Raw genomic sequence first — 60,948 nt, 5'->3', positions numbered from 1 at the left:
CCCTCCGTCCATTCTCGTAGTCGCTCGCCTGCACATCGTCACTGGATTATGTGGGTTTTTGCGTGAAATTCCTTCCTGTGCCAACGTACGTGTTGAGTAGAGTCAATCTCGTCACGTTTAAAAATAGACATGTATACATACATTTTTTTATTTTTATTTGTATGCATCAGTTGGTTGTTTTACCGGTTTTCTAATTGAACTGTCTTATAAATAGTGGAGGAAGCTTTTAGCTCCTTATCCTACGAGTAGAAATTCCACCCTGTAAAACGTGTTTACATTTAGGTAAAAGTCCTGCACTGAAAATGTTACTCAAGTAAAAGTATGTATAGTGAAATGCACGTTGCAAAACTAAAAGTACTTTTAATCCAAAGAGGTGAACATATACATCCCCGCGTTAGTTTTATACTGTTATGTATTATGTTACTGGATTATAGTTATTGAAGCTTTAATGCGTAATGATGTAGCTTCAGGAGTTGATTTCAACGTCTTTATATACATACATACATATATATGTATATAAAGAACACTGAAAATCCTGATCTGTAAAGCGGCTTCTAACTATAGCTGCGAAATAACTGTAGTGGAGTAAAAAGTAAAAATATTTGTCTCCGAGATGTCGTGGAGCAAAAGGAGGAAGTCTATGAGCATGTACACAGCTGCTTCCTGCCGGCGCTAAAAGAGGCTCCGTTACCCCCTTTTTTTGTCTCCACATTCAATTCAAATTCTCGTTCCCCATCGGACGGGGAGGACGTTTGATTAGGAAGGAGAAGCACTGATTCTGGTCTGTGCAGATTCAAAGTTAAACCCCCGTCAGAATGATTTCGTGGGGAAACGTCCAGAGTTGCTCAGCAGGCTGCATCACTGGATGCAGCCTGGAGACATTTCCACTGTTTAGCAAGAACATGACTTGTCACCTGATTGCATCAACATAACATGAAACTACTTTGCAATTGACACCCAGCGCTTCCGCTGTGTTGCGAAGACAGGAAGCAGATTCACAGCCGCTGAGGTGAAGAACACGCAGCTCTTTGCTTATCACCCAGTAGGAACCGGTGGAAGATACTGTTTTCATGACCATTTTATGTCTGAACATCTCAGGAAACCATCACATTCAACGTCTGAACCATGAACAAACGAAAACTGAGTAAGTTCCATTTTTCTGATGCTGCTGTGCAATATTTGGGACGTTTAGGGGACTTATTTCCTAAATTATCATTAGAGAAACATGACATCTTTGTAAAAAAGGTCAATCGAATGTTTGTAGTCCCTATAACATAATAGGAGCAATAGAAGGTAAACAAGGTCCTGATGTGGCAACACAGCAGATATCAGACTTTCTTCATCTATTAATCATTTTGTGTTTGTTTGTTTGATAAATAGGTCGATTTAAAAAACATCTAATGTAAAAATACTCCATTACACGTAAAATTCCTCCAGTATTAGAGGAAAAATGCACTTAATCCAAAGTGAAACTCCTCATTCAGCAGGAAAATGCTCCCCGTGACTGATGTAGATTGTTTTCATGACACTCAGCTGATGCTTCAGCAGCATTTTACAGTTGGGCAGTTCGGTCCAGCACGTCTACTCAAGCTCTCTACTCTAGTACAATTTTGAGGTACTTGCACTTTCCATTTTATCTTACTTGATAAATCTGCTTCACTAAACTTCAGAGACAAATCAAAAAAGAAAAAAACACACAGATAAACTACAGGGCTACAGGGTTGGCAGCATTTCTGGTTGTGGCTCCTTGTTCCATTTCAGATGTCCTTGAGTTGATGGCAGCTCAAATGAAGGAAAATGTCTGAAATCTGAAAAACGATTCGGTTTTTTTTCTTCGTCTTTCTCCCATTAATCATCTCACGGGCCCTCAGGTTTACCCCGCGACCCTTCGGAGGGGGCCCGACCCCCAGGTTGGGAACCGCCGGCTAAAACCAGCTCCAGCTGTAAAATGTTGCCTACACATTGATGAGGAACAAGTACTTCAGTAAATTTAGCTGATAATACTTTGGCACTCTTGCCTGAGAGGCGTTTTAAATGCAGGACGTCTACTTGTCATGGAGCATTTGAGTTTATCTTGTGCTGGTATTGTTCTGGTACTTTTACTCATATACAGGATCTGAATACTTCCTCGTCCACTGCTGCTAACGTGCTCATGGGAATCTGAAATGTGACAGCGGGTCACGAGCTGATGAGCTTAAAAAAAAAATCTGTTGTGTTTTTTTTTAAGCTCATCAGGATTTCGAAATTTTTTACTATTTCAATCTAAAAAGTTTTGCCGCCAAAGCTGTTCGGTAAATGTGGTGGAGTCAAAAGTAGAATAGTTGTCTCAACGATAAAGTAGCAGAAAATGGAAATAGGACAGGCCCCAGGGCCTCAAAGGTGAACTTGCTACCTGAGTCAATGTACTCAGTCACTGTTCACCACTGGAAAATGAATTATAGCAGAGAAAAGAGGCTGATTCAAGTTCATCTGTATAATCCTGTAAAAGAATGTGGTCCACTGACACTGTGCGATAGTGTGTGTTTGCGCGTGTGCGCGCGGGCTCTTTGTCCACTGTTCCACTTACAAACAGTTTTTCGGTCCATTGTAAATGAAGCATAGACGCGTCTTTGTGCCCTCTGAATGGACAGTGGCCTGGCAGAGAGCAGAGTTTTGCACAGAGCTGAGCTAAGAAAAGACAGCGAGTGTCTGCTGAAGGGACAGCGGCTCACTGTGCTGCGCTTCTGAATTTCACCCATGATGCATCTGAAGGCCGTTCATTCAGCCCAGTTAGGCGTGAAGACGGGACTGAAACTTTAGGACAGTAACCAAATCACTGTGCTGCCGTCCTCTGAGCTCGACAGGACGTCAAAAGCCCAGCGTAAACCGAAACATGCTCCAAAAGCCCGGCAGCAGGGCAGAGATATTCCCTGCTAAAGCTTTTGAGCCAGCCTCGCCCCTGTGACCAATCAGAGAAGGCCGGAGTAACAGGTGGGAGCTCAGGGCGGTCAATCAGTACGTGAACTCCCCTCTGGTCCACTACTCCTCCCGCCTCAGGCTAGTGTCAGCCGCCGGAAGACGGCGCTAGGCGGACTCACAGGCCAGCGAGCTAACTCGCGCATTAGCTGAGACAGCGCAGATCCCGGGGATGTGGACGAAGGGCTGGGCGAGTCACGTCTAATACAGCACAATATCACAAGTCGCAAATTTGCCCCAAGGACTTAACAATCTGTGCAGCATACGACACGCTCTGCCCGTAGACCCTCGAATGGAGCGGAGGGGTTTGCTTTCAAGTCTCGTGCATTTCCAGAACTCGCATGTTGTAGCTTCAAAAAGCTAGGCTAGCCTAGCGCGAAGACTGGAAGCAGGGGGGGAAATGCTAGTTTAGCTCCACCAAAAGAGAAAAAAAAAACAAACAAACTCTAAAACTAATAGTTTTATTCAAGACTAGTCTGCCGGATTTTGTTCAGAGTTCGTCCAGACCCCAGATCCACTTGAACTGTTGCACTGGAACCTCTCAGGATCCCCGGAGACCGTCCTCACCATAGTAGCGACGGCATCGCTCGCGTGTTCGGCGACCTATCCACATGTTGTCAACAACAACAAGCAACCTGTCGGCGGCTCGGCAAGTAATGACTGTTGATCCATCAGAAGGGAAGGCGAAAACGAGTGTGTGACTGTTACAGTGTCACCAAGCCTGGTAGGGAGGATGTGGGAGTGGATGGTTGTCCGTCACTTTGACATTGTAGATGATGCAAGTGTGTGTGAACTATGACCACAATCATTCTCCATAAGATGTAATATTCATGACTAAGTAAGTTAAAGTTCAGGAAAAAAAAAAAAACCAAAACACTTTTGGTCATTAGTTACCGAGAGCTTAACACTCCAGAACTCAGCAGATCCGCTTTATCGGGACTTTTTGTTTGAACAGATGACCAAACCCAGCGACCAAACAACCCACCAGCTGTCACCAGGATCTGATTCAGAAGTTGCTCAACTGTAACCGATGCAGGGAAGTGTGTGACATCACCTTTTTTCGAAACGAGCGCCGTCCCAAAGCAGTGAGTCGAGCGCAGGGAAAACCCCCTGAAATCGGTTCTAGCTTTGGCTGTTTCCTGTCCGTCGCTCAGAACAAGAAGCCGATGGGGAAAATAGGCTTTCAGGGCCTTTAAGCAAGCAGTTTGCCGTGCCTGAACCAGTTTTTGCAATAGATTCTATATTGGATGTTGTCGTGGGCCTGTCGACGAGTTGTTGACAGTAAGAGGGTGGACAGTAGGTTAAACAACAGCCTTTTAATCTCCCCTGCCTCCTCTGAAGAAGCTGCCGAGCTGCGTCTGACTCTCAGTGTCGTACGCGCATCGGGGCGTAGCTGGTTGCCACACAAAACGTATGGCGGCCGGGTGTTGATGGTGAGGCATTTATGACCTTGAGGACTGATTCACGGTGATCACTGCAAAAAATAGCATAAAAACAACCCGTAAAGATATGCTACTGATGCTACTGAATATTATTCTCCCACGACTTGTTAGCAGCTGTTTCCAGAACTGGTCTGTGGCTCTGGGTTGGGAACCACACCTTAAAGGAATAGTTTGGCTCTTATTTGCTTTCTGACAGAGAGAGAGAGAGAGTTGGATGAAAAGATTGAGACCATTCTGTCCGTTACATACGACGCCTCACGGCAGCCCGTTAGCTTAGCCTAAAGACTGCCAGAAAAGGCTAGCGTAACTTTGCCTGAAGGTTATAAAAAAAAATCCAGGGATCACGACCTCTGAAGCTCACTGACTGACACGTTGTATCTTGGCTGTTTAATCGGTTTATCTGTTAATTAGTGACCTGACTGTCTGCTGGCTGTAGCCTTGCATTTATTTAATGGACGGGGAAGCGAGCGGCGTCGGTTTTCTCATTTAACCCTCCGCCAGAGAGCGAATGTGCATTTCACAAAATGTCCGGCCAATCCTTTAACCAACAGGGGGGCAGGTCAGAAAATGGCAGAGGATTCATTTTTGTAAAAGTTACTTTTTGATGGCAATGACAATCAAAGTCATCCTGACAATCGGGGCATTAGATCACAAAGCACTTGTAATGGTCATTTTCGGAAGCTTTTCGGATTACAGGAACTTCGACTCTCACCAAATCCGACATCGCAGTAAAGACTTTGAGCAATTTAAGGTCATTGTCAACGTCTGATTTCATACAGTTTTAACAGATATATCTAACGGGCTGAAGAAGTAATCACGCATTTGGAGTGAAGAACACATTATGCAATGAAAAGGGAAAAAATGAAAATTCAAAGACTTGGATTTGTGCTAGAAATATTAATAATAATAATATAATAATATTTATATATTTCAATATTTTCATGGACTTGAAAATTTCCTTCCTCCCTACACAGCGAAAATATTGAGAAAAACATTCAGCGAAAGTCGTCAGGACTCAATTACAGCAGAGAAATCTGGTGGCTTCAAAAAAAAAAAGCAGCTTCTTTGCATCTGCACCTCCAGCATCTCCTTTCATTCTCTTTCTCAGAATCATTAGTCTATATTTAGCTGAGGAAATAAATATATCAATAAGTGTTTTGGGAGTCTAATAGGCCCCCCAGGGCAGAAACATAATCAAACACTGCTGAGATCTCGAGGGGCTCCGGTTCAGAGTAGAAACCGACGAGTGTTTCAGCAGACCAGGGTACACCAACATTCCTGGGATGACTCCAACGCAAAGACAACATTTTGGTTTTTTCACAGGACAAAGTGAAAATTAAACGTTCGCAGCTGCTGCTCCCAACTGGTCCCACATTATTCTTCGGTTCTCCTCAAAATGTACGAGTACGCGTCACGGAGGGAATCATTTATTCCTTGACCCTGAGCAGGATTAAAGAGGTGGATGGATGAACGAGAAGGATTTAAACCGTTTTGTCGGAAAAGCTGTCTCTGTATCTAATCACGAGGTTCACAGACACTGTTTGTCTTTTCCTGTTTTACTGACTGCATCGTGTCCTGTTTTGTACCAACAGTAACGTTTCCTGCAGTTTATCATTCATCGTTCATCTTATCTCAGATCAGACTTTCTGTGAATTAAAATCAAAACCTGCAGGGCTGCCTGTAATGTGTCAGAGGAGACTTGTAAGGCAGATACAGTATTATATATATATAAACGTTTTTGTTCATTTAATTGATAAATGAAGTTTGAGATACTGTTTAAACCGTAATATATATTTATCATCAATTTTGACCCCCCTTACTGAAAAAGAAAAGAAGGCTAACTCGCAGGCCAAGAGGTAAAACTCCTGGAGACCTACAGGGTCAAAGGTCAGAATACCGGCGTTAAATTTAATGGGAAACAGACTGAAGGTCTACAGCGACTCCAGTGGCCACACGAGGCCGTAATGCTCATAACAAATCTGCTGGAGTGAGTTTCCAGTTTGTCCTTGGGGGGGCGGGTAGTTGTCGAGGTCCCACCCGACCGGAGTCAACCACAGCTGTCAATCAGGACGTCACGTCCCCCTTTTTATAGCATCGAATAACTCAAATTATTTTCGGGGGTTTGGGGCCTGTACTGCAGCCAGCCACTAGGGGGGCGATCGAGGCGTTTCGGCTTCGCTTTTGGCGAGCTGTCGTGTCGTCCATCTTTATATACAGTCAGTGGTCGGCACGCAGGAAGTGCCGCTGAGGATGCCAGGAAGTAGGCCAAGTTTAGAAGCATTCGGTCATGAACTCGGTGAACTTAAGTGCCGGAGAAGTGGAAAGTCGATCACCTGATCACGAGATCACAAAAGAGATTATGGCGTGTTCAGACTAAATGCAAAGCAAAGTGGACTGCTAGTGTCTGCGGTCTGCGCTCAGTCTCCCTGCACCAGTGAACATCCAGTGAACCTGATCAGATGATAGCAGTAAGACAGCCAGCGACGCAGGAACCGACTGCTCGCGAGCTTGGCCCCTGACTGAACTCCAGCGCTCTCCGTCACCTCCCCCCGAGAAAACCCCCCCGTCTCCGTTGTTCGGGTCCCTGTGCGTGAGCGAGCCGGAGAGCTTTCTCGCCTCCCGTGCTGGCGATGCACGAACGCTCTGCGTGGCTCTAAAAATCAGGCAGCCGCGGGCAGATTAGGGGACGCGGACGTCCAACAGCCCCCCCCACGATGCATGGAGAAAGACAGCCCGACTGAAAGAGGTACAAAATGACCGCAACGCCACGTCGTTTGAGGTTGTTTTGTGTCACTTTCTGGTCATTTTCCACGACTTGTGTTAACACTCAGTTCTTGTAGAGGTTCTGAGACCTAAACGCCAACTGTCTGCCACCTTCTTGCTCCGGTACAATTATTTATTTTACGCATATTTGGCATCTGTGTAAAATCAGATCTCTGTTTTCCCCCCTCTTGTTTTTAAAATCATAAAGTCATCGTGTCTTCATTTACACACTGAGACTCGAACTCAAAGTGATGCATTACTACCTCCCGCCCCCCAGGTCTCAAGTGGTTTGGGAGCCTCACCAATATCTCCACCCGCCGCACACCGGAGAAGGCCAGTATCCGGGCGGCCCCGGAGCACGACGGGAGCTTCGCTGGTGCCAAGGCGGCAACGGCGGACGACGCGGAGTCCGGCCCGCACGGCCCCAGCTATGCCCGCTCCAGCGACATGTACACACATGTGGGCACTGTGCCCCGCAGTGAGAGGCAGAAGAAGAGCAGCAGGGGAATGAGGGAGCAGAGGAAGAAGAAGAAAGGGGAGAAGGAGGGGGAGGAGGAGGAGGGAGCGAGCGGAGGGCAGAGCCAGTGGAAGGTGGGGGAGCATGTCCGAGAGTCCCCCCTGCTCAGTGCACTTTCCAGCCTCAGTCTGACCAGCCTGGACCGGTCTCTGCCTGTGTCCGCAGCCGCCAGGCCGCTGCCCAGCACCCCCAAACCCAGCCGGGCTTCGCCTTTGACCTCTACACCCGAAAGCTGCCTCGGCGACCCTTCGGGAGACCCCGTCAAGAGCCGAGGAGCACCGTCGCGGAGCAAGGATGCCTTGGAAACTTGGGGACCCGTAGAGCAGCCGCCGAACATGGCAACTAACGGCCCCAAGGCGGTTTCCATGCAGGACTTGTACGTGCCGATGGACCCGATAGCTGAGGCAGCTGGCAACCGCGCGGGCGACCAAAAGGAGAGGCGGCGGGGAGTCGCAGGTACACAGGAAACCACAGACACCGCGAACGGCTCCCACGAGGTGGCGAGTGCTGACAGGTGAGGAAGCTGATTTACTAGACTTTGAGACGATGCAGCGAAGGTTCCAAAAATAGTCTGTTGTTTCTGTGACTGTGTGTCGGTGACTGGTACGAGACAGAATAAGGGAGACTGCTGCACTAGGACAAACACACACACACACACACACACACACACACACACTTTCTGATTTCAGAAAAGATTTGAAACAAGTTGGGGTTTTTTTGGTCGCAAATTAGTAACACACACACACACACACACACTAAAGAAGAAGGTCCTCCGAGCAGGTAACATACGATTGTTCATTTAACAATATAGACTGTGATTGTTAACACTAATGATTACGGCCGGTACCAATAGAGATGAAACAGTAAAAATACGTTTTTAAAAAAACTGTATCCTGACCGAGGCAGACTCCGACTAGTCGGTTATAGATTTGATTGAACGATACAATTAATATTGTTTGATGTGACGTTAAAAAAATACGATTAAACCCGTTTAATGTTCGAGATTATTCCTGTGCTACTGTGTGTTGCCTCGAGTGTGTGGAATTAACTAGGAGGAAAAAAACGAACGAGATTTTGTGACTAAAAAGGAAGAAAAAAAAAAGGAAAAGTCATATTTTCGACAGCACAAGAAAAAAGTCTTGAAGTCATGAGAACCAGACCAGAACCAGACCCACCAAGGTGCAGCGAAGAGTGACTAAGATGCAGGAAACATGGGAACCGGGGGGGGGGGGCACGGTGGCCGTAGCGGCGCGCATGCACGCTGTCCCGCCCGCTGCGGGTCCGGCGGTGGGACTGTGCGGGGCGAGGATGCGCGAGGCTGGCGACGTTGACCGTCGGTCAGACCGGCCAGTTGTTTAACGGAGAGCGAGGGAGACGGCGAGAGACCCGCTCTCGGAGCCAGGCTCCGGACGTGTTGGACGGACGTGAGACTGAGGAGGCGTCACCTGTCACCTGCTCAACGGGACCCGTCTTCATGTCTGAGATCCGGGGACTGTCCTAGACTCTGAACTCCAGTCCACTATCGCTGCGTGTGCTCCGTGTTTGGTGCATTTAGAGCGGAAACACACACACACGTTTTAGGTTAGTTTGATGTTGCCTTTAAACACGAGAAGCTCCGGACCAGTAAAACATTTACAACAACTAGTCGACTTTGAAGTCGGTGGGTTACCAGGCAGCAGTCTGTGTGTGTGTGTGTGTGTGTGTGTGTGTGTGTGTGTCTGTCTGTGTGTGTGTGTGTGTGTGTGTGTGTGTGTGTGTCTGTCTGTCTGTCTGTCTGTCTCTCTCTGTCTGTCTCTGTCTGTGTGTGTGTGTGTGTGTGTGTGTGTGTGTGTGTGTGTGTGTGTGTGTGTGTGTGTGTGTGTCTGTCTGTGTGTGTGTGTGTGTGTCTGTCTGTCTCCCTGTGTGTATGTGTGTGTGTGTGTGTCTGTCTGTGTGTATGTGTGTGTGTGTGTGTGTGTGTCTGTCTGTCTGTCTGTCTGTCTCTCTCTGTCTGTCTCTGTCTGTGTGTGTGTGTGTGTGTCTGTCTGTCTCCCTGTGTGTATGTGTGTGTGTGTGTGTCTGTCTGTGTGTATGTGTGTGTGTGTGTGTGTGTGTGTGTGTGTGTGAGTGTCTGTCTGTCTGTCTCCCTGTGTGTGTGTCTGTCTGTCTCTCTGTCTCTCTCTGTCTGTCTCTGTCTGTGTGTGTGTGTATGTGTGTGTCTGTCTGTCTGTTTGTCTCCCTGTGTGTATGTGTGTGTGTGTGTGTGTGTGTGAGTGTCTGTCTGTCTGTCTGTCTCTCTGTCTCTCTCTGTCTATCTGTGTGTGATTGTGTGTGTATCACGGGGGAGTGCAGCCTGGATCTGGACCGGACTGCACGTTGCATAAGCGGAGGAATTTGATCCTGCTTCTGTCGGGACAGCGCTAGGGTTTTGTTTTGGCCGAGAAGCGGCAGCCTGATCCTACCTGCTTCGGCCTGACCGTGACCTCTGACTGTTACGGTCCGGCGTGAGGAGGCCGGGTCGTATTTACAGCCTCGATTTTCTGACCTGCCCGCGTCAGAGGGTCGAAGGTGTTGTGGAACAGGCCGGTTTGACCGCTGGCAGAGTCCAGGGCTTCCCGGCGCCGGTGCCACGCCTCACCTGCGATGATGAGCAGGTCAGCTGACGACGGAGGACGACAGACCTGCGAAGCTTCAGGGAAAACGAATTTTAATGAGCGGGGAAGTCGTACACTGTAAAACATCGTGAAGATATTGATAAAATGAACATGCACATAACTCAACGTGTCTTTTTTACCATCGCTGGTACTGAACTGGTAAGAACTGACTCATTAAGCTCAGAAAATGTCAGTGTGAGAGCACATCTGTATGTGACATCTGTCAGCCTGACTGATCAGTCGTTGATTCAACCTAATATCTCGAGTTTATTGAAACTTGTTCTCCCAAGATCAGTGAACGCAACTCAGCTGGTCTCACATTTTCAAAGGCGGCAGGGGAACTCGTGTTTTTAAGTTGAACAAACTTAAAATGATTCACAGCCCAAGTAGTTTAGAAAACCTTTGTCACTGCAACAGAAAAACACAAGGTGGCCAGTTATGTGGAGTCTCTTATTTATGTAACGCTGCTGCAGGATTTCTGTCCAGTAGCCAGTTTGGCTGATTCTTAGGAACTTTCTCGGGACAATAAGTCAGACACTCGAGCAGCTCACCTTCACCTGCACAGCAACCAAATCGTCGGGCTGGGTTTTAAGGTCCAGTGTTCCTCACACAAGGGTTCGAAGTTCTCTGCTGACGTGTTGGTTTCTCCCCGGCGACAGTCACCCGGACCAGGTTAGATCCTTCGAGAAGAGCTACGCGCGCTTCCCGTCAAAAGCAGACGAACCCGCCAGGCGTTTCAAACACTCCAGAGTCCAACAGGGGTGCCTAGATTGTTAATTAAGTGGTGACAAATGTATGAGGTAATGTCAAAGCTAGTGACGACGCAAGTAAGCCAACGCTTTCTACCTACTTTAGGATTAAACATAAATCTGACCATAATGCACCGCACTAGGGCCTCTCTAACATAATCTCGAATTCAGACCGTCTCATTTTTATTCTGCTCTGGCTTCAAACGCTGTCTTCAGAACTAGGCCTTTCCACATTCCCATGACAACTTTAGCCAGCCAGTTGCAATTAGGTCGTTATAATCTGGTTTAGCACCCGGGAGAAGTATTTTGTTTTACTGAGGCTGAGGTTTTCCCGTCATGCGACCTCTCCTGCGGTCATGCAGGTAATCAGCACCGAAATCAGAAGCAGCGTGACGCTGTTGCCGCAAAAGCTCCCGGGGAGGCAGGGCTGGATTTACCTCGCTGTTGACCCCCCCCACACACACACAGAAACTATACACGGCTGTGTCATTATTTCCCAGGGCACCGAGAAACCAACCGCTAACCCAGACCTGAAGTGACGGGTTGATTAATCGATTCACGGAAAATGAATTGTTAAGAACGCTTCTCCAAAATGTGCTCGTTTCTGAGGTGTCTAGGACGGTAAACTCAGCATTTTGGGGTCTTTGAATGTGTTAACTCGGGCTTCGGGGAATAACGACGGACATGTGTCACCATTTTCTGGTGTCTTATGCACTGAGCAATTGTCAGACCTGCTGATAACGGACACAACTGTTGGTTGCAGCCCCACCGTGCTCTTGCGATGTAATAGTACGAGCTTACCCGAGGAACTTTGCAACAAATAAACTCAATGTGAAGAAAAACAAAAACAATCCAGGTCTTAAAACTAAAGTTTGACACACGGTTTCCTCGACGGCACCAGGGCCACTAGGTGGGGACCAGTCAGAGCTGATTTCTAACAGATTAGAGATGTCGACCCCAATGATACAGAGTAAACCTGGGGCTTTCGGGGCCCCTGGGCCTTTGCTGGGAGGAGGTCAGAGTGGATGGGGAGAAGAACTAAACAGAGACGGCGTCCTATCAGTCCAGTTCTGTTTTCCAGAGCAGAAGTGTTGACCTCCATATCAAAAAAGTGAAACAGACTCATCAACACTGTTTCTTCTCCACTTTGTGTTTATCTCCCCGTAGTAAACAGCTTCTGCTCTGTGTGTGTGTGTGTGTGTGTGTGTGGATGTCAAGCAGTGGTGTAACAGCTCCTCGCCGAAGGAGCAGGAAGTGCTGTAAAACTTGATGGTGGTTTGGGGAATGCAGCCCCCACGCTGGGTTCGCAGCTCTGAGTTTCCCTGGACCTTGACAAGGCTCCGGAAACCCTCATGTTGTCTCACAGATTTTTCTTTAACGGCGGTTCACATCGGGGTCTCGGTGAAATCTGCCGACCAACGGAACAAGATGCCTGTTTAAATGTTTGCGAAATTAATGAGCAGACAAGTTCCACAGAAACGTCAAGGCATCTTCAGACTGTGTTCACTCAGAGAACGAAAATGTCACAATCCTCTGAGGGATTCTCTCTCTCGCACAAAACGCACATTTCAGTTTTGCGAACAGAAAGGATCAGCGTGGAGCCTCAGTTTTTCAACTCCCACGTCGCTCACGGGATCGTACCTTTTTATTTAAAGCCTCTACACACTCGCACAGGCGTCTCCACTTATTTGGCCCGAGCTTTACTCGGTCCGTCTCGGCCTTGATCGACTGACACGCTCCTCACTCTCTGGCGGGTGTTCAGGGCCCGTCGTGGCCGAGGTTTTTTGAAAACAGTTTGATGTTATCTTGTTTACTCTCAGGCCACGAAGAGGTGCTCTCTGTGACCTGTTTTCCCCGTCAGCAAAGCCGGGTTGTAAACTAACCCGTCACATGTCACGGATGCCAGGACGCACCTGGCGACAAAAACAAGCGCCTAAGGGAGGCGTCTTGCACCGGGTGCCTGAAAACCACTAAGTGGTTCGTTAACTTGCACTTTGTGGAATGTCCCGCTGGTATAAAGTAAATGAAATTGATATGTAAGTACAGAGAAGTGTAGGAGAGCAAATAATAAGAGGAGAAAAACATAATCAGTCGATCAAGAAATCCAAATAGTGTCCAGGGACCCTCAGCAAACCAGCTGACTCCAAGAGAAAAGTGAGTTGTGTCTCACTTGCTGCTTGTAGTTTTAGGACTGGGTGTACACGCTGTATCGCTGTTAAAGGATCGTTTCGGTTTATTTCCCCTTAATGCGGCTATTGTGGCTCCGTGGGACGCGCTAGCCTCGCACTCGTCACCTCCACTGTTGAGATTCGCGTATTCTTTGGGCAGCCGGCCCCGAGCGTCCTACAGCTTTAAACGGGGCCGTGGAGTAACTCCTAAACAGTGCTACCATTTTTGACATTGAAGACACTTCGAAATACCAACACTATGCGAGTTTGTGACACACTGTAACTGTAGGGGCAGCAGGCCTACATTGAAGTGAAAATATATACTTATTGTGAAGCACTATTTAACATTATCGGATGGAGTAACTAATATTTGGTGTGGAACCAGAGCCGGATGAAATGTTTCAAGGTGTTTTCTCATGATCATAAGGAAGTTATTTCATGATCTCAGTAAATCAAACTCGCTTTCGTTAATATCTCTCATTATTTCCTGATCTATTTTTTGTCTTTTTTCTGCTGATTAAATAATGATTTCATGATCTCAGGAAAACAAGAGCGGTTTTGAGTCGGTCGCCTCAGATTACAATCACATACATGCACCTCCGCCCCGACCTTACAGAGAGTAACCCGGCGTTTGTCCAAAACAAGTCATTGGAAAAACACGAAGAGTCGTCTAAAGCAATTAGAAACAACAGGAGCAGCGATTTGGCATTTTTGACTGTCGGGGAGCTTCTCACGCAGTACGTCTCACTCGCATGTTCACACATGCTCGTGCGCGTTTGTTGTCTGGTCTCGGGGTTTGTGTTTGGGAACGAAAGGTCACCTCCGCCGAGGTTACTCATGGAAATATGCAACATGTTGAGGGAGAGCAGAGCGACTGAAAAAAAGAAAGAAAGAAAGGGTTTCACACTCCCGACGTGCAGTTTCACTGACACAACACATCGGTGCCGTCAGAAAGAAACCATGAAGCTGCACTTTGGGTGTTTTTCCCTCTTTCTAACGTCAGCTGAAAAGCCTCGGCGGTCCTCCGCGTGCTGAGCCCAGTCTGACTCCCAGAGCCCTCAGACTCGGTGAGGAGCCAGCTGGTGTGATTGCTGGATGGACATGGGTGAGAAAAGAAGAGTTTTGTGTTTTTCCCGCTGCAAACAGACGATTTCGCAGAGATTTCCCCCCCCACCATGAGAAGTTTGTTGTGTTGCAAGCTGTTGCTGGGTGGTGTCAGAATAACTCACCGCTGCTGTCAGAGGGTTGTGCAAGAGAACGGACGGACAGACAGGCAGGCAGACAGAAAACAGCATGTTCTGCGCTCACTGTGCTACTACTGTCGCTACTGCTGCTAGTGTCTAGGTTTGGGGGTTTTTTTTGTGTGTGTGTGTCTGTAGCAACAAGTACTGAAAACCACCAAAGTACAGTCATTTCAAGCTTGGCCTCCCGCTGCCTCAAAAAAACACCAGTTGACTGATATTAGCCTGAATAATTAGTTCAAAGTTGAGCACTGAAACTGTAACGCCAGTAATAACTCTAGTTAACCAAACTCGAGAAAATGAGTCTCAATAAACTTAAGAAAATAAGTTGGGTCAGGCCGGCAGATGTTACCTACAGATGTGCTTTCCGTTTACATTTTCCCAGTCTTGAAGAGGTAGCTCTTCCTCTGACAGCCGTCGGGGCAGAGGCAACGTGCGAGGCCGCTCGCGGTGACTCTGGTAAACTACAAGTGTTGCGGGGGAGGGGCCTTCATCGTCGTTGTCTTTATTACTATGAGAGGACTTCATGTGATACAATTTCAGCAGTACATCGTTCAGCTCGTCGTTCCAAGTCGAAAGAACCCATAAGTTCTGAAGCGGTTCTTAAGATAAAACTAAAAAACTTTGGGTTGAATAAATTGGAAATTAAAACTTTTCTACTTACGTAAAGTTCACGAGAAAAGATCCCTGCGTGATGTTTTACAGTGGAGAGTTGGCATCAAATCTCTGGTCAGATTTGTAGTCCGGTTTATTTATTCTGTGATCACACACTTCCTTATTTCTATCATCATTCCGCCAATTTTAGACAGAGTTTAATTCAGGCGACGTTCTCGTCGAGCTTCATGTGTGCAGACGACATTTAACATTTGACAACTTTGGCTCCTTTTGCTACCCGAAGGATTCGCCCGGTACCGGAACCACCGCCGTATCAGCGTCCTTCCACGTGAACGCGCGGTTATCTGGTCGTCACAGATCAGAGATTTCCGCTCTCGGTCAGAAGTGGGAAAGCAGAGGGCGAATTTGATCACTGTTGTTTGGTTGTTGCCCACGTTGCCAGGGAGATGATGCCGTCAGTCAGATCTGATTAAAACCACAGCCACAGAGCTCTGGTGAAGCAGACCGCCTGACTAATATACCACTTAAGATGTTTCGATGTGATTGTTGCTTATTTTGTCACCAGTATGAAACAGATGTGTAGTGTAGAGTATTTCATTCCATAGACCCTAAACTTTCCTAATGATTTATTACGAAGCTCCCTGGGGAAATCTACTCACTTCTAATTACTGGGGAAGTGGAGACGGCGCTCACGGTCAGTTTATTCGTTTGAACGAACGGCCGTCGCTTAGTCCTCCCAAAATGTGAGAGATTTCGTCGTAGAAACAACTTAAACGACGCCTGAAAACAACCCCAGAGCTGTCTAAGCCCATTTAGACAAACCCATCAAAAATACCACAAAACATCTGGAGCCGGAAGAAAGAGCACAGCTTCTCCAACAATGACTGGAATTCACAGCGAGAGGACGGATTTGGCAGTTTTGGATGTAATTGCAGAAGGTTCCAGGCAGAGGGAGCAGCGTGCATGAAAGCTCTATAGTGCAGACTTTGGGAACTGTTACAAAAATGAGTCCTGGGAACCAATAACAGAGCAATTCACACACTTTTTAGCCGTGTTAGCAGCTCTGGGGATTGCAGCGACTCCGGTCCAGACTGAAATATGCAACGGTTATCAGATGGACTGCCATGGTTTGGTACAAACGTAAACAGAGTCCAGAGGATGAATCCCAGGGACTCTGGTGATCCCCTGACTTTTCCTCTAGCGCCACCAGCAGCGTGAAAATACTCGCAAAACTAATGAGATTCCCATCAGCCCCAGCTCTGCGTTGGTCAGCATCGTGTTGGCGTGCTGATGTTAGCGTCTAGCCCAAAGTGCTGCTTTGCCTGAGTGTCGCCTCACAGAGCCGCTAGCGTGGCTGCGGGCGCCTGGTCCGGGTCGGCGAGCAGAGACGAGGTTCCCGTAACCCACTGATGTCTTCGCTGACGCAGCGGGGTGTGCGACAGCTGCCTTAGTGCACGGGAGGTCGGGGGGGACCGGCAGGCCCCGAAGCCTTCCTGCCCCAGTGCCCCATGATAAACAGTGGAAGCGACGAGCGGACGCACGCGTGCGCGCTCGATCCCCGCGGTCAGGCAAAGGCAAAAAAGTGGCTGAAACTACGGTGGGAAGCTGCAGACCTGACAAATGAAGCTATAGCTGTGGAAATGTTGTAAACTTCTCACACATACTGTGTGTATGTGTGTATATACACGCACACATAGCATTCAGCTACTCTATAACCAGTTAGCAGTTCGGATGTTTCTGCTGATGGGTGTACGTTGCTTTTGTCTTTCAGCCAGCGTGACTTGATGGACGGCAGTGGAGAATATGTGAAGGTAAGCTTGTTCTTAACACGGCCTCTAATCTGCTCTCATCTGACTCTAATTCTTTCTTAATGCGTTGCCTCCTTTCGCTGTGATGCTGCTTTTCTTACTTCCCCCCGTCGAGACGAGACGCTTTCTGTTCCCGGCGGTGGAACCCGTTTCAGTGAAGGTTCGGTCAAAGCTTGTTTCCGTCCCCTACGCACGGCGCTCGGGTTCTAGTTCAATCAGGACGGGTGACAGGACAGACACGGGGGAATGCGGCCCTCCGCGGTCAAATACTTTGAAGCTGCACTGGTTACCAATGGCAACCGCCGCGGCCTCGATTCGGCCGGCAGCTCGGCCCGGAAAAGGCGGAGAGAGACACAGAGAGCACGAGAATTTCCAGTTCATCGACTTATAATTGGATACTTGACAAACACACTTGTCTGAATGGGACAAGCTGGCAGTGAGTGATAATGCTAATGAAATTAAAGCTATTCATTAGGGGCTTCCAGGTCTTTACCCCACAACACACACACACACACACACACACACACACACACACACACACCCTCCCATTTTGTTTTGAAGTGGCCTGGGCCCAGTGCCCATCCCTTGATTCACAGTTGAGTGGGACAAACCATTTTGTCAAAGCAGGAGGGCAACTACGTATATAACGGTAATAACAGTAACTGCGGTGTGTGTGTGTGTGTGTGTGTGTGTGTGTGTGAGAAGCATTCCCAGCCTCTCCTTGGTTTACTGAAATACAGTAGCTTTTTTTTTTTTTTTTTTTTTGGTTTTGTTTGTGTAACGACGCGACAGACAAAGCTCCACTGAGTGATGACCCCGTCGCACAATGACGTTGCCACGGCGACGAGGCCAAGACTCCAGCATGAGTCTGGGTCTCGGGCCCCCGGTGCCGCCAGTGTGGATGCCAGTGTGGGAATGCCAGAGCCGTCCATCCTCCCTCCGTCCTCAGCCCCTCTGTCCTCTATTAACACGCACACACATTCACACAGAAACGGAGCTGGGAAGGCTGCCGCTTGACTAGATTTACCCTCAGCGCTCCTTCTCTCGGCGGAGGAACATTTCAAGCAGCTTTTCTGAGGAAACACAAGAGTCTGGCTTGTCTTTTCCTGACGGCAGGAAAGTGGAAGGAAGCTGCAGAAATGCAGCAGACAGCGAAGACGCCTCTGCTGGGATTTAAACCCAAAGCCAGCAAAGGCTAGAAGTCCCTTCCCCTCCTGTTTGGTTTGGTTTGGTTTTTTTTGTTTTGTTTTGTTTTTTTGTCTGATTGTGCGCCTGTGATGCCCTTTAAGTTCTGCAAAGAGAAGTTCTGGTTGGAGCCGCCGTCGGAGAAACAGAGGAAGCAGCTGGAGGAGGAGCTGAAGCTGAGCGGCACAAACCTGAAGAGCCACGCCTGGTACCACGGACGCATCCCCTGGGAGGTCTGCCTCACACACGCACACACACACACACACACACACACACTTTGGAGGACGTTGCGTCGAGCTACAGTCATTGCCCGGAGGCCCACCTTAACCTTAGCCGTTGCCAATACGCGCCTACCCCCGGCCGCTCACCTGATCCTAACCAGAAACTGAAACCTAAGCCTCAGCCTCAAAAACTGAAACCTAGGCCTGAGCCCCGAATTTTAGCGTTTTACCATGTGAGGAAGCTAGCCACCACTACATCCAAAAATCACCTTGGTTCTGCTCAGGGTCAGGAAAGTACACAAAGCCAGGATCTTTGTAGGGGTTTTCAGGTTCTTACTGTTAAATTACGTGGTCGCTGTTTGGGTCATTTACCGCTTGAATGATTTGTACATTTGACAACCGGACCTAAAGTAAGAAAATTGGACCCAAACTTGTGTGGGATGAACGGCTTCTAATTCAACTTGAGTCTTTCATGAAGATAACATGTCTGAATGGTGTGTTTGAGCGGAGTAGAGTGTTTCCCCCCTAAAATCTCAGCAATTGGGGTCAGAAAAACCTTGTTCATTAAAAATCAAGAGTCATCAAATTTGTAAAAAATAAATAAAATAAAATTAAGTAGCGGCGGTAATACAGTAAACAGTTTTTATTTAGACAAATGATTGATTGGATACAGTCATCAGATTAAGAAGCAGGTGTAGCAGGATTCATGTAAATACCCTTTCGTTATCCTGCGATTCCTGATCGACGGGGCTTCTCTGTCTGAGAGTCTCCGCTACCAGAAGCCTTGACTGAATATTAAAATACCACAGCGTTGACATGAACGTATTACACATGCACAGCGCTAATCCTTCTGCGGGCAGCCGTGGCTCAGAGCTTAGAGAGACCAAGTTCAAATTGACACCGTGCCTACCTTCCCCATTTTGAAAAATGCATCGCCCCCTGCGTGACAGGAAAGAGCCTGCAGATATCGAATGTTTAGCGCAGCAGATGCAAAACCTTTTTGTGAACTGGAAATCTGACAGTCTGAGTTACTTTTATGTGGCTTTAGTAACAGTAAAGGGGCGATGGACTCAAAGCCCGTTCCGAGATGTGACTCATTCGCGCGCAAATTAATGTCACGTTGTTGTCGCAGTGGGTTGTGAGGACTCAAACAGAGTTTTTCTTAGCGTATAGGAAGCAAAGCCTCAACCAGAACCTAAACGTAACCTTAGAAATCCCCTCCAGGCAGGTGTAAGACGTGAAAATACTCTGCTTTGAATAACAATATGTTGCTGTTTCATTGCGACGTTCTCAGAAGCTCCGCCATCCCTTCGTCGGGGTGTATGAACTTTCTGTGAGAACAAGAGTATTTAGATGAAAGTGTCAGTTGGTAATTTCAATCACCAAGAGAGCTTGACATGTCTCCACAGATGTCAGAGAGCCTGGTGGTGAACCAGGGGGACTTCCTCATCAGAGACTCTCAGTCCAGTCAGGGCAGCTTTGTCCTCACCAGCCAATGGGAGCAGAGAAGTCTTCACTTCCTCATCAGGAAGACGGTGCTTCAGTCCAGTGAGACGTACACCCGGGTCCAGTACAGCCTGGAGGGCGAGGCCTTCGACTCCTTACCGGCCCTTGTTCACTTCTACGTGGGCAGCAGGGCGGCTCTAACCCGGTGGAGCGGAGCCCAGATTCACCGGCCCGTGAACAGGACGCTGCCCCTCTCCTGCCTGGAGACAGCCTTCTGCACCGCCGTCAGTCCGCCGTCCTGCCACCGAGGGCTGAAGAACAGCAGCGCGAGCGGAGAGGAGAGGGTCTGTCCGAGCAGGTGAGGTTTAACAAATTCACCCTCCTTCCTGTGACTGTTCTCCCTACTTAAATTTAGTTCGGGCAAATGCAGTGTCTCAGCTAGTGCGGAAAGTCCGGACACCGTGCTCTTCTCCCTTTTTGTACGATGTAGGACAAAACTTCATTTGGCAGCAACGTGATGCACAGACTTAACTTCCTCCTTATTATCGTTTTATTAGTCTGAGAAAGTAAACATGAGATACAAATCCAGAATGAAATACCGTTTCCTGTAGTCTGATAACCATCTGCCGTCTCCCTCTGTCTGTCCCTGTGTCTCCATGCAGCCCTTCCTCGCTCCGCCACAGGGAGGCAGATGTTACCAGAGAACAGGACAAGACCCTGCTGTTTGCCGGAGAATCCTCTCTCTCGGCTCCATACAGCCACGACAGTGAGTTTAACACCAAACCAAACTGGTGCTCTTTTCTGTGTGTGAGCCCGTTAATGACCGAGGACTGGGCAGTTGAGCGTTTGGGTGAGTCGCTTTAAAGTGATCCCCCAGGACACAGCAAGAGTCGAATCCTAAGCTCGCCCCTTTGCACCAGGTTTCACTTTGGCGGCCAGATAGATGCAAGATCTGCGTAGCTGGTGCACAGGTCATGGGATTATGGTAAAATACTTTGGGGTTTTTCGATATTATTCATTCCGTCTTTGTTAAATAGGGCCGTGGACATAAGGAAGTGGCTGATGTTATCAGTTGATTTGAGCTCGTCACAGATACTGTATGTCTCCACTGGTGTATGTGTCGGCTGATAAGCGACAAGATGCTGCGGTGCAGAAATATCAAAAGAGAAAACAGGGATTTAATGTTTACAGTAAACATGTGCTCACACCGCTGACACAGCTTCACCGAATCTTTGTTATAGTTCAAGGTAGTTTATTATGGTTATACGGGCGCTTTTTTATATATTCTTGTTACTTTAGTTGTTAAAATTCAGCTAAATGATATTTGCTGACAATGTCACTTTTTGATCAATCTATACGCCTCTATGAGAAGATCGCAGGAGAACGTTTTGTTTGCTGAGATTGTAACATAATACATTATCGTGAACATATTTTCCAAAACACTACGGACTCATTCAGTCCCATTCACATCCATACAGCTTCGACGCCCCCACCAGCCATAGTCTGTATGTGACGTGGAAATATTTGCTGGAAAAATATATAAACAATCATTCCGAATTACATTTTTAAAACACATACTGCGCTGTGTATCACATACTACATACGATATTTGATTCTCTGGAGACCTTTGCTACCCCCCCCTCGTTTCCTGTCTCTGTACACTCAAAATTATCTATTTTGACCAGCCTTGACCACCGACTCTTAAATAGGACCGTTGTTTTCCCAAAAACTGTCACCAACGTATGGTTTCAGTCACAGAGCATTAACTTCCTTTACCAAACTGTGAGGCACCCTCTGACGACCTTTGACCTAGGGCCTCCATGTAAACACAGCTCTACATATGTACACATACACCTCAAAACAAAAACAAAGAAAAACTAAATATATCATAGCCCATAATATCTCAACATAATAGAAAGTAAAAAGCTGTAAAACAGTCAGTGAATGTGAGAAATAAACAGAAACCGTAAACCTGAAACAAAACTTGTCCCACAAGTGCTATGATTACAATAACGCCAAAACTCGCGAGTGTAAGAAGAAACCAATAAGATGCTGTCCTGTTATAGTTGTTCTTCAAAGAAGAGAATTATAGAGTATTTTAATCTGTCACCATTTTATGGGATTTTTTTTAAAAACTGAGATAATACCCATTATCAAGGATTTACACAAAATGTTCTTGTCCTTGTGCCTTGATTTCCGGTAGACACGTAGAGTCGCGCGGCCTGTTGTTTCAGACAACTTTTCCGATGCAGCAAATACAACTTCTGAGTGTTATAAGAAATCATGAGGTGTTTGATGCAGAACTGGACAAAGCTGACACCATGCATAGCTGCGTGGGGAAACTGAGCATATTAATGAAATATTAGTTTCAAATACCTCTCAAAAATAAGATAAAACAAAAGTAAGAAAAAAAAGCTGTATAAAACAATTTTGTGCTAGTATGTTTATATACATATACAGAAGTACATATAAAATAATAAAATGTTGTCAGGAAATGATAAAGAACTTTTCATATGTGCTAAACAAAAAATTAGTTTTTATTCACAGCTTGCTTAAAATCATTATTAAGACAATCAACAATATTCAATAATCGCCCAACCTTAGTAACAGACAATAGCAGGTTACACTTTCCAGTTCTTGTAAAACGTATTTTATTTCATTTAAGTACGTACATTACTTTATGAGAATAAGAAATACATTCCCAATCCTGCAGTGTTACGAAATCCTTTATCCTTATTTGAAAATTATTTGCACATTTTTGAGATCTCCTGCTAACTAACAAACAGACAAATGAACAAACAGAACAGAAACACGACCTCCTTGGCTGAGATCATTAGACAATATGAGGATTGCGGTTGCATTCAGCTACACACTCGGTCATGTTAGGATACCAGTCAAAGACTGTTTGTACTGTGGTCATGACTCAAAAAACAGACTTGGTTGTTTTTTTTGTTTTTTTTCGAGAAATCCGGATCCAAAAACCCAGCTAGCTTCATCATTCCTTTTTGACTTTGCTTCTAGAAAACACTCTCCGCCACAAAAACTTTATTGCAGATATAAAAACAGTAAATACTAGCAAACTAACCGCCAGCAGAAATGCCATCACATCAATTGAGTAGTATTGGATCCTGGACATCTTATAAGACTCTGTCCTTAAGTGTGGAGCTCCCTTGTGCCTCATGACAAACTCAATCCAAAATATGGCACGGTCCAGTGGTTTCATGGGCTGATCTCTGTGCAGGTTGGACAGCATCTTCATCTTCTCCCTGTAGCTTGGTTGATAGAGTACCTCTTTGAGCGCCTCCAGGAAGTTGTCTTTGTTCACAGTTGCAATGTCCAGGACTTTGGCCACACCTCTTACTTTCATCCTGAAGAAGTTGTCAGGCTGGTCAAACATGAGGGGCAGGCCGACCAGGGGGACACCGTGGTAGATGGCTTCCTGTATTCCATTTGTGCCTCCATGGGCCACAAACACTCGGGTCTTGGGGTGACCCAGGAGGTCATTTTGAGGCAGCCAGTCCAAGAGTAATGTGTTGTTGCCAAGGGTTGATGGACGTTTGCCTTGGTGCCTCCAGATCACTTTCTGAGGAAGTTGGGCAAAAGCAGCTGCAATGTCCTCAGCAATGTCCTCAGGAAGTTTTGCCACCAGGGTTCCCAGCGTCATAACAATGATGCCATGTTCACCAGAGCTCTGAACAAAATCTTCTAGTTCTTTGGAAAGGGGCTTGGAGTTCTTGCACTGAAATCCTGACATGTAGATGATGTTTGGCATTGTGGGTCGTGGGAAATCAAAGGTAAAATCGTTCCTCATCAGCCAGATATCTGCCGCTTGGAACAGCTCCATGTAATGTACGTCAGATCCAAAATAACGATGGACAAATGGTTTGTAGTTTGGGTCTATGACGTACCAAATTTGAAAACGTGTAAAAAAATAGTAAAGGACGTTCTTAACTCGCTGTGTAAATGTCATCTTGTCACTTAGCTGTGTCCCTGATAATGGGACATAGGAGACTGGGGTTGGTGCAATTGTATTATGGCCCTCATCCTGAATAATCCACCTTACATTATAGACAAGTGGAAGACCCAAATGGTGACCCAGAAGCACACCTCCACCAATTGCAGGGTCTGTCAGAACCAAATCATATTTGGCATCGCGGAGGCTCTGCATTAGTTTGGTATTCTCAAACATCTCCCCCACCATTTGAAGCACTTGCTTATGTATCTGATAGAATTGGGTCATCAGTTCATACTCCATAGAAATGCGAATCCAAAGTGAAGCACCTTCCCGCCGAAGGTTCAGTAATGAGGTTATGAATGACCCAAAGCATTCCGCATCAAAACCAGCAGAGGAATTTATAGTGATGGACTTGTAGTGAGGGGACTCGGGCTTGATGTACCAGGTGTCTAATGGCCGCAACACTGTGATTTCATGGCCTCTGGAGTGAAGCTCTTCAATGATGACTTTCATGTTGATCCAGTGGCTTCCATCTACAGGAAACACCAAGACTTTCCCTCCATTTACCAAGGGTGAAGAGCAGATCAGCACTGCAAGTGTCACCAAGGTTGATTGGTACATTTCTGAAAGAGATTCTGACAAGAGATGTAAGGATGTAAGATCTGTCCTTCTTAACATAGCTTTACAGTTGTCAAGTTCAAGAGTATGCATCAAATTAACAAACAACTGAACATAAAGAACAGTGTTGTGTAATTTCAGCTACTTCATAGTTTTAGACATGTTAGTGCCGACTGTCAGCGGTCCTCTTAGATATGATTGATATTTTACTGAGAGACTAAGGTTTCAGTCTGGAAAACAACCACAAAAGAATAATTGAGCCCGCCCACTAGGAGATGGACTCATCTGCAAACTCTAGTTGGTGGTTTAGATAAAGACGTGACTGGCCATCTGGCAAAAGTCACAAACCTTGTGAAGATACTCTGATGTCCTCTAATCTACAGGTGTAGTTGTTCACAAGGTTCGGGACCTTTGCAAGACCCCCTCATTCCCTCAAATTCTGTGATCAAATGGGCCTGTAATCTGGAAGCTGGACCTATTTGAAAACTCTGGTTTGTGGTTTAGATGTGAATTGCCATGAGGCAGAGGTCTTGAACCTTATGAAGACCTAAAACTGTAGATAGCATTATTTAAAAAAAATTATATTGTATTAGAAACATTTATATAAGAAACACAAGCTGTAGTTATTTGCAAGGGTTTGCTCATAGGTTAGCTAAAGATGTTGAATATTTTCACAAGGTTCAGGACCTTTGAGGGATGGCAAGTCGGCGTATCATTTTACCAACTAACCAGATTTTGTGAGCAGGCCAACCTCTGCATGATAGGCTCAATTGATCCCTAGAAGTTTGGTTTTGCAAGACTATCAGACATATTCAAGAGGACTGTTCATAGTCCAAGCAAACTTGAGTTTCCAAAAAAAACAACCTTATTTTTAATTGTGAAACTCAATATCTAAGTTGATGCTAGTCAAATGAAAGGGGCACTAATCTAATCACGTGTAAAAGGCTGGATATACTGCAAAATGGATGTGGATAGCAGACATGCATGTGGTTCTGTTTATACTATATTTATATTTATATTTACTCACTTGTCAGACACTTTTATCCAAAGCGACTTATGAGTGAGGGACAACACTCGTGCTTCAGTACAGTAGGAGACCTTGGAGTAAGTACTTAATACTAAACCTCAGTGCAAGGAGATGGCAATGCCAGACGACATTCCTTGGAAAAAAGCAGTGGCTGAGAAGGAGCATAAGCCTGTACGATTGAGCCCAAGCAGATCGGCGCGGTCATTCTGTAGGCGAGCATTAGTGACTTGGTTTTGATTCAGGGTGGCCATGGGTAGTCAGTGGATCTCAATGAGCAGTGAAATGACATTTGCCCTTTTAGGCAGATCGAAAACTAGATGTGAATTCTGCATAATCTGTAAGGGTTTCACTGTGCATGAAGGGAGACCCGCTAGAAGGGCATTGCAGTAGTTTAGACGAGAGATAACCATGGCCTGCACCAAGAGTTAGGTGGCATAGTGAGTCAGGTAAGGCGTGATTTTTCTTATGTTGTATAGTGCAAAGCGGCATGACTGGGAGACATACGTAGCATGGTCACCGAAGGATATCTGGTCATAATCATGACACCCAGGTTTCTTGCAACCTTGGTTGGGGTGAGAGATGAAGAGGCAATTTTGATGATGATATTGTGATGGTGAGATTGATTGGCAGGGATGACTAATAGTTCAGACTTAACTGAAGGTGGCATTCCTTCATCCATGTGCATATGTCTGAGAGACAAGCTGAGATCCGCACTGAGACTCTGGGGTCAGCTGGTGGGAAGGTATAGTTGCGTGTCATCTGCATAGCTGTCATATAAGAATCCATGTGATTGGATAATCGGACCCAAGGAGGTGGCGTATATTGCAAAGAGAAGGAGCCCCAGCACTGAGCGTTGGGGCACCCTAGTGGGGAGGTGATGGGATATGGACATTTGTTCTTGCCATGACACATTGAAAGAAAGCCCAGTGAGGTAGGATTCAAACCAAGAATGTGCTTGGCCTGGGATTCCCATATCGGAGAGTTCGGTGGAGTTGCTGCTTTTAAAGCCTGACCAATTTGGATCAAGGAGGGCGCTCTATGAGAAGAATTCTGAGACCTGTTTGAAAAGCACCCATTCGATAGCCTTAGATAAGAATGGAAGTAATGACAAAGGCCGATTGTCTTGGGCAGGGTCGAGTGAAGGCTTTTTTAACAGAGGTGTTACCCGAGCCTGTTTGAATGCAGTTGGAAAAGTTCCTGAAGCCAGTGAAGCCTTTATCATGTGTAACTGCTGGCACAGTGGTGGGAGATATGGCCTGGAGGTTGGCAGTAATGTCTACTCACAGTTGACAGCAAAGACAGTCTATTAAAAGTTTCATTAACATGCAGCCAAAACAAACCTGATACCCACTACTACAAGTCTTTCTACAGAGGATTTTCATTATTTTTTTTAGGGGAAATCTGGCACACTGCTCCACTACTTATGTAACTCCCAGATTCCCTGCAGCTCAATCACAGTTTTTCCTGATTGCATAACTACCACTGCCACTAAATCCTACAGGGTTTAGAAAAAGCTGTTTTTAGTAGATGTTCCCTCTCTCAGGTTTCACAGCTTTGTGTTCATTTTAATGAGTCTTCCAGTAATGATGAGTGTCAAACTATAAAGGGGCTGGCTTTTGGATTTACAAGGTCAAAGTTTGAAGGAGCTTTTACATATTCTGCTCACAAGAGTTGGAAACAAAAGTGTTTAAAGTGTGAAGCTTTGCCCTTCACAATGTGATTCAAAGATGTTATAAGTAATAATGATAAAAATGTTATTTTATGGCATTTTTAAATAATGTATATACATAAAAGTAAAACTAGGTAAAAGTCTATGAACAACAGTACCTGGAGAGTAGGACTTTGAAATAGTAATGGTTTTTGAAGTTGACTTTTCTTAGCTAAAATTAACACAATTTATATTTTTTTTATAAATTCTAATAGTTTTTTTGGAGACATGGGCGTTGAGAGCAATGCATTAAATAGCCAAGACTACCTGTAAAAAAAAAAAAAAAAAAAAAAAGTGCATGTTCTTTCTGAAAGCAGGAAGAAAAAGTCTGACCCTGTCTTACCCTTGTGGTGTTGCTACATTTCTGCCAACATAAAAAAATATTAGATAATTTTGTGAGCTTGACAGGCATCTGTTTCCTCAGTCTTTCCTCTGTGCTCTTGCTTTAATTGCATAGAACATCTTTTGTGGGTTTACGTATCAAAACTTCTAAACTTTTGATTTTCTTCTCACAGCTGAACTTTAGGAATACCGTAATTGTGAATGAAACAACTGCACTGAAACATCAGCTTTACATTAACCTACCAGCAGCCTAAACGCTGTTTTAGTTTCTACACACTCCTTTCCTTGTCTCGATTGTTTGATCTAAACACTTACGAGAGCGTCCCGGTCAGCAGATTTCAGACATCAACACGAGCTTGCATCCAGCCACCCTCACAGCAGCTGACAGACTCACTCACTGCCATTCAGCTTTGATGGTCAAAGTAGCTTGGAGGGCATTGGGGGGGACTGGCCAAAGTCCAGAGTGTGTTTCATAAGCAGCAGCACCAGTAACAGGTTAGGGGAAGGGAATCAGAGAGGGAGGCTCTCACGACGAATTTTGAGCTTGAACTTTAGATATTCAAGCATAATATAATAACTAGAAAGGCGCTCAGTCGAGTGCAGACCTCTGCCAAGGCCACAGTCAAATAAAATTAATAGTAAATGATCCGGATTTGTCCCAAAATTGAATTGGTTCTTCCCTGGCCAATGCCCTGTCCTTCCACCAAGTTCGGTGCAAACCGGTTCAGTACTTTTTGTGTAATCCTGCTAAAAAACAAACCAACAAAAGGACACGGGTGAAAACATAACCTTTACTACGCTTTGAATGTGTAAATACCTATGTTGCCCCAAATACTCACCAGAGCACCAAATATGAATTAATCTGCCACGATTTCCTCCCGTCTGTTTGCTAAAAACTAGTCCAACTGTTTTGGGAAATTACTGAGCCCTTTTCTAAAAAATGAAACTGTATTCTTGTGAACTTTTCAAAAAAATATTTATCTCTTTAAGTAGGAATCGCTGGTCATTTTTTAACTGCCTTTCCGGAAAAGTGACGAATACCGTAATAATTTAAAGGGCCCACAGAGGAGCTGGTCTTTGAAAAAGTGAACTTAAACATTTTGATACTATAGCTGATAAGTATCCTTCTTTATCCTCTCTTCTTCTATCTCCAGCCCCCCAGTCCAGAAGCCCGTTCCTCTCCAGGCGCTCGGACACCGCCCCACTCATGTCCTCCCTGAACTGCACCCTCCGCGGAGAGAGTAACCACAGACCCCAGCCTCATCTGAACCATGACTCCCCCCCGTCTGATACAGATGGAAGCTGCTACACGGAGCTGTACCCCAGCCCTCAGAGCTATGTGGAGAGGCTGCAGGTGGAGGAAGGGTCCGTGGGCGTCGATCCGCTGAGGGTGGGGGACGGGGATGTGTACTTCCCACCGGTGGTGGAGACGGTTTCTTCTTTCAAACCGAGCAGGTACGAGTCACTGCTGATGCCCACGGAGAATAAGCCTTTGGAGGTGGGCATTCTGCGGAGGGTGAAGGAGCTCCTGGCCGAGATCGACCCCAGGACGGCGGCAAAACATATCACCAAGGCTGACTGCATGGTACCGTTTAAAGCTGCTCTAATCAATATAAATGTTTTTTTTTTTTTATTAACAATCACTAAAGTATTCATAATGTGAAAAAAGAGTCACTCGTGAAAGATTAGCAAAAGATTTTCACCTTATAATTTCCCCTCAGCTCTGCAGAGCGTTTTAGCTTCCTCCGCTTCTTTAACGTTATGGCCATCACAACTTCACCTGTTTGTTCCAGTCTCACCACGTTTAGCATTTCCCGGTGGTAGCAGACAGCTGTTTTTCACCCATTGGCCGTTACAACTTAACTATAAGGTGATAATGTATCAATGTTGGGCTTTAATGCACGTTTTTAACTCTTAGCCTATGCGCAGGAGAACACTGTAAAGTAGGTGATGACATGGTGAGGTGTTCTGATATGAGAAAAACATGGATATGGCTTATGTAAGGACACCTCAGAGTGCTTTTTTTTTATATACAACTGCTATTAACTAAAGAAACACATCACACACACATTACACAAGTCTACACGGGATACACGTGGGTCACTGGGCATTGAATCGCCCGCCAAATATCGAGACAAACACACACACACGCACGCAGGATTAATCCAACATTCATGTATCTGTGTTTCCCCAGGTGGCCAGAATTTTGGAGGTGACTCCGGAGATGCAAAGGATGATGGGAGTTAGCTCTGGGATGGAGCTGCTCACGTTGCCACATGGCCAGCAGCTGAGACTGGACCTGCTGGAGAGGTGAGTCAGGACTCAGAGGTCCTTCACGGTCCCTACAGTCCACACAGGCACGCACAGTGGTGTGACAGACTGGTGATTCTTTTACATCATAGACGATCTGAGTACAGAGCGCGGCTTGAAGAGAGCCCCCAATATATATATATATATATATATATATATATATATATATATATATATATATATACACACACATATATTTTTGTGTCATTCTTCAGGGCTGATGTGATGATATGATTGTGACATGAGCTAACCTTTAAAGTTGGCGTCTCTCCCGTCTCTCCACGCTGCCGCAGGTTCCAGACCATGGCGACCATGTTGGCCGTGGATGTGCTGGGCTGCACGGGGACGAACGAGGAGCGGGCTGGTCTGATCCATAAAATCATCCAAATCGCCGCCGAGCTCAAGAGCACCATGGGCAACATGTTCGGTTTCGCTGCGGTGATGAGAGCCTTGGAGCTGCCGCAGGTAAACGTGCACCACACAGACCGGAGATATGCCGACGTTTCTTTTCAAGTTCTTTTTGCTTTTTGTGGACAGAGATAGTGGAGACGGATGGGAAACGTGAGGAGAGAGAGGCCGCTTCCTATATGATAACAAACGAGGTCGGAGTTGAGAGATTAACATTATGTTTCATAAAAAGTGATAACATTGGTGATCATTACCGCCTTAGTCACACATCTGCAGTGTAACCCCCTACCTACTGTACATAAAAGATAGTGAGCACTGCTTTACGCTGACAGTAGTAGTATAAGTATATAAGCCGTCTCTTTATTACAGGAATCACTCTGTCTGTGGCTGTATGCGCCATTTACGTGGAATTTAAAGTTTGTATTCAAAAGGTGGTCTTTTACATTTAAATGCTGTATATTAGGATTCTTTACTCCTTTACATTACATGTCAGCAGATCATGTCGCATAAAATTGATCTTTCTAAATTTAATTTTCCATGTCATTAAAAAATCAAAACCAAGAGAAAGATGTCAAATACCAAAACTAAAAATGATCTTTGTACATGTTCAGTATCTTGGTCATTTTATTGTGTGTGGCTGAAATAAACATAACACTGGGTCGAATTCTGATACAGATTTTTTCCCTTCCAGACTTACAACCAAATAAACGTCTTATACCCAATATCCGAATGTAGCTAAAACATTTTAGCTTGACCGCTGAGGTGGGCTAAATTGAACTGTCATACTTCCAGAGGTTTTTCTCAGTCGAAGTGCAACTGGAAGTTTAAAACAGTCACATCTGGACAGCGGCAAACTTCAGAACTGGGGGGCCAGACTGGGGCACACTTTTAAAGAATGGGGGACTCAAGTTTAAAACCCTGGGTCCGGTGTCTCTCTGTAGGTATTTAATTGAGTCTCCAAGAAGAAATGTTAGCAGTCGGTACATACACAAGCTCTGGTCCAGATGTCCTGGGCCTGTGGATGGTCGTAATAAATCCACGATACTAATAAACCAACTACCTTTCATCTTCTGACTGTGGCTGGGGGGGCACCACAGGGGACCGGTCACATTCAAGGGGATGATTGTGTCCACCCCTCTGGCCTCGTTCCCGCATCTGGTGAACCATTACGGCCATGTTTTATTGCTGTTTTTTCCGTCTGTCAGGTGTCCCGTCTGGAGCAGACCTGGATGGCGCTACGACAGCGACACACAGAGGGCGCTATTCTCTACGAGAAAACTCTGAGGCCGTTTATGAAGAGTCTGAACGACGGGAGAGGTAGAGGTCCCACCGCACAGCACACCACATGCTTCGAGCACTGGAAAACATGGTTATATAGTGACTCCTGTTGGTCCTTTTGTAGAACACACCTTTCCTCTGTCTCTGTCCTCCAGAAAGCTGTGCACTGTCCAACACCACCTTCCCCCACATCCTGCCCCTCCTGTCTCTGCTGGAGAAGAGTGCTGCGGTGGGTGAGGGGACGGAGCCTTGGGAGACGGTGGAAGCCGGTGTGGACGTGGTCATGTTCCACCTGGGGGCGGCGAGGACCGTCGCACAGCTGGGCGGAATCTACCGATCCAACGCCGAGAGCAAACTGCAAGGTGGGAGAGGTCAGGAGAGGACGAACTCAGAGCTGTAGATCAACATTTGTCAGATGGACGTTAGAACTACACTACTGTCGATAACCAGAGAAAAAAGTGACAAGTGAATTAAAGCAGTCCATAGTGCTCCGGCTGCGCTGGTGACCCAGTTCACATTAGTACGACAGTCGAGTTAATGTCCAGTAAGATGTGTTTTAGCAGATAGTGACGCAACACAACAGAAGGAAAATGGGGTCTTTGTTGCGTTTCGTCACTTGCACTGATGACAGATTGATCACTTTACCTGGTGAAATCTGAAAGCCGTTGAAATTTGAAACTTTTTTTCTCGTCCACATCTTTTTTCTTCACTCTCCCACTGGCCGTGCCGCTGAATGAATATAAAAAGACCACATTTTCTTTAGATCGTTTAGAAAAAAACAACTTTCCAACTTTTACCATGGTGGTCTCGAAGAGACCCTGTTGGTAGGAATGAATGGATTGAAATCAACACATAGACTGCACCAATTTTCACCACGATTGTCTCATGGTGTTCTACATACGCTGCAGTAAGATGGAGGAGTATTTCCTCAATCTGCTTGTAGGTGATTTCTTAACTCAAGTGAATGACTCAACGTCGGCTTTGAGTAGAAGTTTAAACTGTTAAGTTTACTCGGCCAGCTGCTGACATTTTGGGCAAATTAAGATTTGTGGGGAAAGTTTACCGCTGCTGTTTGTCCTTTAGGTGCTTTAAGTGACAGCAAAACCAATTTTTGATCTTACGAAGACTAATTTAGCATTTTGTTGTTGCATTCGATCATAGTTATCTTTTTTTTTTTTAACAAGAATAAAAAAAAATGTGGCCTCTATCCTGTTTGGAAACAAAAACTCATCTTTGCTCCTGAAATGACATTTATCGCACAGTATTTTCCTTTTTTTTGGCACCACCCAGACTTCTGAATCTGGTTTCTTTAGTACATGAAGATGATAAAAGACCAGGGATAAAGTCAGAGGATACAGTAGGAATCTAGAAACAAATACGGTAACACTTGAGTCCCCCCATTTATAAGCAGCATTTACACTTTTACTAAATGGTTATAACACGCTATAATGTAGTTATAAGAAGCTTTAAGGACATTTGAAGGGTTTATTAAAGAACAATATTAGTCAGCTATTCTAACTTCAATGAGACGTGTATTATTACTACTCTGTTTTACAGTATTGTCATTCTTCATCTGTTCATCCAGCAGCCTCTGCTTATGTGTGTCTAAAGGGGGGAGTTAGAGTTGTTAACAGATACATTAATAAACACTGAGATCTGCTTACAGCTACATTATAGTCTGTTATAAACCAGACTGCTTATAAATGCTAAATAGTGGGACTTAAAAGTCAAGTGTTACCACAAATCTGAACTCCTGACCTCAAAGGGCTACCGAGGTCTTCTGTTTTCTCACTACGCTGCTCTGCTGTTGGTTCTGATGAGATGCTGTGACGGTGATGTTGCAGGTTTCCAGGAGCAGGCCGAGGTCCAGGAGCTCTTCCTGACCGACTTCCAGATGAGGCTGCTGTGGGGTAGCAGGGGAGCCACGGAGAACCAGGGTCTGCGATACGGCAAGTTTGACCAGGTGCTGACCGCCTTGTCCAACAAGCTGGAGCCGCCTGTCAGATCGCTCTGACCCGAGAGCTGTTTTTAACAACTGTTTGTCCAGGATGAGTCCCGTCATATTCTCATTCCTCCATGGGACGGTCTGTCGGACATTGAGCAGCTCCTCCTAGTAGCTGGAGCTCTGATGCTTTGCTCAAAGGCAGCCGGAAGGTCGTTAAAAAGGTGATGGCGTCCAAAAGAGGAAGCCTCCGGCCACAAACAGGCTTCATAAGCATTTAGACTCTGGGCATGTAGAGCAGACTCAAAGAGTACACATCCCTTGTCAGTCAAGATCTGCCCAGATGCAACAGACAGACACTTGAAAGGTGAAACAAACGTTCCACCTGGTTCTCTGCAGCTTGCTGGGATTCAGATTCCTGATCAAAAGCACTCCAGCAGGATGAATGTTGGCCTCAGAGTGCTAAATGCTAGGTGGTTAATTTCTCGCTCTCTCTCTCTCTGACTCAGGGCAGAGTGAAGCTCAGATTTTACGACTCTCTCTCAAAGTCTGAGCTGTTGACAAGAATTATGAGTTTGGAACGAACCACTGGATGCAGGGTGGTGGAGCCACTGGGAGAACGTGGCACTACAGGACCCTGATACGGACTGCAATTATACAGCGCTTTTCTCGTCTTATCCACCACTCAAAGCGCTTTACACTACATGCCACATTCACCCGTTCACACACACACGCACACTGAGGCCAAAGCCATCAGGGCAATTTGGGGATCGGTATCTTGCCCAAAGACGCTTTGACACGCGGACTGTAGGAGCCGGGGATCGAACCACCGCCCTTGTGGTTAGCGGACCTGAACTGGGGACTTGTACCACTTTAATGTTTCAAAGTGCCTGGGTCAGAAATCAGCATGTAATCCCGCCAGCATCTTTTATTTAAAATGCTTAGGTGTAAATGTGAACATAAGGCGTCAGTGTAAATATGTGGTACTGTGCCAGGTTCTGTTGCCTTATCGTGCTTTTGTTCTGCAGCAGAAAAAAAAAAAAGTCCGTCACAAGAAGCCTGTGATGAGGCTGAGCCTCAGTCTGTTACATTCATGTATAGAAATGTTTTTATGTCTGCCTGAAGGCTGGACCTTCCCTAAACCTACAAATGCACCAGCTGTATGGCATCGTTTAACATTGTATAACCCAATATTAGAAGAATGTTGTATCTACATTTCTACAGTTGCAGTTTTTGTATGATGTTTATTCTAATGTGTTAATTATTAGGATTTTCTAATTTGAAGAGAATATTTAATGTAATCTGGGATGAGATTACACTCAGTGCCGGGGTCAGTTCAGTCAGTTCAGAACTTTCGTTTTCTTTTTTTAAACATCTTCTTTCTCATTGTTTCCATTATCACTCACACTGTTATCTCACATTATCACTGAGTGAAATGGAATGAAAACAGTGAACTGAGAGTGAACTGACCGTAACCACACAGGTGCAGAACATTTCTATTACCTTACATAGTATTAATGTCTAATATTTATCTGAAATGTAAATAAACATGTTTACCTCACCGTCAAGCCAGTTTATTGGACCCATCTGTCAGTTACAAGTCTGATGCTCATTTCTGGACCTCCGCCGAAGCGAACGCGGATCTCTTAATGTTCTTCAGGGTTTTGTGAAATTTGAGGTCACAGCGAGACGTGTTTTGGTGCAACATGGTGTAATCACAAATGCATCTGTGAAGGAGCGGTAAGTATAGAACTAAACGTTTCGAAACTCAGGTCACACCAAAGACTACGGACTTCTATATACATGGTGTGGCTGAAATTATTGGTATCCTTCATCTTTAAAAGAAAAAACACAATTTTCTCTGAAATAATTTAAAACTGGTTTTGATTTCCGACGTACCATTTTGTTTTAAATAATAAAACAAATGAAAATGGCATTGAAAAAAAATACTGGGCCCTTCAACCTAATATTTTGTAGCACGGCCCTTTTGAGGCAATCAGTGTAATCGTGTGCTTTCCGTAGCTCCTAGTGAGACTTCTACACTTCTCGGCTGGTAGTTTGGCCGAACTCTCCTTGATCAAACTGCTCCAGTTCTCTAAGGTCTGAGGGGATCCTTCTCCCATCTGTGAGTTTTCAGGTCTCTCCATAGACGGCCAACTGAATTAAGATCGGGACTCGTAGCAGACCAGTTCAGAACAGTCCAGTGTTTTTCCTCTCACCCATTCCTGGGTGTTGGAGGAGCCATGACCCGGAGCTGAGACAGAGCCCTCTGACCCTGAGCAGTATGTTTCCCCCCAGAAGGCCTTGAGAAGCTTCTGATTTCATTGGCTGCCTGTGCCAGACGCGGCAAAGCAACCCTCAAACACACCCGGGCCTCCTCCATGTTTGACAGTGGGGATTCCGTTCTTTTCTTTGAAAGTTTCATGTTTTCTCCAGGGGACACACAGCTGATGTGACCAGAAAGCTCTAATTTTGCTTCATCTGTCCGCGGGACATTTTCCCACAAGCACTGTGGCTCGTCAACGCGCATTTTGGATAACTCCGGCAACTTTTTTATGTTTCTCTTTCAAAAGTGGGGTCCTCCCGGGTCCTCCTCCATGGAGCCCACTTTCATTCAGAAAGCGGTGTATGGTGCAACTGGACGCTGTTGTACCTTGATCTTGGAGGTCAGCTTGTATCCGTTGTGAAGTTTTCATTGATGTTTTTTCCACCATTCGAACAGTTTTCCTCTTGCAGCCACGTCTGGTAGCTGCGGACCCCTGGACCTTAAACCTCTTAATAATATTAGCAGCTGTGGTCACAGGGACCTTACGCCGCTTGGACATGGTCTTCTGGCCGTCACCTTGACCATGCTGGACAACTCTTTTTTCTTTCTCTTGTCCATGTTCAGCGTGTTGTACACAGTGATAACACACAACAGAATAAGGACTTTTTTTTCCGTTTAAATGGACTGAATGACTGATTATAAGATTGAAAACACTTCTGATACTAGCTGAAGACAATTGTCTGTTAGAAATATCACTACAATCCACATATTTATCGCCACTTCTAACAGGAACCAATCATTTTGTCCTGGACATTTTAGAAGATCTTTGTAGAATTAAGAAGAATTCAGCTCTTTTCACAGCTTCTTTGTTTTATTCTCTGGCAAACCAGAGGCATGCATGACAAAAGAGCTCATATATATATAGAGAGCTCATATATATCTATCTATCTATCTATATATATCGATATAGATATAGATATATATCTATATATCTATATCTATCTATATCTATATATCTATATATATATCGATATAGATATATATATATAGATATAGATATAACTTATCTATCGGTTATATACACAAGACACCTGTCCTGCCCACACAGCAGGTTTAAGATCTACCCACAGATTTTCAGCGACGTTCAGGTCAGGGGGGCTGTGGCGGCCGCCCCCAAAAGCTTCAGGCTGTGTTTCTTGAAGTGGTTCACGGTGGATTTTGAGGTCTGCTTTGGATCCTTGTCCCGTTGTAGAAGCCAGACTCTTTTCACTTTCAGCTCCTTGACTGACTGCAGGACATCTGCATCCAGAGTTTGCCGAGTGGAATCCGTTCTCCCCTCTATCTGCGCAGTGCTTCCTGTACCACTGGCTGACGCACACCCCCAAAGCTGAATCTTTCTACCCCCACGTTTAACAGTCGGCAAAGGAGAAGTTACTAAGTACTGACTTAGTTACTGTTGATTTTTTGATATTTTTTCAGTTCATGAAATGAAAAGTGACAGTGTATTAACATCTCTAAAAATGGGTCATGGTTTAATGTCTCTTCGCTGCAGGAGTTCTTCTCACTCCAAAAACGTCATTTGTACAGTGTATATATATTCAAACTTTTTTTCAGTTAAGCTTTTCTGGCCTGGTCAGATATTCTGTAAAAACTGAAAAACATAATTGCACCATGTCTCCTGAACGGGTTAGCCTGTTTCCACATTAACAGCTCCATCTACTGTACAAGTGACATTTTCCTTGACGCTCCACTATGCTGTACTTTATTTCTATACAAGATTACAGTTCATTACGAACATGTATGATAAATAATAAAACAGCTATTTCCTATGCTGTTGCAATGTTGCAGTGCTGAGTGACATGTTTTGATAGTATTTGCAGTATAGTTACATATGTTCAAACTTGAATTCGTTTCTAATCAAAATGCTGCACATTCACCCATAAAAGTGTTACTATTTCTCAGGGCTGCTTGTTCATTAAAAATGTCAGAAAATTGTGAAAAATATCCCAAAGCCCGACGCGGCCTCTTCAAATGTTGTCTTTGGTCCCCAAAACAATCCAAAACCCAAACACACTGAGTCTACTCTCATGGAAGACCAAGGAAACTAGAAAATATTCACACTTGAGAAGCTGAAACCAGAGAGTTTTGATATATTTTCTTAAAAACCGATGACAAACAGTGAATCCGCGATCAAAATATTGGCCTATTTTTTTTTCCGTCGACCGAATAACTGATCGACCCCAGATGTTGTTTACAGCTGTGCTGCCCGGACTGTGATCCTCCAACGTGTCTTGCACATTTCCCCTTCCGCGCCAGAAGCCGGGGCTTTCTGGGTAATGCAGTCCTCTCCGCCACTTGGTCGCGCGTCTCCGGGCGCCTTCCGGGACGTAAAAAAAACTACAAACCGACCGGTCATCGTCAGGAGGGTCCCGGTGGGTTGTTCTGTCTGCCGGCAGACAGGTAAAAATGTTGGCCATCCTGTGTGCGCTGCTTTTATCCCCGTACAACCCGGCCGGCGCCGTTTTTCAGAAACTTTACTGCACCATCTCCGACAGCTGCGACTGCGACTTTAAGCCGAGTGTCAGAGGTAAGAGAGATACGCGCCCGTGGCGGCCAAGCTAACGGCGGCCGACTCTCTGTTAGCAAGCTAGCCGGGCAGACGAGAGACAAGTACAAATAGCGCGGAGTATTTTGTCCCCCGCTCGGTAACTCGAAGGTAGTCGAAAAGTTTTGTTAGGCGTGTGGGTCAGCTACCCTGACAGTTTAGTCTACGGCGTTCCGCGGGGAGCCGGCCAGGACTGTCGCCAGAAGTTAGTCACTGCCTCGGCTAGTGGTCCGTCGCGCCGCCCGGGAGAACACGGGTCCGGATCGCCGTCGCTGGCTCCCCCGGCGCTGGGTGGGAGTTTCCCCCACACGCAGCCCAGAAACGCGAGAGCAGCCGCCTGGGCTCAAACACACGGGAAATGATGGGTTTGAGAGGGATTAGAAAAGGACCGGCCCCGCGAAACTTTAGACTGGAGAGACTAGAGAGTAAAATGGGAGGAAAACTCAAACCAAACCGAGGGTCCACACCTGACCTGGTCTGATACCAACCTCTGGGACAGGTCCTGCTGGGGTTGAATGTTTTCGACCCCCACTATGTTGTAACACTGTGAACGACGTTAAACACTTAGACCCCCAAGTCATTCTCCTGTTGGTTTCCCCCCGTTGTCAGAATTTTTCCATTTTTCCTTTTCCACCAGCAAAAGAAAACTTGACCGGCTCCGTGTTTCACGTAACCGTGTGGCAGCATGTTGTTCCCAGATATTCGCATGAAGTGGGATAGACTAATGGATCAGACACACTTCAGCAGGCCTGTTGGCCCATTGCTGCGCCTGATGCCCCCCCCCTCCAGCAAATCCAACAGAAATAACTTAAGCTCAGCCCACTAAAGGCAACTGTGGGAGTTTTGGCTGAACAACACAGAAATAACCGGCTTCTGTAAATATAAAAAAGGCGGCATTATTTAGTCTAACTAAATCCTTAGCCTACAACTATAAACTAGCAAAAAAAATACATAAAAAATTACTGGATCTTCCTTTGATTTATCGCAAATAGGTCTAGCGGATTTAATCATCCAGGTTTTTTTGCCAAGAAGACAAGGATATTTACTTTAGTTGGGGGCGTTTCAGGGTGACTGTCTTCCCTGCTATGCTGAGTATTCATTCAGATGCTGCACGTGAACAACACGTGCAGGAGGGGTTTGCGGGCCGCACAGTTGAGTTTCAACCACCCATCTGGTCTTGCACGGACACGGATTTTTAAAAAAAAAAAAAGAAAACAAAAAAAAAACAGTGGTCAAAATAAAAGCAGCAAAGGCCGAGTCATCCTGAGCTCAGAGGGAGCATCAGGTGTTTAAAATCACAAAGCTCAGACTCAAGTTAAGTTTGAAATACCTGATGAGTTACCAGTCGTTTTGGAACCACCAAATTGGTGGCGGGAGCCTAACTTGAATCCGATGGCTTTTTTGTACCACAGTGGCCTAGGAACCATACCAGGAACCCTACCTTTGATTTGGCTGAAGGGACCAGGGTCTAAAATAAGGCCCTCAGACATTGTGCCTGGCCCTGAAAAGTGCTGGGGGGGTAGTGCTTTGCTCTCCTGCGCCAAAGGGGACTTTTACTTTCTGTGTTTTCTTAGTTCCTTGAAGTATTTTGCTGAAAAGGGACACAAGCAATGTGACATGTTATGTTTTAGCCACTCAGCTGATGAGTATTAGTGGTAACATTAACATCACAGGTGTCTTTATTTTCACCATAACAAGACTTAGAGTGGGACCTCTACAAGAATGTCTACGGCCAACACCTGGCCCAGGACATCGTGTCAGAGGAGGTGGCAAGGTTCCTTCAGGAAAAAAAACCCGATCGGCCCCTGGTGCTGTCCTTCCATGGCTCCAGTGGGACAGGAAAGACACTGGTCAGCTCCATGCTGGGAAATCATCTGTACGGCTCGGCCATGAGCAGCCCATACGTCCACCAGTTGGTTCCCACGCTGCACTTTCCCTTACACCAGCACGTCAATGAGTACAGGGTAAGTTAGGGGTCACTGTCACAGTGTGATTAAGTTTTGACTGAATCGCTTATTCTACGGACGAGAGGAGTAATTACGGGTTTGAGACAAATAAGAGATTGAATGTGTTGGGAGATGCTAAGAAGTAGGATTCACTCGGATTTATCGCACGTTAAACGACGCTAATTTGCAGAAACCACGGAGGGGACAAAAGAAAATTTGCTCATCATTTGCAACCTTTGGAGATGCTGTCGGGACTAAATGATCCCTCCTGTGGTTGGCAGGAGGACTTGAGGAGCTGGGTGCAGGGGAACCTGACGGAGTGCGCTCGCTCTATCTTCATTTTTGACGAGATGGAGAAGATGCCTCCGGGCCTCATCGATGTCCTGGAACCCTTCCTGGGTCCCTCCCACGTTGTGTTTCGCACCAACTACCGCAAGGCCATCTACATCTTCATCAGGTACACGCAAATATACACGCACGCGCACCGGGAGGCATGTCGACAACACAGAAATTGTTGTGACTCTGCTGGTGGAGCCCAAAATTTACCATCCATCTTAATTTCTGGAAGACAGAGGACTCGATAAGTCATTGTTTGTTTTTAAATCTCCTAACTTGACTGTCACTCTAGAAACTAAACATTGGAGTTACTCTAAAATTAAACTAAAGTTCTTCTTGCCAGTCAAAATGTCTCTTAAACCGCTTTGAAGTCGGTATGAAACAAAAACAGCGGAAACTTTGTTTTTGGACTTTCAGCAGAAAAGTATCCAAAGTTCATGAGAAGGTTGAGGTTGAATGTATCTCTCAGGGCGACTAGTTTTCTCAGGAAGCTTCAGCAACAAAAACCAGTCAGCATCATATGCCTGGTGGACAGCATTGGCCTTGGCAGTTCTTTGTTCGATGGCAACGTGTTGTATGTTTTTCCTGCAGCACCGTAGGAGAGGAGGCGATAAACAGACTGGCTCTGGAGAACCGGCGGGCTGGACAGGACAGGGAGGAGATCAGGTTGGCCGACCTGCAGGAGGCCATCGAACAGACAGTTTACAACAACAACACAAGTAAGTGGTGCGCACTGTGCGCAAAGCTCTCTCTTCTTTTTCATACGCTTCAGAAAGATATTTAAAGAACACAAACTATAGACACGAGAGAGAAAAGCCATGACTTTATTAGAATTACGTTAGTGATTTCTATATCAGGATAGTCCTGAGAAAGGTTTTAGAGCTCTGTTGTTTACATGTAGTCTTTCGTATTCCTGTTATATTTAAAACTGACTCATCAGATTCACTTTGATCATGAAAAACGTGCTGCTTTTCTTTGTCTTGTGTGATATAAACTGAAAGGCTTTGGATTTTGGACTGTTGGTCCAACGACATAAACAACTTGAAGACATCTCCTTGGACTTTGTGATGGGCAGTCCTCACTATTTTGTGACATGTCTTTGGACTAAGGACTGAACTAGAATAGCTGTGAAATGACTAACAGGCCTAACTTGATTCAGTTTTATATTTCATTTAAAAAAACGGAACAGAGAATTCACATCCATATTCAATAATTAGTGTGCCATAATATTTTGGAAATGACACTAAGTCTGCTCAGTGCACCACAGCGGTGCCCAATAAGGAGCCAAACGTCGCACACGGATGAAACGGCTACTTTGTCTTTGTTCCGATTGAGCAAACGGGCTAATTTGCCCGCATATTGCCGTGCACAGGCTCAGTTACTGTTGCATTGTTATTAGATGAAGGAAACTGAGGTGAGTTTCTCTCTCCAGGCGGCTTCTTCCAGTCCAGGATCATCCAGCAGAATCTGATCACCCGCTTCGTTCCCTTCCTGCCGCTGAGCCGACGCCACGTCGAGCGCTGCGCCCGCTCGCAGCTCTGCCAGCGGGGCAGCTGTGCACGCAGCGACGTGGTGGAGGCAGTAGGGGGTGACATGACCTACACTCCCGTCCAGGGTCAGTACTTCTCCACCACCGGCTGTAAGGCTGTCCCTGCCAAAATCAACATCTTCCTTTGAGCTGGGGGGGGGGGCTGTGTGTTGATTTTTATTTTTTATTTTTTTTTTATTACTTTTTAAAGACTGAAAGGGAAGAAACAGAGCTCTGAGTCTGTCTGAATCAGTTTCTGCCACATGGAGCTCAGAGGTCAGGGCAGCGTCTCTGGAGCAGAAAGACATTCAGAGTCAAGGACGCCTCCTGCACTTGGAATCAAAGGGAATCGAACTCATATCCCTCTGGATTCAAAGCACTTTTGTGCATCCAGTGCTGAGTTTCCCCGAAGATGACGTTGCTTTCGCAGTCGATGCCCGTCCATCTGTGAGCACAGGAGAGTTTCTTCCCTGAGCTTTGTTCAGCGTCTGACCCGGGAGTCATGCCACACTCTACCTCGAACCCAACAGGACCTTTCATTTATGAACTTTAATTTGGTACAGTGTGGTGTCAGATTTCAAAGGCTGCAGCTGGAGGTCCTTACTTGATTTTTTTTTTTTTTTTTTTTTTAAATGGTTATTATTTATCCAGTCTTGATTTATCTTTTTCTCAACACCACCCTCCTATCGATTCACTGCTGGAAACTTCTGGAAAATTCAAGCTGGAGGTTTGGTGCCTTGCTCATCTGCTAGCGGCCGACAGCAATAGAAAAGAGCCCGGCCTCTTTTCTCACTGATGCAGATTTTCATAGTGGTCCATAGTTTCAAAAGTTTCACTTAATGGGATCCGATGTTCAAAATTCCCTGAAAAATGTGATGTTCTTAAATGTCTGAATGTTTTAATTTGGGGAAACATTTTGTTGCCGAGAGATCCTTGGTGCTTTAGTAAGAGACTTTTGATGTCAGGTAAAAACCTTGTATCTCGGAAAATGTGAGCTTTATCTAAAGAGGGTTGGAAAGTGAACTAAACTCAAAGAGCAAAATTAACACTAAAATAAAACGTACCGCGTCGAGTGACTTGGATGCAATTCCATGTCGGGTCAAGAAATTCGAGAGAACTACCCAGGCTGTAAGCCACAAATGTAGGGCAGATGTTTTAGCTCATGCCACCATTGGTGCCGGACCAAATCTAACCAAGATGATCCAACAAAGTACTAGAACGCAGTATTGTTCATAAAAGCCACCATTGACATCAGATCCCTCAATAAGTGCAACTTATGACTTCACTCACTGACTTTTAGATTAAATCTAAAGAATAACAGCATCCACCATGTGTTGTTCCAAGCTACATGGGGTATGTATCGAAGATGTAAGTGTGTAGAAGTATTTTTCCTCTGGGGGGCCGCAGAGGGAATGATGCTCTCTTAACAGGCCTGATGTTAGATGCTGGAGCACATGACCACTTCTGCCATCAGGTGGCAGTAAAGACTTCGTTTTACCAAGCGTGGAAGAGGTGAAGCAGGGTTCACCTGCGTCTCGGCGCTTTTTAATTAATATATTCCCACATAAGTATATAAGTGAGTTCTAATTTATTGTGTTTGTTTACTGTAAAATGTATTGTAAAAGGCAACAACGGTGTATGTCTTTAAACACACTCAAAGTGTACTTTACTCTTATGGAGGATAAAATGGACCCGATGGATCATTGGGATAAAGAGCAGTTTGTTTCAATCACTCCTCATTCATTGTGAAGGCAGAGTGTGTAATGGTAAGTCAGCATGAATCTGGCTAAATGAATACTTTGATTATGAGGTTTGAAGCGGTTATTACAACTAATTAATGATTGTAAACTTTTTCTTTTTTTTTTTTTCTTCATTGTATTAAATGATGGCTGCACGAAGAACTGCAGCAGCAAGCCAGACAATTAAAATACTATAAAAATCCTGCCTAATTGAACTTAAGAGTGTGGTACATGAAGATGAATTTCTCTCTGCTCTCAGTGTTGTCAGAAGATTTATTCATTTTCCAAATGGAATCTGTCTTCAGATCGATTTCCCTCCTTTCGGTCAGCGAGTGGTTTCTGTTCCTTTCTAAGAAAATCAACCTGCAGAGACCCGACAGTTGTTTTAGACTGTGTCCCGGCTGTCCTCGTCACCTGCTGTCACGACTGTGCCGCTCTGGTGCACCGCACGGGGAGAGGGCTGCATCTGAACCCTCCACCAGACTCCAGGCAAATATCAGTCATTTTTTCGCAGGTAGATTTCAGTGCCCTCAGAGGACAGGCACTGAGGCAGTTTAACATCTATAATCAGTGGCAATTAGACCATTAAGCTGCCATGCTAAACGCCATAATCTGTATTTTGAGAAGCAACCACCACTATCGGAAGCCGCCGTTATCTTTAGGTGGTTTGTGTGTTTGCGGGTGATTCTGCCATCTTCCCGTGTGCTTTGAACGTTAAGTTTCCAGCTTCAGCCACTGAGGTGCCGGTGATTGAAGCTTATTCCGAGGCAAAATGCAGCTTCTGGTAATACAGCGTAAAATAAAGATATATTTTTAAACAAGCAACAAACTGTTCTTTGCTTTTTGAGACCTGTTTACGAGAAATGTCCTTTACTAACTGTAAGATGTTTGTCTTCACGCTGTAGGAACAGAGCTCGGCCAGTGAGAGACGTTGGCTTCGGCACATCTTCTCTGCACTTTGTTTGCTATAATAAAATATCACACATTCGTGATATTCTCGATAAACATAGTTCGACACTTACCGGGGGAAAGTAACTCAATTCAAAATCCAATCAACGCATAAACTATGACATTTAAAAATTAAGCTGTGCAGCAGTATATAAAAGTAGTTCAAAGTAGCTTCACCAGCTGCAAAATAAGGGTGATTAACATATTAATGCATCAATAGATATCCAGTAATGTATATGAATTTGAAATGGGCCACTCTGTATAATGAGTATTTCTACTTTTTGGTACTTAAAGTGCATTTTGACGCGATGTGCTGTGTGTTTAATGGCGGAATTTTACTCATAAGGAGTATTTCTCCACTGTGGCATTACTACTTTTCTTATGTATTTCTTCCACCGCCGTCTCTTAGCACAGCAGTAGAACCAGTTCAGCTAAACCAGAACTTGCAGGGGTTTAAATGTAGCGGCGTCAAAAGAAGCACAAATTATGAAGTGAATCTCCAAAATACAAACCCACATCTGAGCTACATATGCAGCGTTTAAGTTTGGTATTTAAGGTAAAGTAAAGAAGGAGAACGTTTTTTTTGGTTTAATTTCATTTTTAGCTATTTTCTGGATTCATTGCCAGCATTGTAGTAGTAACATATAGTTGTTTTTGTCCCTGAGCTGCCGGTTGTCACCTCCCTGGAGCTCTGAATAGGAAGCAGAAGAGATGTGGTCTCTCTCTGACAGAGACGTAGCCCCACTATCTCCCCCCGCCAGGAAATTAATAGTTTCTCCATCGAATATGACCAGGTGTCAGAGGTCTTCAGTATTCTGTGTGTGTGTGTGTGTGTGTGTGTGTGTGTGTGTGTGTGTGTGTGTGTGTGTGGGTCACTCTTTATAGTCCAGTGGACTTGTTCCCACAGCAGAAGATGATTTTTGACATTTAGCTGTGACTCATTTACATAGGGGCAGTGGTCAGCTGTTATTGATGATGGATATAATTGATTTATATGCATAAGTGAGTGGATAAATAAATGTTCTTAGCTGATCTAAGTTTTTAGTTTGGACTGGACATGAACGATGGATTTTTTTTTTTTTTTTTGTACAAATATTGAGATTACAGCTGTAAAGAAATAGTTTGACATGTTGGGAGATGCACCAACTGACTTTCTTGCTGAGAGTTAAAACGAAAAGACGGATGCCTCCCTCACGTCTGCGCGCTAAACGCCAAGCTGCAACCAGCAGGCAGTCATCGTAGCTTAGTATAAAGACTAGAAACAGGGGGAAACCGCTAGCCTGGCTCTGTCCAACGGAGACCACCGACCGGCACTTCAAAGGCTAATACTAATGAACATGTCATAGCTTGTTTGTTTGATCTGTGCTAAAAAAACCACAGAGTATAAAAATGAGACCTTTCAGTTTTACGGGGTTGATGTGGAGGACTACTTCTTGGCTGAGAGCAGTGATTTTTTTTTTTTTTTTTTTTTGGAGTGTTTTTGTCGTTGACCACCAAATATCTCCTGCTGTGTATAGGTATGTCTACCTGTGGCCTAATATTCTGATTCTAAATCGTATTAAAGTCCAAACAGGATAAAAACGCTCTGTGGAAAAAAAAACCCCCTCAGTCCGAATAAACAGGCCAAACCGACTGAAATTTCAATTTGTTGTAGAGCGGTAGTTGAAACCTTTTCCTAAACCAAACCAAAAGGAAAATAAAAACTGTACCATGTTGACGATTTAACCCGGTCACTTTCTGGCTGCGTTCTCTCTCATCTCTGTCTTGACCTAAACGCGTGCTGAACATATGTTTCTCCACCTCCCCAAAAAATGACAGCTTCTGGGCCGAACTGCTCCTCTGCGGAGAGTTTGTTTTTAATACAAAAACCGTCTTCAAGAACTGAACGTTGTTTGGCACCTAGACGGTAGGAAAGTATCAAGGAGGTGCCAGAGAGATGCGATAGCCGTTCGGGAAGACGAACGCTCGGCGTATTCATCCGCTGTTCTGATTAAATACGTCAGACCGTATCAAATCTCGTCCCACGTAAACAGTTGACCTGAAATCTCCAATCAATTCAGTTTCCATTTTGTCCAGTTCTGCGGTTTGTGACCAGTGACGCCCGCAAAACTAATGACGGTCTCATCAGCCTCAGCCGTATTTCGCGTGTAGTGCTGAATAGCAACTGTTAGCACGCTAAGCTAAGATGGGGAACACGGTAAACGTAAACACCTGCCAAACACCTGCACGATAGCACTGTCGCTGTGAGCATGTTAGCATGCTGACGTTAGCATTAAGGTTACAGCAGCTTCACAGAGCCGGTAGCATGGGTGTAGACTCCTGTTACAAAGTTACGTTACTTTATGTTGCGTTACCTTATGTTTTGTTAGACTTCTTGTGTTTTTGTCGGTTTTAAGAAAAGTAGCAAATAGGCTAAAAGGTGCAAAAGCATAGGTTTGTGGGTTGAACTCGCCGATGATGTAATGTCTCCAGTGTGAGTTCGACTGTGGACATTTGCTGCATGTCATTCCTCCTCTCTCTCCCGTAAAGGGACGTCTTGAATTCTGACAAAGTTAAAGTCTCTTGGTCGCTTGATATCAAGACACCTTTTGGATCTGGGACAGAAAACCCTTTTGTTTTTGCCAAACTTCACCAGCTACTCTGACTCAATTTTTCTCAGCCAGCTCTGGTTTGCTGGTGCGGTGGGTCACCTGCTGGAGGTGATCGATCGGCACCCCGCCCTGTCGATTTCCCGCCCCGCTGACGAGATTTTGGAAAACATCTCCTTGTCCTTTAACGGCGCCCCGTCGTCGCCTATATATGCCACATCTGAACCACGATCCTGCCATGATGACTTCATTAACCCCACCCCGACCCACCCTCCACCGCCACGCAGGCGGTGTGAGGAAGAGGAGGGGCATGAAGGTCAGCTTAGAGGCCTCTTCACCCAAGCTGCTGTATCGTCATCTCCGTCCTTCTGGACAATGACGCACACACGCGCGCACACACACACACACACACACACACACACACACACACACACACACACTCACACACACACAAACACACTAATGCCAGGATGACCACCACAGACACACCTCTTATGACCTCTGAGCCTGTTTTCACACGCTCCCTGCAGAAGAGAGAGAGAGAGGTCCAGCTGTCTACTCTTCCCTTCTTCTTCCTCCTCTCCGCTCCTTTCACTTCCTCCCCTCCTTCATCTGTTTTCCTCTTCCTCCCCTTCCTCTCTCTCCCCCTCTTTCCTCCCTTCGGCGCCTCCATCACAAATCGAGTTAAAGAAGCTACTTTCACCTCCTACTTTACCTCCTCACCCCTTCCCAGCCCTCCCTTCTTCCTCCCCTCCATTTGGGGGCGGGGGGAGGGGGCAACAATGGGACGCTGCTCCTTCCTCCCCACCCTCTCCACCCACCTCCACATCTGTGAGTGCCCCTCTGTCTCCTCATTCTTCTCCCTAACCGCTCCATTATTGGGCCTCTTTCACTTGTAAATGTGGCCAGCGATACTTCTGATGGGTCTTTTATCCACGCGGCCGGGGTCAGGAGAAAGGTAGGGGCTGGGGAGGAGGGGGAGTGGATACAATGAGGGGGTGGGTCAGGGTTGAGGGTGGCGAGGGTTGGGGGGGTGGGGGGTTTGGTTTAAGGAGTCTTGTGCTGTTTTATTTTGCAGGCCAGAGTGTGAGGGGACAATTGTGACAAAGAGTTAAATCCTTTTTTGTGTGTGCAGTCGTTTGGGACGGTTGGGACGGGCCCAGCTCTCGCCTCAGATTCCTGCAGCTGGCCCTCCCCGGGTATGACGGCGAGGAACGGGACAGTCCCGAGTTGGAGGGGAAGACCAGAGTGAACGCTCACCAGTCAGAAGTAGTGTACACACCCCAGAAGGAGGCCCTTCGCATGGCATACCAGAGCATAACATCGCAATCCGTGGCATGCAACACTGAGGCCCTGGCACAACAGATACTCCAGCAATATGTTGACGGGTCTTGTATGTTTCACGATCATTTGAGTGTTCTGCAAATGCAGCCCTGTCCCCCAAACAGGACGGGGAGTCGACAAAGTAAAAATCCTGCCTTCGAATTTTTAAATATTAGCCACAAAACGTCTCAAAAAGTAAAAGCATTCATTATGCAGGACGGAATTGTAATATTGGAACATTATGGTGACGTATTAATATGCAAGTGGTACTTTAATGTTGCAGCTGGTCGAGGTAGAGATGATTTTAGCTTTTATATACTGTTGGGTAGTTTAATTTATAACAATGCCACATATTTTAAGGGGTAATCATATATTTTGTAAAATGTAAAATCTGGGTCTATGAAGTGACTCGTAACTATAGCACAAAAGTTTCCCTCTGAAATGTAGCGGAGTAGGAGCATAAAGTAGCAGAAAATGGAAATACTCAAAGTACAAGTGCTTCAAAACTGTACTTAAGAACTGTACTTGAGTAAATGTAATTAGTTACCTTTCACCACCGCTAGTGGCTCTGTCAGGCTGCATTCCCGTACAGCAGTGCTTTGAGTTAATTGCTAGCCTGCATGTTTAGCAGGTTTTTATTTACCATCTTAGATTAGCCTGATAGAATGGTGACATTTGCTAAATTTGTACTAAACTTAAAGCAGAGCTGAGGCTGATGGGAATGTCACTAGTTTTGCAGGTATTTGGTCATGAACCAAAATACTGGACACGGTGTGGAGGAGTGTAACGGTGGCACGACATGAAAAGTCAAGGAGATCAGCAAAGTCTGTGGGATTCATCCTCCCGGGAGCATGAACGGTGCCATCGCTGTCGTCAGCAGACCAGCACTGCCGTCCACTGAGCCATGCTGCTAGCGTGACAAAACAGCCCTTCATAAACTACCAAATGGTTCTGCCAAATATGTTTGGGCGAAATAAAAAACACGTTTGCCGCCCGGATCATGCTCACTGGTAACATTTTCTCTGATCCGGGAAAGTGCTACGTTTTCGCACAGACGTCGCGGGGAGGTGGTCAGTGTGATGGTACAAAGTGCAGGACTTTGACGCTGAAGACTGGGGGGCCCTGCATCCCCAACCACATCACCAGAGAAGAACATCAATATGGGACAACCGCACGAAACCCTGGGTTACATCTAATGACAATTTTCTGCAGAATTGTCAAATACAATTGTAATTCCCTGGATTACTGGGCCACCGTTCCATGTGTGGTTAGGTTTAGGCTCCAAAAACAGTTTGCTAAGACTAAGAAAAGATTGTGTTTCGGTCACATATTGAAGAAATCCACACGTCCTGTCTAGAGCTTCAGGTCGCCGTTGGAATCTTCCTCTCCTTCCAATCTCGCCTAACCGCCTAACTAAGTGTTTTGAGTTGCCTAAACTGAACCAAAGAAACATCAATCATCGGTGAATATTGTTGCAGAGGGCTTAGCTTTGCAGACAGTGGACTGAAACGCACGACTTGGGGGCAAGCAAGTTGAATTAAAACTGGTTTTTAGTGTGTCAGGAGTTCAACAGCTGGTCAGGTCAAAGAGGATAACAAAGCGAGGGACAAGGAGCTGCAGTCGGGCTAAAGTCTGGAGGAAGAAAAAGGGCATAACAGGCAGAAAAACAGAAAAGAGCATGGCTGGATGCTCAGGTGGTAGACACACTCATCAATCTTGCAGGGAAGTGAGGGGCGGAGGCAGGAGTATATACTGTGGCAGCTGATGAGGGGAATGAGGGGCAGGTGTGCAGGCAGGTGGTTAAATCAGGTGGGTGGCAAGAGCTGAGGACAACTGTTGAAGGGGGAGGGAATGTCAGGACCAACAGGAAGAATGACGCAGGTGGTTTTACTACTGACATGACAACTGTTGCCACGGATGGTTCTTCAGATACGTTGAGTAATTTTGCAGCTTTGCTGATTCATTCAACCATAAAAATGTTTCTCGCTTATGTTGATGAAACGCGTTATATTTCTTTCCAAATGTCGTTGTTTTTCAAATGAGTAGTTTATTAATTAAATTTTAGAAGAAAGGGTTGAGTGAATGACGGCTGTTTTATGGTGCCTGTATAATCTTTTTATGGCTTTTTCTGATATAAACTGAAGCAACTAAATCACCGCTACAAACTAAGTGGCGCAAACAGAGGCTGAGAGGAGGAACCATCGTTGGTATTTACCGATGAGCAGTTTATTATATTATATATATGTACTTTTGTAGCCATAGTAGCAGCGTAGCTCTTGGGATGGCATTGTTGGTTGGTCAGTCAGTCCACCTCTTCGGTCCCGCCTGAAATAGCTCAACAACCATTTGATGGACTGCCCCAAAATTTGGTTCAGACATTCATGCCCCCCTCAGGATGAATTGTAATGACTTTGGTGATCCTCTGAGTTTTTTCGTCAAGTGGGATCGTCAGGTCAAAAAAGTAATTTGTTCAACACTTTGGTTCCTGACCAAGTATCAGCAAAAAAAAAAAAAAAAAGATTAATAACAATGACATTCCCATCATCCTCAGCTGCACGCCGAGTTTGGTGCAAATTATCAATTGTTAGCGTGCTAATGTGCTAAAATAAGATGGTGAACATGCTGAATATTATACCTACTGACGTTAGCATTAAGCTCAAACACTGCTGTGCAAAGGCTCTTACCTTTATCCATGATTATCCATCTGTGTTGTTGATTTCATAATAGACGTTATTTTTCGGATAATGTGGTACCGCACTCCAGCCAGTTTTTCTCCACGAAGACCAGGACAGTATCCAGGTTCACTGAACTGGGCGTTTTTCAGTTACAATTTATTTTACAGGTCCATTATTTCCCTAAGAATTTCTTGAGAGTTTCCTTGAAAGAACATTGTAGTTTGTTACTAATCGACACGGACACAATTCTGAGCCTTGTTTAGTCAGTTGAATCGGTCGAGTCGAGTTTATTACTGACTTCCAGATGAATTTCCACAAAATAAATTTCTCCTTCTAGACTCAGTCATTCGGGATCGGAAACTTTACCCTTCATTTGCGCTGAATCGGACGTATGTTTGCAGACGCGGCAGACATTTTGCACGTGTAGCTCACCCGCTGTCCTCTGAGTAAAAGTCTCACGGCTGTACCAGCTTAGCGTTTAGAAAGAGCTGAAAGTGTGGCGACTGATCTGCCCCGGTTTTACCCGTAAATTAGCGTTGAATGATACGGTTCTTTCCGGGAAACTTCTTGGGAGATCATTTGGAAATAAATTGGAAAGTTTGAACACTACTTCCAATTTCCAATCCAAGGAGACAGCTCTGTTATGTCCAAGTTACCTTAAGTTATGTGTGTGTTGTGCTATGCGACAGCCTATTGTGTTGTGAGTGTATAATGTTCAGTTCTGTGACGTTTCTTTACGTCTGTTGTGTTTGTTGTCGCTGAGTGGCCTCCATGGTGTCATGGCCTGACCAGTGTTCTGTGGGATTATCTGTTATTTTAGCTTCTGTTCTGACCTCTGCCACACACACACACACACACACACACAGCCATCGTACACAGTAGAGGGGTGGTCTCAGTGGCAATCGAGTCTCCAGGACAACAGGTGAACAAAGGGGACGCGGTGGGGGGAATGTGAGGCGAGGAGGGAGGTTGAGTGGGGGGGTGAAGGGTGACTCCTGGAGGGGGCTGATGGGAGATGAGATGGTGGCAGGGGGTGGGGGTCAGGTTGACCTTGGCCTCTGTGCGGTGGTCGGATGGGGTGCGAAGGCCACCGGCCGCGAAGGAGGAGGATGACGAGCAGGGAAGGATAGAGTCTGTGAAGCCTCTCACTCTCTTCAAACTTGTGAGTGATTAATGACAAAACACACACACACACAGAGCACCCCCGGTGACCCCTGTGAGCCCGCTGCTCAAACAGCGGGCCCCGGGTCTTTGGCGTGGTCACTTTCCCAACACTTCTGATTGATGAGCGATTCCTTTCCCACCACAAATTATGGTAATAATGCCGAACGAGACGAGGAGCTGCAGCTCTGCAGCTGCTCCGCACAGCCCTTTGATCCCACTCAACACGCGGAGTTACAACCTCGGCTTCGACTTTTCCAAAAAGTAGATGTAGTGTAAGGTGGTTGTGGGCTCGGGTAGCCCGCAACATGCTCCTACACAAAGGTATTACTTCTTGGATGTGTTTTTAAGGTCAAAAGTCCCGTGTGGGATTCGATTATCATTCATATCCCCAGATCTGATCCAGGATTTTGAAAATAGTGAAGTCACGAGTCCTGATTCCCCCCCAGTGTAATGTAATCCACTCAGACAGTTATGTTCGGACTGAACGGAAAGAACATGGGCATTGTGCCGGTTTTTGTGTCGTCTTTCTCATTGATCTCATTCCTCGATGGCATCATCTATTCACCGCTGTCTTTCAATGGACTTTCGATGCAGATGTGCAACCCCTAAAATCCGCTTTGCGTTCACTCTGAACGCACGAAAACAACTGGAGAATTTAAACATTTTTACAATCCATTTATTTGTGTAACTTTTCTATCATGTTTTCTGTAAATTGTATCTCCCAAGATTATGGTCTCAAACCTTCTCTATGGCCATGTCATGTTATTGTGGTGGAGACTTTTATCTGACTTGATTTCATTTAAACTTTTGCCTGAAATGAGTACAATTTTAAGATATTTAGTCAAAAAAAAAATCAGAACAAACCTTACAAAGCCAAGATATGCAGTATATGTCTTTTAATAATAGAATGTAAATTCCTCCTCGGGTCATCGAATCCCCCACATGCCCGTTAATATTACGAAAGACGTGACCTCAGTGTTCCCAGCGGTTTGTTCCTATTTATCGTATCATATCTGCACTAAAAAAAAAAAAAAAGAAGTCCTTGCTCCAAAACTCAGAAGGAAGACGATTCTTTCTGTTATTTCGTACGAATGAGTGTTAACATCTCTATGTCACATGACGCCGGCTGCGCCTGTGTGAAGAACGTGGCACTTGTTGCAACAGACCGATCTGGACCCAACCTCACCTCAAGTTACAAAGGATGAAAAAACACCCACACACTCCTGTCTTGCTCCCATTTTTTTGTCGTTTTGAGCTCAAATGATCTTCCTCGGGCAGGCCCCTCTTGCCGAGGAAGATCATTTGTAAACAAGAAGTCATCATGTCCAGGCAGCAGAAAAGAATATTTGAGGACCGGTCAGCGATGTGCAAATATTGTTTTGTCTTTTCGTGCAAAAAAAAAAAGGTTAATGCTCAATAACAGACTAAATGACAGGTCCACAGTTCTAGGAGATTTACCCTGAGATCACTTCCCTTTTATTAGTCTCCACTACACACACTGCAGTGACCCATTGTGTTAATTATTATATGTGCACTGTTTCCCTACATGATGCTGTTCTGCCAAATCCACAGGATCTGGTTCTCGAAATGGAACGGAGAATAACGGAAAGTCGAGGTACCAACACATCGCCACACACTGTGCTCGTGTACCGGAGACTTGGAATCTTAAACGAGCAGGACCTGCGGTTCATGGAAGGATTTTTCAGACCCGGGTCTTTTCATTACGGACTAACGCTTAAAAGTCATTCAGGGTCTGAAAAACAGCAACAAGTGCTCGACTCAAAAGAGTGGCCATGATTCCAGTCACTAATTCCTCGCGTGGTTGAGAAAATAAAGAGGACTGGCTTATTGAGCAAGTGCAGTGGCCTGATCTCAGTTTGGCCTTTCTGCTGTAAATGTGAATGTTTTATTAAAGCAGGCGGGTTTAAGTCGTTGCACTTGGGAAAAAAACCATTTTCAGCCTGGTAGTTAAAGGACTTTTCCCTCTGGACCGTAAAAAGAAGACGTCGTTTTCCTCTCCACGCGGTTGTTAAAGCGTCTCTGACCCACATCACGTTAATTGTGGACAGTAACGGAGACATGGCGAGTTCCTGCTAATCGGGCCAGGCAGCGAGTGCTGCTTAAAATAAACAAAGCAGACGATTGGCCAGGAGGAGGTGGTGATGTCAGACAAACCACAGCTGGGCTTGTACGGCTGGGGGTGAACAGTGGTGCAGTGTGTGTGTGTGTGTGTGCGCGTGGGGTGGGGTGGAGGTGGAGGTGGAGGTGGTGATGCCAGCTCGGCCGGAGACGGGTGGAGACGACGCAGACGGGTCTCTCCAATCGAGGACCGAAGGCGGGAACACATGGCGACCGAGAACAGCATGTAAACTCCTGCACACACGTGTTACTCGTGTCCGTATTTTAATATCGTGTGCGCGGGAGCTGGAAAGGAGCCGTTCGTCAGATCCGGCGTTTTGAGGGCCAAACATGGCCGCCTGCCCGCGTCTCTGCTGCAGAACGCGGCCGAAATAACTGGCTGGCGAGCAGAGCCGTGGTGACATTTTGCAGGAGGTGATGGGTCGCGACGGTGATGTTGTTTGGGGAGTGTTATTATGTGTGTGTGTGTGTGTGTGGAGGTGGGCGAAGTGGTGGGGGAATGGGGGGGGGGCTACATCATATGGACATCTGCAGTCGCTCTCACACCCCCGACCCCAGAACCATTAACCCATTTCATCCCCGCTAGCACGGGTGGCGGCGAGCTGACTCGTCTCCAGCTGTACCTGCGAGCGTCCGCCATTGCAGGATCTGGATGGTGAACATACAGACAAAGTGCGCAACCACACACACACACACACACACGCACACACACGCACGCACACACAAACGGCCTCTTTGCTTTGTTACTAAAAAAGACGTCACACGTCTTCGCGGAGTCACAGGTCATTTCCAGCAACGGACCTTCAACATTCTTGCATGTTTCTCAGACGCCCGTGAGATGCTGCTGCTGGAGTGTGTGTGTGTGTGTGTGTGATGGGAAGGAGGCTGCGTTGTGACGTCACCCCTGTGATGCTCCCACACCTCCTCCTCCTCCTCCTCTTCCTCTGCCCACATCCTGTCCCCTCCCTTCATCTCCGTCCTCCCTGCCTTTTACTCTGCGGCGATGTGTGTCACAGTCACAGTGATGACACAGCCTGGGTCATGTGACCATGGTGGAGGTGGTGGTGGTGTTGGGGGGAGGAGGAGGAGGAGGAAGGGGAGGGGGGGCTTGAGGGAGGAAGCGATTGACCCGGAGCAGAACGCAGCGGGACGACGGTTGCTCGACGGCGTCCAACATGGAGGCCGTGACCGGAAGAGGAAGCGTTTCTGAGCGTTTGGACGCTGCGTCAACGTCCGCAATCGCATTCATCTTCCGTGGCTCCCCCTCAACAGACACATCGACCTCTGACGAAACAATGCCGATGAAGACAAAGATGGATTCGTTTTGACCTGATTCAACCCTGAAGAAAACCCCATGCACACGGCTCCGTTTTGGCCGTTCTCGACCCTGCAGAGGGTTTCGTAAAGTCCCGGATCAGAGTGGAAACGGACACGGGGAAGACAGAGCGAGCAGGACGAGAGGTCACGTTTAGAATGTACACAAAACAAGCGGGAGCCGCACATTTGAGCTTCGAAGACTCCAAGCGGACTGGAAACACCGCAGCCATCAGTCCATACCTCATCAGCAGGTGCCAGCGAGGTTAAATGGCCGTAATGATCTCTCTAATCGTTACGCTGCCCGCCTAATTGTTTCCTCGAGATATCTCTCTCATCAATATCACTGTCGATACCGATCAATTCCTCGAGGCGCACTCAGCTGCGAGCGCACCTGAAGTAACCTCCACCGGCGGAGCCAGTAAAGCCTCAGCTACAGCAGCACTTCTGCCAGCCGAGGTTTTCGGAGTTTTCGTGCCGTGAAACAACGAGACGGTTCGGTTCTGTGCTTGAATCCTGCTCCGGGGGACTGGATCTTTTACCAGCCATGTTTTGTTCTGTTTTTTCCCCAAACCAGTCAAGATCAGATATGTTGGGTAAAATTGGGGTAAAACCTGAGTTTCAGTTCTTTTACCGTCTCTCTTTTTTCTTTTTTAAGTTAAATTTAGTAATAAATTAAGTTATTTGTTGAAAACTAAACCAGATACAATAAGGCAGTGGTTCTGAACCCGAGGGTCAGGACCCCGACAAGGTGTCACGAGATAAATGTGAGTTGATTCACGTGTTCGTACTAAACAAAATCCTGCCTATTTTTTTTCAGGACTTTCCCTTTAATTGTCGCCCTTCTTCTAGTAAACTGCTGGAATGATTTGAGCTCCTCAGGCCTCAAACAATAAAGTAAAGGAAAACAAAGACTTTTTGGTTGAATCGGTCGCAACTGCTGACGAGGGTGCTGCCATTAGCTTCTCTCTAAGGGGGTCACGAGAAAAGAATTAGAGATAGCAGGAGGTGAAAGGTACGACGCAGCATCCGGATTTGACCAAATGTTACTGAACCCCAACCAAAGCTAAAGAATGAAACCTTTTCGTGTCTGTTTTCACAGATGTGCATTTGGCCAAAGTCCTTGGCTTAACACTCTGTGATGGTATTTTGTTTGAGAGAAAACTTTAAAACTCCTCAGATTTCTTCTTTACAGTCCAACTCCAAAGTCACCTGAACTCAATTTCTGGATTTCTGGACCCACAAATAGGTTTTGGGATTAAACCTCGATGTTTTTCCCGTTCTTCAGCCGAACTGCGTCTGCAGCACCAAGTTTTAGCCTCGGTTTTATTCGGGCGATGTCCTTGTAGCTGTTAAGACGACATTTAACATTTGAACTCTGGCTTCTTTTACCAAATAAAAAATGGTTGTGTGGAAAATATGTTTATGCAGTTTGGTGAGGGATGAGAAAAAAAGGATCGATTTGGTATCGAGTATCGAAAAAAATGAAATGATTCCCAGCTGATCTGGAAATGATCTGAAATGGACATGAGAAGGGTTTCCTCTCAGTTGGGGCGTTCGGTGGCACTTGGTCAACGGGCGAATGGTGTGTTTTTCTCCCCAACTTGGGTGGTGGTGCATGGACTGAGCGCACACACACACACACACACACACACACACCTCCCTGAGTTTTTAATCCACTGTTCTGAGGCTGAGCTCCTTCCCACAGCTGCTCGGCTCCTCGGGCAACACGCTGAGAGCGGATTACAGCAGCAAATTAGTCTGAGGAGACCCGCCGCATCCAAGCCTGGGTGATGCTGTGGTGTGAAAATCAAACAGACCCCGGCCCCAAAAACCCAAGGAGGCCAAAGTCAAACTGAGGGTTTTGTTTACCCTGCTGCTGACACCTTTTCAGATTCCCGTCATGTCGCAGCTTTCACATGTCGGCGGGAGATTTTACTGTCATTCTGGAACAATTTCCAAAAACCAGAAAATATACGAAACAATCGAATATCTTCAGCAAACAGCTTCACTCCTGGACTAAAGGAAATGCATTTCAATGTGACCCAATACTGAAGTTGGTTTTTTTTGTTGACAAAATACTGATATTAATTGCTTTGTAAGTATCAGTTTTTACAAAAAATCTATGCATCTGATTCCCCTCAAATTTCATGTATTTTTTTGTACTGAAATTCAATTTGCTGCTTTTAGACCCAACATCCAAACTTCTGTCACGAATAAAAATGAAAATACACACAAAAAATAAAAATAAAAACCCACGTTTTACGCGTCATTACTTCCGAGGAATAATGTCAGGAGGGTGGAAGCCACACGACTGAGACTCCAAAAATCAAGACAGCATCGGAATGAACGAAAGGCGATGGGGCCTGCTGGATCACAAAAGGAGGAAAAATGTCACTTTTCTTCTCCAGAAAAACAACCTGCTAAACCTCCGCTCGGACGGACAAAGTAGATCTGTGCAATACATGAGATTTGGATGATGCATGAGATACAAAAAAATTTAAAAAAATCAGAAAACATGAACAGAAGAAGAAAAAAAAATCTGATGCTTCCAATGATCATTAATTCTTTATTATTCACCAACAGTAGAATCAGTACAAACGAATTCCGTCTTTATTGGCTTGTAATGGCACCCTTTATCAAAAGGATAAAGGGCTTGGAAAAGGTCACGGTTTGTTAAACAAAATTAAAATGATACATTCCTGAAGAATTATGCAAATTATAATCCCCAAAACGCCAACAAAAGGCGGCAACAAAAGCTCACCAGTGGAGCGACAATAAACCTTCCCTGCGAGGTTTTCAGCAGGAAAAGTAAGTCAAATAAAGAGAGGAGCCGCGGAGCTGGGCCTGCCTGGGAAATATTAGTTTCACTCCAGCAACTTGGAAAAAACGGCCCGGCTTGTCAAATACTCCATCGTCGCTCTTTATTTCGCGCTTGGCTGGAACGAAACGGGACGTGCGGAGGGCGAGAGGCTGGGTCCCCGTTCGGAGAATTTCGGTCAGTCGAAAAAACAACACAACGAGTCGAATGAAGAAGCCAGGGACCGAGCGTGGCCCTCGAAAGGCCCCGCAACAGGCAGAGCCCGACGCGTGTGGACCGGGCTCGGATGACACGTTTCATCCGGCGCGGGAGGCTCAGAAGTGCAGGAGCGTCCAGCAACAGATGTCCAGGCACAATTCTCGGGTGGGATTTGAAATTTCACAAGAATTGCGTTTGGACAATCAGCAGCTAGAGCTCGAAGAAATAAAAACAAGAAAGCGAATAAAGGAACGTTTGGAAACAGACGCGAGGAGGAAAACCGGACGTTTGAGGGGAAGAGGCCACATCAGCCATGTTACCCAATTACTGCCGCTAATTAGCCGCCCTCCAATTTATCAGAAACGACCCCCCCACCCCCCCCAAAAAAAGAGAAAAAAAAAAATCACCTTCCAGTCATGAATATCGCACCCAGCCAGTAACCGGGAGTGGATCTGAAGAGGGAAGATGAAAGGAGGGATCCTGGGAGTCAGAGCAGTTTCTGCCCAAAACTCCTCTCCGCCATATCTGCACCTGTTCAGACGCATCCCTCTCCTTCATCCATCCTTCCTTCCTTCCCCTCGTAGCCCCCCCCCCCCAAAAAAAAGCTCCAAAAAAGATGCAACTACCATCTGCCGCTCTTTTCAGCCGCACGGATTTTCACCTTCTCCTCGCACAACCCTGCAAAGAATTAGAAAAAGAAGAGAAAAAGAAAAGAAAAGAAAAGAAGAAATGACGGGGGACGTGTTGCAGGTTGCATGAGGCACCTGCTCCTCCGCGTGTAGTTCCAGGAGGGAAATTGGAAGCAGAGGGGGGCTACTCCAGCGGCAGCAGAACGAGGCTGATGATGGAAGCCGAGAGGCGGGCGGCGAGGCTGGATGCTCCCGCCGGATGGTCGCGGGGAGGACGGGGTGCGAGCGGACGGCTGACCGCCGCCGCGGCAGCAGGAGCCCCGGTCCCCTCCTGTCGCTCCCGCTCTCCTCCTCCCCTTCTGGCCGAGTCGCGGGGCTTTTTCTGGGGCTCCTCCGACAATAAGACCCGGTGCGTCCGTGTCACCGAGAGAGAGCTCGGGAGTGGGGCCGGTCCGCTCTTGGTACTGAGATTTGAATAAACACACACATACACACACACCGCGGGGGTGATGATAAATGCCCATTGTGCCCGGAGGAGGAGGAGGAGGAGGAGGAGGAGGAGGAGAAGTAATGAATCTGCACTGAGAGAGAGAGAGAGAGAGAGAGAGAGAGCAGCTGCGAATGAGGGACCAGCAAAACCTCTTAAAGACACAACGGTCTCATTTTCCCTTTTTGTTTGTTTGGTTTGTTTTTTTTTTTGCTTTTTCTTCATTTCCAATTACAATCAAAACACTGTTAACCCTCCTACATAAACACAGTGTTGTAACAAACACACACACACACACACACACAAGCGCGCGCGCTGAACGTATGACGTCTGCCTTTTCGCTGCTGCTGCTGTAAGAGACGGTCGGAGCTCGAGGAGGCTTCCCCTCGCTGATGATGTGATGGTGTGAAAAAAAAAAAAACCCACAAACGAGGAAAACACAAACAAGACAACGCAACAGCGACCGACACCGACCGAAAGACACGGGAAGCGAGTCTGGTCCCGAGTCTGGTCGAAAATTCGTTGGGAAATGACCTGAGCCGTTTCAGTCCGGGGACAAATGAAAATTCACCTCGTTTCAATCCGGGAGTTTCCGTTGATTTACTCGGCCTTTTGTCGATTTCTGGCGTTAGAGGCTTTGGGTTTCCTCAAAGGTTCAAGTTTTCATCCTCGAATACCTGATTGGGTCGGTTGAACTTTTTAGGAAATTTAAAAGGATTTAAGAATTTAAACCTCAAATTTAAATGTGAGACTCAGTTTCAAACCAGCATGGAAGAGGAGCCCGGAAAAAATAGATGTTAAAAATCTCATCGTTTACATTGGCGCGAATACTGGGCAAGTCGATCTTCCGGGTGAAGATCATTCAAAAACGATCGAAAGCTCCTGAACAGTTACTAAATGGACCTTGATAA

At 45.9% G+C, this 60,948-nt stretch overlaps 3 protein-coding genes across 5 annotated transcripts; 2 read left to right on the top strand and 1 right to left on the bottom strand.

Annotated features, from left to right (window-relative positions):
- Positions 1-1,026: 1,026 nt before the first annotated feature.
- sh2d3cb (SH2 domain containing 3Cb) lies at positions 1,027-34,891 on the top strand. 3 transcript variants are annotated; one of them, XM_040155026.1, is made up of 12 exons: positions 1,027-1,144; positions 7,438-8,191; positions 16,855-16,894; positions 18,181-18,309; positions 19,707-20,101; positions 20,406-20,509; positions 28,548-28,978; positions 29,588-29,703; positions 29,997-30,168; positions 31,317-31,428; positions 31,545-31,751; positions 33,234-34,891. In XM_040155026.1, the coding sequence occupies exons 1-12, from the start codon at positions 1,126-1,128 to the stop codon at positions 33,401-33,403; spliced, it is 2,649 nt and encodes an 882-aa protein (XP_040010960.1). In that variant the 5' UTR covers positions 1,027-1,125; the 3' UTR covers positions 33,404-34,891. The 3 variants fall into 3 exon arrangements, with proteins under 3 accessions (XP_040010960.1, XP_040010961.1, XP_040010962.1); XM_040155027.1 differs by lacking the exon at positions 18,181-18,309; XM_040155028.1 differs by lacking the exons at positions 31,317-31,428; positions 31,545-31,751 and having other exon boundaries at positions 33,234-33,387.
- Positions 22,195-27,799, bottom strand: LOC120805125 (UDP-glucuronosyltransferase 2A2-like). The gene is made up of 2 exons (XM_040155029.1): positions 27,709-27,799; positions 22,195-24,333 (listed from the first exon to the last, which is right to left on the bottom strand). The coding sequence occupies exon 2, from the start codon at positions 24,317-24,319 to the stop codon at positions 22,739-22,741; it is 1,581 nt and encodes a 526-aa protein (XP_040010963.1). The 5' UTR covers positions 24,320-24,333; positions 27,709-27,799; the 3' UTR covers positions 22,195-22,738.
- A 3,112-nt stretch (positions 34,892-38,003) lies between the features above and the next one.
- On the top strand, positions 38,004-42,606 carry tor2a (torsin family 2, member A). The gene is made up of 5 exons (XM_040154458.1): positions 38,004-38,184; positions 39,901-40,166; positions 40,430-40,605; positions 41,076-41,203; positions 41,917-42,606. The coding sequence occupies exons 1-5, from the start codon at positions 38,064-38,066 to the stop codon at positions 42,159-42,161; spliced, it is 936 nt and encodes a 311-aa protein (XP_040010392.1). The 5' UTR covers positions 38,004-38,063; the 3' UTR covers positions 42,162-42,606.
- The last annotated feature ends 18,342 nt before the right edge of the window (positions 42,607-60,948 follow it).

Source organism: Xiphias gladius, chromosome 19 (assembly GCF_016859285.1).
Source record: "Xiphias gladius isolate SHS-SW01 ecotype Sanya breed wild chromosome 19, ASM1685928v1, whole genome shotgun sequence".
Taxonomy (NCBI): domain Eukaryota; kingdom Metazoa; phylum Chordata; class Actinopteri; order Istiophoriformes; family Xiphiidae; genus Xiphias; species Xiphias gladius.
The sequence above is the reverse complement of the archived record's forward strand: the minus strand, read 5'-3'. Positions and strand labels throughout refer to the sequence as shown.

Excerpts from the sequence above, each read along its gene's own strand:
- sh2d3cb (XM_040155026.1), top strand. Across the intron at positions 8,192-16,854 it reads GAGGTGGCGAGTGCTGACAG|CCAGCGTGACTTGATGGACG; the intron begins GTGAGGAAGCTG and ends TTTGTCTTTCAG. Across the intron at positions 30,169-31,316 it reads GAGCCTTGGAGCTGCCGCAG|GTGTCCCGTCTGGAGCAGAC; the intron begins GTAAACGTGCAC and ends TCCGTCTGTCAG.
- LOC120805125 (XM_040155029.1), bottom strand. The coding sequence starts at position 24,319 with ATGTACCAATCAACCTTGGTGACACTTGCAGTGCTGATCTGCTCTTCA.
- tor2a (XM_040154458.1), top strand. The coding sequence starts at position 38,064 with ATGTTGGCCATCCTGTGTGCGCTGCTTTTATCCCCGTACAACCCGGCC. Across the intron at positions 38,185-39,900 it reads CTTTAAGCCGAGTGTCAGAG|ACTTAGAGTGGGACCTCTAC; the intron begins GTAAGAGAGATA and ends CACCATAACAAG. Across the intron at positions 40,606-41,075 it reads GCCATCTACATCTTCATCAG|CACCGTAGGAGAGGAGGCGA; the intron begins GTACACGCAAAT and ends TTTTTCCTGCAG.